General features: G+C 39.5%; 1 protein-coding gene and 2 long non-coding RNA genes across 3 annotated transcripts; 1 reads left to right on the plus strand and 2 right to left on the minus strand.

The window, feature by feature from the left end:
* Positions 1-43,151: 43,151 nt before the first annotated feature.
* LOC107825986 (uncharacterized) lies at positions 43,152-44,738 on the minus strand. Its single transcript, XR_012694336.1, has 2 exons — positions 44,315-44,738; positions 43,152-43,420 (listed from the first exon to the last, which is right to left on the minus strand). It is a non-coding gene; the product is annotated as an uncharacterized LOC107825986 (long non-coding RNA).
* Positions 44,739-56,214: 11,476 nt separating this feature from the next.
* LOC142162859 (uncharacterized) lies at positions 56,215-62,297 on the minus strand. The gene is made up of 2 exons (XM_075219863.1): positions 61,410-62,297; positions 56,215-58,501 (listed from the first exon to the last, which is right to left on the minus strand). Exon 2 carries the CDS (start codon positions 57,811-57,813, stop codon positions 56,440-56,442), a length of 1,374 nt encoding a protein of 457 aa, XP_075075964.1. The 5' UTR covers positions 57,814-58,501; positions 61,410-62,297; the 3' UTR covers positions 56,215-56,439.
* Positions 62,298-65,199: 2,902 nt separating this feature from the next.
* LOC142162589 (uncharacterized) lies at positions 65,200-67,361 on the plus strand. The gene is made up of 2 exons (XR_012693820.1): positions 65,200-65,526; positions 66,641-67,361. It is a non-coding gene; the product is annotated as an uncharacterized LOC142162589 (long non-coding RNA).
* Positions 67,362-72,089: the final 4,728 nt, after the last annotated feature.

Consider the following 72,089-nt stretch of genomic DNA (forward strand, 5'->3'; position numbering starts at 1 on the left):
TGCATGCTGCTTCTCTTTGCCATAGTTTGGCCTCGCATGGCTAATGTTTATGCACTCTATTTATATGCTGAATTCCCCTCTCAAATGACCTATAATTTTGGACTGATTTCAAACCATCCCTTGTGAAATTCTAATTGCACTTGTATGTTAAGTAATTGATTCTTTCCATGTTTCGCCTTACTGATTTCCTTGTTTCTTGGTCTAATTTGAACACTTTCCTTTGAACCTTCGATCCCTACTATTCTACTCAATTTGATTAATTCACTTACCTTGGTTACATTGGTATTTGATTCTTACCGACATATCCTTGATTAGAATCTAATGAACCTAGTCTCTATCACATATTGTGTACTTGTAATATGCTAAAAATATATCCTTATTTGTTATATTCAACCTTATGCGATTTTTTTCCTTACTTAATATTTGCATGTTACCGTTTAAATTTAACTCCTTAATTAAAGGAAGTAATTATACTGGTTTGATTTTAATTAGCACATAGTTTCATAATTACTGCTAAACTATGATTCTTGCCTTATTTTCTACATATTTCCAAACTATAAGTACCTTGCTCTCTCATTAACACAGACACACGAACACTTAGTTCCGAACTCACATTTACACTCAAACACTTTCTTGCTTTACTACTTGCACTGTGGCCTGGTTAGCCGGCTGAAAGCCAAGGCTATATTTCGAAGTCCTGCTACTTTTCTTTACTGCATTTTGCTTCTTTGACTGGTATGTTCTAATTAAGTTTTCAGTATCATCAACAACATGGTTACTTGATGTTCCTGCATTCTTATCTGCCTACTGCTTGTATTTAATTCAGTACCTTTACTTAGCATGTTGTAGTTTCTTTTCTCCTATTCTGAATCAATATATTATGAATCCTAAATCCCTACCCCAATGTGTTTAGCACTTATGGGTTGTTTGGGGGCATGACAACATCGAATATTGCTGAGTATGACCCAAACCTGGTCCTTCTAGGATCACAACCTCCATGTTACCCTTATATGTGTGTGTTCTGAGCATGGCAGCACTCCCTATTGTTGTGCATGCCCAGAATTAACTCATGCCTAAGTATATAGGCTCCTTGCAATGGATCCCTAATCCTCTGCCCCCTTGGTGTGAAATTATCAATTCTTTGAAGTGTTTAAAGCTGTTTCCCGTCCCCTCTCCCTTTCTTTGTTCTCTCAGCCCCCTTAAAATTCTGTTCCTGCACTTTCAACCTCTTCTTAGAACTTAAGTTTTGCCCCCCTCATGGGAGCCTTGCCTTGGGACCCATGAGCTCCCTCTGAACTTGGACATATCAGGGCTGGCATTTCCATACTGTACTTGTCCCTATTCTGGTGATGTAATTTGGGTGTGAACACTGCCCAGGGTCCTATTGAGGACCTTAGGGAACTCTGAAACACTCAAGTTTGTGAAAGGCTTTGAATCAATGGCATCTTAAGGCAGTTTATTCCATAGCTCAGGGAGGAACCAAGAATCAGGCTTCCTCTAGTTGTATTTTTTATGTATTTTAATGTAATTTATTATTCCTGGTTTGTAATAAATTTGTAAAGAACATTTGAGGCTGACTAGTGAAAAGGGTCGGGTATTTATGCATGTCAAGGGTAGAAACCATACCTATAGAACTATTCTAAATTTCTGCATGTTCAAACTACATTTAGAAATCATGCCTATAGGACTATTTTAAATTTCTACATGTTCAAACTGCATTTAGAAACCATGTCTATTGGACTTCTTGGTCAACTTCATGTCTAGATGACTTGCCTATAGGGATCATCTAAATTCTGCACATTTGTCGCCGTTTAGATATCATGTTTTGGGGCCCGGTTGATTATAACCCAGTAGCATGTTGAAATCAGTAACATATAGAAATCATGCCTTTAGGGGTCTATCAGTATAATCCTGTTCGTTTCTACTCACATGCAATGTTAGGATCTAAAATCAGTAACGGATAGAAATCATGCCTACAGGGATCCTTAAATAAATCTGATTCGCTTCGTTCATAGTCAATGTTAGATATCATGCTCTTAGCGATTAAAATCAGTAATAGTAGATACTATGCCTATAAGACCTCGTTGAACACTTAGGCAAGCCTTAGGCAATAATAATAATAAAAAAACATAAAACTCGACTCGCCCTATTATTCGATTTAGTGTTACAATCAGTAGGTAGGCCTGATTCTGTTTTCTAACTGAGTCATGTAATGAGCCAGTCTTGCTAAAATACAACAACCTCCTCTTCCCTCAAGTATATTTTTTTAGAATCAAACCTGACTCATTTGTTTAAGTCGTGCTATTAGATTGTTTTTGTTTTGAGGAGGTATACTTGAGCCTTATGTGTTTATGTGTTTCCCCCTTAATGTGCAGTTTTTATATGTTTTGTATGTCGCCTTAGATTTTTACCTTTGAAACTTCAAATAAGCCTGATATCCCTCCCTTTAGGATTAGTAGTCCTAACTGCATCCGGGACTGATAGGAATGGGATGGGTAATAGCATGCAATAAGTAATCGAGACCAATCCGTGCTTTAAACCTTAACGGGGTGGGAAGGGTAGATATGGATATGATGATCGGTGCGCTAATACCACGTGTAGCCCCTCTTGTGAGGAGTGATTACTGGGTATTGCATTGATGTGATCCATATTGTAATTAAACATAGGACCCTCTTTCCTTTTCTTTCTTTGTCTTAGAAAATATTTGACTTCCTTTTTTCTAAAATCAGCCTTACAATAATTGATCTTTCAAACTTTATTTACTTTCAAATCATTGTATTGAAATCCCCTCTTATTTGAGCCTTATCTGCTTATATGTTAATTGCACCTCAAACTCACAATAACTGTTTGGCCGGGAATAACACTAGTGGATCCTGAAGGGTGCCTAACACCTTCCACTTGGGATAATTTCTAAGCCCTTACTCTATCTCTGGCTATCCAAGCTTAGTTATATTTGAACCATGTAAGGTGTCCTAATGCACCATAAATCATTAGGTGGCGACTCTTCAAAAATGCAAAACTCAGTTCCCAAAAGGAACTAGTTGTCCCTCCAAATGTCATAAACCCGATTTCGCGAGAAAAAGGGGGCGCGACATCATGGCAACTCTGCTGGGGATTTTAGGCTTTTTACCATTTCAAACTGTTATTGTGAATTTATATCTCTTTATGTGCAATTACTTGTTTAATTCCTTTAAGCATTCAATTCCCTTTTCCCATTGCAAAACTGACTTGTCTTTTTGTTTCTTTCTTTTACTACTGCTTTAAATTATGAAACTGTTGTATTTACTGCTTTCTTAACGTGCAAATACATGTCAACATGCTTTTAGTTATTTCATAATCATGATCAACATCATACTCCACTCGTGCCAAAACAAATACCATAGCGACGCTTATAATGAGTTGTTGCGCTCTTCCTATATCATTACCCCCTAAATTCGGAAAGGCATATTTGCGGTAAAACTCGTCGATCAGCGGTGCCGTCGATAGTTTTGAGCCTTCCCCCTTGAGTTGTCCGCTCAAGGGTACCAATCTAAAACCCCAGAGAAACCTTACTCCACTTAAATTGTACATGCATCATGGTCAAACCTATCCGGATCAGTTATGTTGTCCACATAATGATCCTTTAAGATAGCCTTGTCCAAATTCCACTGGGTTTCCCTAAACCCAAATGGACATTATCACGTTCTGTGCATTTATTTGGAGAACTAAATGCTTAATGCTAATTGTTGATGTTAAATAGTCGAGTCTGGTGGGGGTAGGGTCTAACCCTTTTGTTTTGCAGAAAATGAGGCACGAGGTCCCTAGTTTCGGTATGATTAGCACGCCCCCACTTTTGCTAGACTGGTGGAAGAGTCTTCCATCAAATGACCAAATCAATGAGTGGAAAGAGAGGGTCGTCAAAGCTAGCAAAAAGTTGGAATATCTGGAATACAATTTGCTGGAATGGGAAGGAAAAGTGAGGAAGAAAGTCGTCGACTGCCATAACGCTGGGGGAAACGAAGGAGAACACCCGGCGAAGGCATTTTTACTGTTGAGCCTATGCGAACTGGAGGATCTGATCAATGAAAACATTCAACCTGAGGAAGGTCCTTCTGGGACCAAGTATATAGGAGTTTATTTTTCACTTTATGAATGTAATAAGGCCAATGGCCATTAGTGATTTTTATTTTGTGTCGTTTTGGGATTTTTCTATTTTTTTATCAATAAAATGGAGCATTTAGCATTCTAAGTTCTCCAAATCAACTTGTCGCTAGGCCTACCTCAGGCACAATGAGGTTCCCAAATTTGGATACGCTTTACATTCCTGCACTATGTGTTTAAACATTGCAACGCTTTTTATAACACCCAACTAACTTGGTTACTTTTTTTTATTTTTGTTTATTATTCCCCTCCCCAAAGGTTAGTTCGAGCACTCTGGCAACATCATCCTATTCCACAAGATCCAAGGGCCCTCCACCCACTCCTCCTCTAAGACCTGTTATGAACAAGAACAAAAGCAAGATGAAAGATTTGAACAGCGTCAGAAAGGAGAATTCAACTGAACGGGTAGAGGTCACTAATGGTCATGGTACTCAGGGTCCTAAGGAAAATGTATCCTAGCTTGAACAAAAGTTGCTAAAGTTCTAGGAAGAGCTCGACCAGGTTCGGAATCTGGCAAGTTTGTCATTCTCACTCAGCACCCCGGATATCACCTTTCCTACTACTCAAAACCCTACACCACCCCAAAACATCCCAAAGCAAAAAAAAAAACATCTCGTTGCCCATTTCATTCCACCAAAGACACAATGTAACACTTGCCACACCCCAAACAACACCCCATTGCTTCTCCCAAAACTCCAAAACTCCATAAATGACCACTTTCATGCCCACCATAACCCCTATCTACGTGGAGACCATGCCACTCTCCACCCAACCCATCTCAGGCACACCCGAGTCCGATGATAAAGATTTGCTTATCAAGAACCTGGCTGAAGAACTTAAGAAATTGACTAGCCGGATCCAGGGTGTTGAAGGAAACAATGGAATTAAAGGGTTGAATTATTAAGATCTCTGCATACAGCCTGACGAAGAACTGCCCGAGGGGTACAAACCTCCAAAGTTCGAGATGTTTGATAGTACAGGTGATCCCAGGGTCCATTTGAGGACGTATTGTGACAAGTTGGTTGGGGTAGGAAAAGACGAGAGAATCCGCATGAAACTGTTCATGAGGAGTCTGAAAGGAGATGCACTATTCTGGTACATCAGCCAGGATCCTAAGAAATGGTCAAGTTGGGTAGGTATGGCCTCTAATTTCATGGACAGGTTCAGATTTAACACAAAAAATGCGTCGGATGTGTTCTACATTCAGAATCTGAAGAAGAAACCTACAGAAACGTTTCGCGAGTATGTTACTCACTAGAGATCGGAAGCCGCTAAGGTCAGACCTGCCTTAGAGAAGGAACAAATGAACAAATTCTTTGTCCGAACCCAAGATCCGCAATACTATGAGCGACTAATGATGATCGAAAGCCCCAAAATTTTTGATATCATCAAGCTGGGGGAACGAATCGAAGAAGGCATTAAGAGCAGTATGGTCACGAACTTCGAGGTCTTGTAGGCTACAAATAAGGCCTTGCAGCCCGGCAGTGTGTCCAAAAAAGAGACGTAGGAGCTGTAATGGTTGCACAAAGAACCAAATCTCCTATGAAATACCAAACCTACCCGACACCTCCACTCACATATCAGAATACCCTGAACTACCAAGCACCCTCACCACCCGCCTATCAACCATCTCCACCTCCCATATATCAACCTACTTCACCTAGATATTCACAACCCGCACATGTCTACCAAGCTTACAATACTCAACCATCCCACTATCAGTCACATCCTCCTCATCAAAACTTCCCTAGACCACGACCAAATTTTGACCGTAGGGCTCCCAAACAATATACAGCCATTGCTGAACCCATTGACCAACTGTATGAAAGACTCAAAGTCATCGGTTATGTCACCCCCATTCCTACTTCAACCCTAGAGAATAGTTCTCAGTGGGTCAACCCAAACAAATCCTATGCATGCCATTCCGGCATGAAGGGACACACCATCGATGAATGTCGTTCCCTAAAAGACAAGATCCAGTTGCTGATCAATAATAAGGTTATTGTGGCAAAGGAACCCAAATGTCTGCAACAACCCTCTGCCAGAAAGCAATGGGGTATTCACATGAATGAGGTGGAAGATGATTGGGATCCCGAGGGATCCATCGAGTTCATCACAGAAGGCGATGATCCAAAGAAGCCAGCAGTTACCCTTAACCCCATCATGGTCCAGATCCAACCATCTGAGGTCACAGATGTGTCTATCCCTCTTGAGTTTGAAGTAGATCCATCAGCAAAGGCATCAGCACCATTTGAAGTTGTCATTTAGCCATCCCAAAAACATGTCCCATTCGAAGTAAAGGTGGCAGCACCAATCCCAGTGGCGATGTACGTTGTGCCCTCATTCCACACAAAAGCTATACCCTGGGATTACATAGTTGAGGCCAGGAGAAAAGGCAAGGTCAGCTTTGAAGAAATTATTGCAGCATAGGGAATGACAAGAACAGGGAGAGTCTATACCTCTGGATACCTAGCTGAGTCCAGCAAGCAGGCTTCAAACCGGCCGCCCATCATCAAAATAGGCCCAGACGACCTTTGGAGAAAGATACAGGCCAAGGAATATTCAGTTATTGACTAGCTGAACAAAACACCAGCACAAATATCTATCCTCTCTTTGTTGTAGAACTCCAAGACACACAAAATGCTCTGTTGAAGGTGCTGAGTGAGGCATACGTGCCGAGTAACATCACTGGCGGATAAATGTCCAACATGGTGGGACAAGTGCTAGAAAGCCACAAAATCACTTTCTATGAGGACGAGCTGCCACTTGAAGGGTTGGGTCACAACAGAGCCCTGCATATCACCATACAATATGAGGACTATTTCATCACCAGGATCTTGGTAGACGAGGGTTCCAGCCTTAACATCTGTCCTTTGGTAATGCTAAAGACGTTGGGCAAAGGTTTGCATGAGATAAAAGAAGGAGCAATCAACATAAAAGCTTTTAATGGATCCCAGAGAGCCACCATCGGTGAAATCAACCTATGTTTCCAGATGGGACCAACCTTGTTCGATGTTGAGTTCCAAGTAATACATGTGCCCGCATCTTACAACCTACTGTTGGGATGCCCTTGGATTCATTCTGCGGGAGCTATGGCTTCAACACTACATCAGGCCATGAAATTTGAATGGAATCACCAAGAAGTAATCATTCACGGTGATGGAAGCAACCCCATATACAGTCGTCAAACCATTCAGGCAATAGGGGAAGAAGAAAGTTAGGTGGGGAAACCTACCACCACATCGAGCGAGTCAATGCTGTCGATAAAGATAAATGGTAGGACAACAAGATCGAGAGTGTATTGAACAAGAATGGATATGAACCTGGCAAGGGGCTGGGCAAGAATCTCCAAGGGATTGCTAAACCCATAAAGCTCAAGAAGCACGACACTACTTTCGGTCTGGGATACGAATACATTTGGGAAGAGTTCAACAACTGGTCGCCGCTATGGCATGGTCCTTACTACCCACTGGAGCAATCGATACCACACTTGAAATAGACTTTCAAACAAGTTGACATCGTTTATAGGATAGATGAAGAAGAGGCGCTCGTAGGAATGAAAAGCTTGTTTTTAGAAGACGATGACATGGATTGTTGTGTTATCCTTGAGGAGGAGGGGGAGGAAGGCTCTTCCATATAGGCCGTAAGAAGAGGAGCACATCTCAATAACTGGTCTATCAGAACAACCAGAGCTCGGCGAGCCTCGGGGTAGCAAGGCTAAACAAGCATCATGCACTTTTTTTACTAGACAATTTTCTTTTCGTATTTTTGTTCTCGCAATAAGATCTTCAATGTTTAAAACAATTATGAAATTTATCAAAAGCATTTCGACTTTTCTTATGAATCGACATTCATTACTATTTTTCTCTTATTTACTTCATTTATACAGCATTACTATTACCTATCTTGATGAACCAAGGACTATGACATGCAATGAGACAACGCGACAAATGGAGTTTGATTCAGAGGAAGATGATATACCAGAGGAAATTGTCAAAGAAGTAGAGAACTTTGAGAACAGACCTAAGTCCAATCTCGACAAAACAGAAATTGTTAACTTGGGAGATGCAGTAAATGTCAAGGAAACCCGAATCAACGTTCATTTGTCGCCGTCAGAAAAAAAGGAATACACAAAATTTCTCAGGGAATATGAGGACATATTCGCTTGGTCATATGACGATATGACGGTTCTAAGTATGTCTATTGTGGCCCATAAACTACCAACTGATCCGACATGTCCGCCGGTAAAATAAAAGCTCAGGAAGTTTAAGTCTGATATGAGTTTGAAAATAAAGGAAGAAGTCACTAAGCTAGTCAAAGCTAAGGTTCTCAGGGTAGTTGAATACTCGACATGGTTAGCCAACATTGTGCCACTACCAAAGAAGGACGGGAAGGTCAGAGTTTGTGTCGACTATCGGGATCTCAACCGGGCCAGTCCGAAAGACGACTTCCCCTTGCCAAATATACACATCCTAATTGATAATTGCTCCAAGCATGAGCTGCAGTCATTCGTGGATTATTTCGCCGGTTACCACCAGATCTGGATGGATGAGGAAGATGCTGAGAAAATGGATTTCATTATGCCGCGGGGAATGTATTGTTACAAAATGATGTCGTTCGGTCTAAAGAATGCAGGGGCCACCTATATGAAGGCCATGACTACCATTTTTCATGATATGATACACAAGGAGATCGAGGTGTATGTAGATGATGTTATCATCAAGTCCAAGAAGGCCACTGATCACATGGAAGATTTGAGGAAGTTTTTCAACAGGTTGCGGAGATACAACCTAAAACTAAATCCCGCAAAGTGTGCATTTGGGGTTCCTGCTGGGAAGCTGCTTGGGTTCATAGTGAGCCGCCGAGGAATAGAACTAGATCCATCAAAAGTCAAAGCCATTCAAGAACTGCCACCGCCAAAGAACAAAAAAGACGTAATGAGTTTCTTGGGAAGACTCAACTACATCAGCCGGGTCATAGCACAATCCACAGTCATCTGCGAGCCAATCTTTAAGATGTTGAAGAAAGACGCCGCTACAAATGGACTGACAATTGTTAAAGGGCCTTCGACAGAATCAAGGAGTACTTGTCAACACCACTAGTCTTGGTCCCGCCTGAGCCAGGTAAACCCTTATTACTCTACCTTGTGGTGTTGGACAGAGCTTTTAGTTGCGTCCTGGGGCAACATGATGAAACAGAAATGAAGGAACATGCCATTTACTACCTCAGCAAAACGTTCACTCCGTACGAGGCCCGGTATTCTCTGTTGGAGTGCACCTGTTGTGCTTTTACTTGGTTAGCCCAGAAGCTGAGACATTACTTCTGTGCCTACATTACATATCTCATATCAAGGATAGATCCTTTGAAGTACATCTTTCAGAAGCCCATGCCCACTGGCAAGCTGGCCAAGTGGCAAATCCTGTTGAGTGAATTCGACATTGTCTATGTAACTCAGAAGACAATCAAGGGACAGACACTAGCAGATCACCTTGCGAAAAATCCCGTAGATGGAGAATACGAACCCCTGAAAACGTATTTTCCTGATGAAGAGGTATCATTCATAGTTGAAGACAACTATCACTTAAATGAGCAGAATAAGATGTCGATGGTCATATGAATATATTAGTGCATTAGTTGCTCTATTCATGGTTGTTTTTTTAGTAAGTATGAGTTACTTGCTTTAATAATTCTTCCTACATGATCTGAATAGTGCTTGTTTCAGTAGAGTATCTCTTTTTGTAAAATCAATATTTATATTTCCATTTGGGAGTTATACGGTATTATATATGGATATTAGATTAATCCAACTGTTTAAATTGGTTAATAAGAAGCCATGCCTATAGGATTTAGAATTTCTCATAGTGATATTGTCACGACCCCAAAACCAATCCGATCGTGATGGCACCTATCATGGAACTACGCTAGCCTACACAATCCCAAAACCAAACAATATTTTCTTTCTTAGGATAAAAATCAAGCTATTTAACAGAAAACCTTATAGAGTGTTTTAAACAAAACAACAGTGCGAAAAGAAAGCCCGACATCGAGGTGTCACTAGTCATGAGCATCTACTACAACCGTCTGACAATATTAAGACTAACATGGCCAGGAAAATCACTGAATACAACTAAGGGAGGATAGAGAAAGAGTAAAACAGGGCTACAATCGCTAGGAAGCTACCTTACTAACTCCGAAGAACCTGCCACTGAGTCATCAACACCCTCTACTGGGTTCAGAAATATCTGAATCTACATACAAGCAAGGAGTAATGTGAGTACACTAACTCAGTAAGTAATAAAGGTTAAAAAAGACGGAGCAGTAGTGACAAGCATTTAAAATCATATACATCTCATAACATAAAAACCTTAGTGGGAATAACAAGATCAAATCAGTAATCAAATTTCGAACATCTCGTAAAAACTCTAGTTTCAATGAAAGTTGTTTAAAGCATTTGTTCAACATTTTCAATAGAGCCTCAATATAAAAGAAGAGTGAAAACAGTAATTTAATAAAGCAAGCCCCTCAGGCAAAGTATCACTCATATATATAGCCCCTCGAGCAAGTCTCTCAGTCACTCGTGACTCAACTCTCACCAACCAACACTTACACTCAGCAGTCACGCTCAATAGGTACCTTATAGTAATCGCTGCGGCATGCAGCCCGATCCATAAATATAGAGTCGACTATGCTCACTAGGGGTGTGCAGACTCCGAAGGGACTCCTACAGCCCAAACGTTATATCGTTGTGGCGTGCAGCCCGATCCCCTCACTCCTCATATATATATATATATATATATATATATATATATATATATATATATATATATATATATATATATATATATATAACGCTGCAGCATGCATCCCAATCCCTAACTATCCTCACAATCTGGCCCTCGGCCTCACTCACTCATCAACCTCACAAGCCACTCAGGCATTTCAGTACAAACTCAGGGAAATCAGCCCAAAATACTTTCATATATTAAAATAGAGTGATGAACAATATTAAACAATAACAAGTATAAAACATGACTGAGGATAATGCTTTCTATCAAAACAATGTGAGGATAATAGTAAAATACCCCTGAGGGTCAAAATAGTACGACACAAAGCCCCAAACGTCGCATTCAACCCAAGTTAACAAAATTATTTTAAACACATAGATATCATATAGTTTTCAATCAAATACGCAGCTTAATAGTTGCTACGGGATGGATCAAGCCACAATCCCCAACGGTGCACACCCACACACCCGTCACATAGCATGTGCGTCACCTCAAAATAGTAAAACGATGTGGAATCCGGGGTTTCGTACTCCCAAGACTAGATTTACAATCATTATTTACCTCAAACCAGACAAAAATCTACTCCGCGATGCCTTTGCCGCTCGACTCGGCCTCAATTCGCCCTGAATCTATCCAAAATCAGAATCATATCATCATTACGTGCCAAAGGAACAAAGCCCACGCAAAGATTATCAAATTAAATCAAAATTCCCGAAATATGCCAAAACAACCCTCGGGCTCACATCTCAGAATCCGATAAAAATCACAACACTAGAATCCTTATCCTCTCACGAGTCCATACATACCAAATTTACCGAAATCTAACTTTGTTTGACCTCTCAATCACCCAATTTTAACTCTCAAGTTCCAAGCCCTATTTCTCCAATATTCACCCTTAAATCCCACAAATTCCAAGCTTAATCTACTAAAAATCACCATAGAATCGAGTATTAAGTTAAAAAATCTTACCTCAACGAGTTTCCCTTTGAACCCACTTCAAAACCCTCCAAAAGCTCCAAAAACAGAGTTGAAATTGTGAAAATGACCAATATTCGTGAAGAGTCCTTTATATACTTTCTGCACCAGGGATTTTGCACCTGCGACCCCATAAGCGCACCTGCGCTTCCGCTTCTGCCGAAAAATATCCGCTTATATGGATTTCACTTAACTTGTCAACCCTCGCATCTGCGGTCACTTTACCGGGCCTGCGGCATCGCAGATGCGGTATACCAAGCCGCACGTGCGGTCCTCCACGCATCTGCGAAGCTCACACCTGCAGTCCCTAATCCGCAGGTACGGATATGATAGAAGCAGTAGCACCAGCTGGCAGCTGCAATTTCTCAAGTTCAAACTTTCCGATAGCAATCCGAAATCATCCCGAGTCTCTCGGGAGCTCAATCAAACATACCAACAAGTTACATTTCTCCATTCAAACTTATTCCGACCTTCGGAACACTCAAAACAACATCAAAACACCAAATCTCCCTCGGATTCAAGCCTAAGGATTTCCAAACTTCCGAATTCCGCAAACGATGCCAAAACCTTTCAAACCTCATCCGAATGACCTGAAATTTTGCACACACATCAAAAATGACACAATGGACCTACTCTAATTTTCGGAATTCCATTCCGACCCCGATATCAAGATTTTCACTGTCGCCGCGAAACACCAAATTTTCAATTTCGCCAATTCAAGCCTAATTCGACCACGGACCTCCAAATCACATTCCGGACGTGCTCCCAACTCCAAAATCACCTAATGGAGCTAATCAAATAATAAAAAACCGAATCCAAGATTGAATACTAAAAAGTAAAAACTTAGTCTAACCTTTCAAATTTAAAGTTTCAAGCTGAGAATCATTCTTGCGTATCTATTCCGATTAACCTGAAAACCAAAACCGGCGATTCACATAAGTCATAACACATCATACGGGGCTAGTCATGCCCTAGAACTGGCGAGCGAAGTGCAAATGCTCAAAATGGCCGGTCGGGTTATTACATCCTCCCCCATTTAAATATACGTTCGTCCTCGAACGTGCCCAGAGTTGTTTCGAAAACTATCAAATCACTGTATAACCTTATCATGCACATACCCCAGGGTGATCCCACATCACCCTATCCCATATAGGTCCGATCATACAACATAACTACAATTTCACAATTCACCCTAGCCCATAACCTTAGAACGAAATCTCCATTTCCGAAATTATCTAGAAGATTAGAATCTCACATCTATACATTTTATAAATCTGAACAAGTTGTAACAAACCATAACTGTAACCCAAGATGTAATCACAGGATATACCACATAACTCAACCACTCGTAGTGACAACTTCTAACCATAGCAACTGCTCAAACAACCCAATACCAGTAATAAACCCTCTTATCAACCAAGGCCTCATTCCAACACTTTCGTATACTGCCAATGATGAAAGAAGCATGCAGAAGGTCAAAACCATTTCTCAGATCAACCACTCATCGAGCTCCCTTTCCTTCGGCAGGGACCATAGTAAATTTCTAAGCTGAATCTCGATATTATCCTTCCAACATGCTGAAATCGAATCTGATAGCATTAATTCAAGATCCTAATAACCTCATCTCATCCAACACGGCTACTCTAGTGACATGTGTCATCGATACAATCTAAAACCACAACCCGTGTGACCCGGACACTAATAAGCAACAGTCCAAATGTACTCAAATCATGGAAAAAAGGCTCAAATGAGAGAGTTTTACCGCAAGCTCACCAATACTACCACAACACGATGCTAAGAACCAATCACACACTATGGAACCAAAACACACAAATCAAACCCAAAAGATCATACCTCCACATAGTTTCACTGCAATGCGCGACCCTTTTCAAACACTAGTCCACATAAATCACCTCAAGTCACCATGCTCAAAATCATCAACCACGCGCAATTTGATGTGTAGTACCAAAAGTGAATCACCATACTCACGGAGAAGCAAATGATGCAATACCATACAAGCCCGAAAGAACGTATCCAATGCGCAATAAATCATAAAATACCCAGATACCCGTCTCACTCCAACTCTGCCATAAAGACCAAATAGAACCATATCATTTATGCATAACATCAGTGAATCGTAACTCCTCGCAACACGGAAAGGTAACTCATAGATCACTCCAGAACGCGAATAAGCTCAATGACAATCGAATGACACATTCCTCAACAATAGCAATTCGGAGTCAAAAAGCCTACTCGATGCAGAAACACATCCATACTAGCCTATTCATGAACCTCTTATCAAGGAGTTCTTGAAGCTGCTCCTACAACACCTTTAACTCAGTCGGTGCCATACGATACGGTGGAATAGAAATGTGTTGAGTACCCGACACCAAATTAATACCAAAATCAATAACTCTGTATAGCGGCATACCCTACAGGTCTGCATGAAACTCATCCGAAAAATCCCTCACCACCGAAGCTGAATCAATTGCGGAAGTCTCTGCACTAACATCCCTCACCTATAGAAACTCATCACCTCATAAGCACCCAAAAAACTAATCATACCCCTTATCATGTCGATCTGACCTACCACCAAGTTGTCCTATTTATCCAAGTTCCTTTTGAATTAATACTTCTCCTTACCATAATTCTACAATCCTCAACCCAGAATCACCACACGAGACCCAAGCATAAATCCACACCGTCTAAGGCTCACAAGCCGCTGAATGTTCTCTTAAGCATCCCAAAAGTCGTACAACTCAATATCTTACTCTGAAGAGACTTTCTATGAATTTATGCTATTTTTTCCGTTCCCTTATACTAAAATGTAGGATCTGCTACGATATAGAAATGCCATAAATCTTGACGCCTTCCAATGTAAGTTCCAATTTCTAGCCAAATACACATCTTGAAGAATTCCCAATTGTTACATATAAATCTTGAATCCGTCTGAACATTCTCGAGAATCATCCACTTTACTCAGGTCTCAATTAGACTGATCAAACGGTCCAAACAACATGTGCTCCATTAGCACTCCAACACCCTAGGAAGTAACCCATTCTTCTAAGCAGCCGAGTGATATCTTACTCCATACCCGTTACATCCCTTACAACAATAACTAATTCATCCAACGTCTTTCATATACACATGAAGCATAACACAACCGTTATCCAGAATTTCCTTTACTTGAGTCATCCTCAATCTCAACCTCTACAAGCCATAATCGATCCACAAGTATACCTCAAACTGAAACCCATACAACACATAACCGTGCAATCAACTGATCACTAATAGACTCCCATACTTGGCTCAAAGCCAAAGATCAAAAGACACAATAACTCACGATACCCATGCTCTATTACTGCCATACTGTCATAGTGAATTAAACTAAATCTTTCATAATCTCATGTAACACAAACCATCTAATACTTCAAATCATCTGCAACTCTCGCATTCACCCTCGTAATAGTTAAGTCTACTCTCATACACGATCCAACCTCAAATTGCAACAGACATATTTCACTAATAAAATAGGACTTACCATAAGCAACACAAGGATGACACGCCCTCAGGAGATAACCCACCTGCTTCGTCTCAAACTAACATCTCTTTATACCCTTCCACCATCACAAACATCACGCAATCATTTAATTTTCCTGAGTCTGAACTCATGTCACGATAGGAAATCTACTTCATTCCCCAACTGAACAACATGAAAAGATCCTTCAACACACCCATAACTCGGGGCTACACATCAAATCAAGATGGAAATCAAGCACCAAATAGTTCTTACTACCCTCAAGCAGACCCTTCTCGTCATATCCAAATCACATGAACACATCTCACAGTCACCTCACACTCCTCACGTAGACATTCAGCCATCACTTCCACTAATAGGGATACTACCTAACATATAAATCCAAAAGCATGCGCTCACACATTCAACACCTCAGTGCTCAAGCTACAGGCAAAGCACGGCCCCAAGTCCTCCAAACTAGCCCAACATCAACACACAGAAATCACATCTCGCCCTTCGATCAGGGAATCATAAGTTGTCGCAGCACAGTTGATACCGAGCGCTCATGCGCTCATACGAACGCGTGGAAGGAATTTTCAAGAGTTACATTTCAAGCTGAATTAATGTCGCATGATAAGAATACAAGAATGTGGAATTTTAGTTTAGTTCTGTAGCCTCTCGAAGATAAGTACAGACGTCTCTGTACCGATCCCCGAGACTCTACTAAACCTGTTCATGACTCGTGAGACCTATGTAAACTAGGCTCTGATGGCGCCTATCATGGAACTAGGCCAGGCAACACAATCCTAAAACCAATCAATATTTTCTTTCTTAGGATAAAAATCAAGCTATTTAATAGTACACCCTTATAAAGTGTTTAAACGAAACAACAGTGCGGAAAGAAAGCCCAACATCAAGGTTTCACTAGTCATGAGCATCTACTACAACCGTCTGACAACATCAAGACTAACATGGCCGAGAAAATCACTGAATACAACTAAGGGAGGATAAGGAGGGAGTAAAACAGGGTTGCAATCACCAACCAGCTACCTTGCTAACTCCGATGAACCTGCTACTAAGTAATCAATACCCGTTACCGGGTTTAGAAATACCAGAATCTGCACACAAGGTGCAGGGAGTAATGTGAGTATGCTAACTCAAAAAGTAATAAAGGTAAATAAATACTGAGCAGTAGTGAAGAGCATTCAAAATCATATACATCTCATAACATAAAAACCTTAGTGGGAATAACAAGATCAAATCAGTAATTAAATTCCGAACATCTCAAAAAACTCCAATTTCAATGAAAGTTGTTTAAAACATTTGTTCAACATTTTCAATAGATGCTCAGTATAAAAGAAGAGTGAAAATAATAATTTCATAAAACAAGCCCATAGGGCAAAGTATCACTCATATATATAGCCCCTCGGGCAAAGTATCACTCATATATATAGCCCCTCGAGCAAACCTCTCAGTCACTCGTGACTCAACTCTCACCAATCAGCACTCACACTCAATAGGTACCCTATAATAACTGTTGAAGCGTGCAGCTCAATCCATAAATATATAACCGACTACGCTCACTGGGGGTGTGCAGACTCCGGAGGGGCTCCTATAGCCTAAGTGCTATATCGTTACGGCGTGCAGCCTAATCCACACACACATATATATAAATATATATAACATTGCGACATGCAGCCCGATCCCTAATTATACTCACAATCCGGCCCTCGGCCTCACTCACTCATCAACCTCACTAGCCACTCGGGCATTTCAGTACAAACTCAATGAACTTAGCCCAAAACACTTTCATATATTAAAATAGAGTGATGGACAAGATTAAACATTAAACATGTATAAACCATGACTGAGGATAATGCTTTTTATCAAAACAATGTAAGGATAGAAAAAATACCCCTGAGGGTACAAACAGTACGGCACAAGGCCCAAAAGTGGCATTCAACCCAAGTTAACAGAATTATTTCTAAAACACATAGATATCATATAGTTTTCAGTCAAATATGCAACTTAATAGTTGCTATGGGATGGACCAAGTCACAATCCCCAATGGTGCACGCCCACACGCCCGTCAATTAGCATGTGCGTCACCTCAAAATAGTAAAATGATATGGAATCTGGGGTTTCATACCCTTAGGACTAGATTTACAATCATTATTTACCTCAAACAGGACAAAAGTCTACTCCGCAATGCCCTTGCCGCTCGACTCGGCTTCAATTTGCTATGAATCTATCCAAAATCAGAATCATATCATCAATACGTGCCAAAGGAACTAGCCCACGCGAAAATTATCAAATTAAATCAAAATTCCCAAAACTGGCCTAACCCGACCCCCGACCCACATCTCAAAATCTGATAAAAATCAAAACACTTGAATCCTTATCCGCTCATGAGTCCATACATACCAAATTTACCAAAATCTAACTTTGTTTGACCTCTCAATCACCTAATTTTTAACTCTCAAGTTCCAAGCCGTAATTTCCCAATTTTCACCCCTAAATCCCACAAATTCCAAGATTAATATACTGAAAATCAACATATGATCGAGTATTAAGTTTAAAAATCTTACCTCAACGTCCCCTTGAATCCCTATTCAAAACCCTCCAAAAGCTCCAAAAATCAAGTAAGAAATTGTGAAGAATAACCAAAATTCGTGAAGGGTCCTTTATATACTTTCTGCCCCCGGGATTCCGCACTTGCGATCCCATAAACGCGCTTGCTCATCCACTTCTGCAGATTTCACTTAACTTGACAGCCCTCCCATCTGCGGTCACCTTACTGCACCTGTGGCATCACAGATGCAGTATACCAAGCAGCACCTACGGTCCTCCACGTACCTGCGCCTCCTTTCTACTCCTGCGGAGCTCGCACCTACGGTCTCCAATCTGCAGGTGCGGATATGACAGTAGCAGCACCACCACCTGCAATTTCTCAAGTTCAAACTTTTTGATGGCCATCTGAAATCATCCCGAGGCCCTTGGGACCTCAATCAAACATACCAACAAGTCACATATCACCATTCAAACTTATTCCGACCTTCGGTACACTCAAAACAACATCAAAATACCAAATCACCCTCGGATTCAAGCCTAAGGATTTCCAAACTTTCGAATTCCGCAAATGATGCCAAAACCTGTTGCTAGTTTATATGAGTCCACCAAACAATAGAGTAATTGGTCCTCTATGAGTTTCCACTAAGAATACTAATGAAATAGTAAGTAAATAGGACACAGGATATTTACGTGGAAAAATCCCACTCAAGGGGACAAAAACCACGATCTATACTTGTAGGCTTTCAACTTCACTAACTTGTAAAACACTCTATTACAAGCCACTTTGTAATGAGTCTATTACAAAGATTTCAACTCAACTAACTTGTGATACACTTACCACAAGCCACTTTGCCACTCACTAGTTACAAAGACTTTAACTTATGACTAACTCTAGTCACAACAAAACTCAGAAAGTTTATGGTATTACAAAGGGGTTCCTAAGAAACGCTTCTAGCTAAGAAATTTAGGAATTACAATAAGAACAATCCTAAAGTTACAACTCAACTAAGGACAACAGAATACTCGATTTAGGAACTGGTCCGTAGTAGCGTTTTACTTTTTTTCTTCAAGCTCTTTAGAATTGAGTTCACTGTTTTTAGAAGGCTTTAATGCTTGAAGTGAATTCTCATGTGTTCAAGTGATGTTTTGTTATAATGCTCTTGCTAATACACCATTTAAGACATCACTTGAATGATAAGCACTTGGTAGGTCAAAGGGTAAGTGACTCCAGAACTACTGCACTGTGTGCACTATTTTTGTGGCAGTCACTTTCCAGTTGTGCATAGTTGACTTTCGTACTGCTATCAGGGAAGCACAAGGGATCAGGTCCTTGACTTGTTTCTCTATTTTCTACACTTCCAATAGTTCACATTAATTGGAGTCCTGGCTGGAATATGTTCATTTGTAATGTGTACCAAGTGTGTCAGGTTCCCTATCTGGTTCTTGATAGTAAGTTTGTTAGATCATCAAATATAAGAAAAAGATATTGAAAACCCATCAATTTCCCCCTTTTTGATGATGACAAAGTTAGACACTGATAACATGTATTTAGAGCAAAAATAACCAGATGAAGTAACACGAATTTCACAAGTTCCCCTGACTTGATGCTTCTCCCTTAATTAGATCCCTGTTTCAATTATACTTCTCCATTTTGGCATTATTAAAGACACACAATCAAGCAAATACTATAAAGAAGTCTAGCCTAGCTAACTCATGCCACATATGGGCACACAACATGATAGATAAGAGAATTAGAGAACACAAGCATTTAGATAACAAAAGAGGATAGATTATATATATATATATATATATATATATATATATATGCCTTTTCTTAAAAAGCAAAGGCAGAATTGGAATGTTGAAAATGGGAGCAGTATTAATACATCCCAACCACACCAAAAAAAGAAATAAAACATCTACCAAGTCATAAAAACTAAAAGAGACAATCCAGAAACTGGTCATTGAAAGGGTTACTTAGGGGGCACTAGGAGTAGAGTGCTTGGAAGCTGCAATAAGAGTTTGGAGAACTAGGTCTATTCGATCATTGGCCGACTTTTTCTCATTGAGCAGTTCTGCTTTTTAGGTTCTCCACTTGTGCCCTGAGATCAACATTTTCTTTTGTCAAACGAACCACTTATTTGTTTGACTGCGGAGCCCCTTGGGCTTGCTGGCCTTCCAGGATAGCATTCCTAGCCTTCAACCTTCGAATCTCCTCAGTTGCACTATTTTAAGCATTAATGAGCTGTGAGACTGTTTATGTACTACCTAAACCCTCATTCTTCTCGATGCACTCACATTCTTCCAGCGTTGTTTGTGAAAAGGTTTGCTTCTTGGTTCCTACCTTGCCTTGCCCCAGTGGCACCTTGAAAAACTGAATCACTTGCTAAGCAGAAACCCATATGGAAGACCATGATTGCCATCCGTGAAGGTTGCTACTTTTTGCACATGGTCGATCATAATAGCAGGCAGGTTGACAAGATTAAAGCCATCCAGTTGCTCCATTAGAAACAGGTCAGACTTAGTAGTCACAAACCTCCTCTCAGCACGAGGCAACAGAACCTTGTTTACCCACTCGAAGAGCAATTGATAAACATAGAGTAATGCCTTCTTGTGAATCTGGTCCCCCTTTTGGTTCGCATTATCCTTTACCAAAGCATTCCGGAAGTTAGACCCACACACATCTTGTGCACTAGACACACCAGCTGTAGGGACTTTAAGAATATCCCCAAGCAGACATACATCAAACACAATGTCCACCTCATTCACTAATGCACATATATGGTCGGTATCAATAGGAAAGAGGCTTGCATAAAAGCTTTGAACCTCAACCTCATACACTTTGGGTGCATTTATTTGGAACAAATGCCCCCACTATTGAAACTCAACCATCGCCGGGATTTGTCTCATACCAGCTATATCCAAAATTATTGGGTCAAAAGTAAGACCCAGTAGAACTTTTTGGTGCCTTAATCGTTCTGAAACAGAGCTAGATTCACTCTTCATCTATTTCACAGAACCAGCTTCCTTAATGGTTTCAGACTTTCTTTTGCCAGATTTCACACCATTTGATTTTTTTCCCTTATACTTGACTAACACATCCTCATAAAAAACTGAGGGCGCACCCACAACATTTCAACTTTGAACTGGGGGTTGTAACATTCTCTATGGAAGTAGATTCCTTCTTCTTCTGGGACATTCTCACTAGAGAACTAGGTTCCTTTATTGCTTCCTCCTAAATCTCCACCATAGTAATAACCTTATCACACACTATAACGTTGTCTTTCACCAATCTCCTCTTTTGCTTCTTACTGCTTTTTTTTTCTCTTTTGAAGGGCAGAGTTATAGGCTACCTTTGCTTGCAACCTAGTAGTAGGTCGCTTAGTAGAGGACTCAGGGGTGGACACCACTCTTCGCTTGACTATGAAAGCATCAAGACAAATGTTGTCGTGATCCTCATCATCACTAGTCCTCATCTCAGGAACTTAAATATCCAAGGGCTCAACAGCAAATGCAGGAGTAGAACTGGCTTGGGAGTGAGAATCCTGACCTGTTTCCTCCGAAGAGGGGTCAGGTTCCTCACTAAAGGGCCCAGTAGTTTCTGCTAGTGCAGAGCCCTCAACTGCCACCATGGCTCCTTCTTCCCCCATACCCTGTATCTTGTTCCTCTAAGAAATTATCTCATGTAAGATGCCATCAACAGGTACCACAAATATGGTCGCGATATTTTCTTCCTCAATAGGCTCCATAGCCACCACATAATCTGAAACAACAATGGCGGAAACCTCTGTGACTTCAAGACTTTTACTTAGTTCTCCACTTTTCCCTTGATCAACGAGGACCTCACAAGATAAAGAAGAAGGATTAACAATATTAGGGGTGTCGGAGATAGTCATCTTAGAATTGGAGGGAAACGAGAAATTTGGGTTAGGATTAATTTCAGAGATGAGAACAGGAATGGTTATAGAAGACCCATTGAGGACGGAGGGCTCAATAGGTTCTTCAATGTTAGAGACGATTGAGGTAGGAATTTCGGAGTTGGTGTCAGCCATTGAAGAGATAGGAAGAAAGGTCTTTGGAGAAGTTCTAATGGAGGACTATGGTTTGTGAAGAAGGTATAAGGGTTTTTAATGAGAAAGGATAATTATGAAGAGAGAGATAGGTACTGATTCTGAAATGGTGGTTGTGCTTTGGAGAGATGCAACGTTTCAGAGGGAGATGGAATGATTTGAAGTGAAGGGACATGACAGCAGGGTCTGAAAAGGTAGATGACATGGCAGTTGATATTTGTGCCTTTTCAAGACGTGTATTAAAGAATGTACAGAACTACTAACCTTTGGCACAAGAACCAGGTTCTTGACCTGTTATTGAAAATTAATCCTATTTTATTATCCATGCAATGCTTCTACAGCTTCTATACTCATCATGCGTGTTTACCTACAAATGTTTCATCATAATCAATCCCTTCCTCCTGATTATAACCTTGAACCACTAGTCTGGCCTTGTTCCTTGTAGTGTTTCCATGTTCATCAAGCTTGTTCCTGAATACTCACCTAGTTCCTATAATGGTTCTGAGGGTCTAGCTACCATGTGCCAAACATTGTTCCTTTCAAACTTATGCAACTTATCTTGCATGGTTGTAATCCAATCTGCAACTTTCAAGGCTTTCTTGATATTTTTGGGTTCTATTTGGAAGAGAAAGGCTGAGAAGACAAGTGAATTTATGGCTTTTGACCTGGTTTGTACTCCATAATCTAAAGGAGTAAGTATGTTATCAAGAGGATGAGAGCATTTGTGTTTCTAGTTAGGCATTTGAGGATCATTTGTAGAGGAGCTGGGTATATTTAACTGGTTCTCTTGTGTTCTTCTCTCAGGTACTAGTGGAGTGCTCTCTACTGCATCAATCACTCTTTCTTTAGCTTCAGTGGTGGTAATTGAGGTACCTGGTTGTGTTGAAGAAGAGGCAGCATTGTCTCCACTCGGCTCCTTCACTTGGCTCATCATATCTATCTTTCCATTTGTCATGCCAGTATCTTCACCAGGAACTAGTAAGGGCTCTCCATCTTGATCATCTTTGGCATTTTTCTCACAGGAACGATAGGACACATCAAAGATAACATGAACACTTTCCTCAACACATTGAGTCAGCTTGTTGTATATCCTGTAAGCTTTGCTTTGAGAAGAATACCCAAGAAAGATTTCTTCATCACTCTTGGCATCAAATTTGCCAAGCTGATCCTTTCCATTGTTGAGAACATAGCATTTGCACCCAAATGTTCTTAGGTGAGACAGCTTGGGTTTCCTTCCATTCGGCAACTCATAGGGGATTTTGTTCAGGAGAGATCTGATCATGCACATGTTCACCAAGTAGCAGGCAGTGTTGACAGCTTCAGCCCAAAAGTTCTTTGCAATCCCACTGTCGATCAACATTGTTCTTGCCATTTCTTCAAGAGTTCTATTCTTCCTTTCCACTACTCCATTTTATCGGGGGGTTCTTGGAGCTGAGAAGTTGTGAGTAATGCCATTTTCATTGCAAAACTCATCAAATTTGGTATTGTCAAATTCTGTACCATGATCTGATCTAATACATGCGACTCTAGACTCCTTCTTCACTTGGATTTTCTTCAAAAAAGCCACAAACACTTCAAAGGTTTAATCTTTAGTTCTAAGAAATAGAGTCTATATGAATCTGGAGTAGCCATCCACTATTACAAAAATGTATCTTTTTCCTCCCCTACTTTGCACTCTCATAGGGTCACATAAATCCATATGCAGAAGATCGAGTGGCTTTGAGGTGCTTATATCATTTTAGACATAAAAGAGGACTTTACATGCTTTCCTCTAGCATAGGCATCACATACTTTTTGTACTTTGAAATTTGACATGGGCAGACCATAGACCAGGTCCTTCTGAATTAGTTTGTTCAGAAGAGAGAACCTTGCGTGCCCTAATCTTCTGTGCTAGAGTTCAGCATCATCATAAACAGCTTTTAGACAACTCAGATCACCACTTTGTATGGACTCGAAATCAGCGACATAGATGTTCTTGTATCTCTTGGCCATAAGTACCACTTCACCAGTTACCAGATTAGTAACTGTACATTTCTTTGACAAGAACTCCACCTTATTTCCTTTATAACAGATCTGAGAGACACTCAAGAGACTGTATTTAAGACCATTGACATAGTACATATTCTCAATATAGTGAGTGAGTGATTTCCCGACTTTTCCAACTCCAAGAATGTACCCTTTTTTCCCATTGCCAAAGGATACACTCCCTCTTTACAAGGCTTTTAGTGAAAGAAAGTCCATGGTGTTCCCAGTCATGTGCTTTGAACATCCACTATCCATGAACCATTGTTGACTGCTTCCTTTCACTGTTCCCTTCACAAGGAGATCAAGAGTTAGTTTTAGGAACCTAAGCAAGTTTGGGTCCCTTGTAGTATACAAGAGGACGGATAAGGGCTCTCTTAGTCCATGTAGGTAATATGCCTTTTTTTGTGGGTAGAACCTGGTCCCTTTTTAATAGTTACATTTTCAGCAAACACTTTATTTTTCTGAATGGACTGGACCCTGGCTTGACAATTTTTCTTGAAATACCCTTTGTTCCCACAGTGGGAACGCAACCAGTTATCTGGTATAGTAACATACTAGCTATGGGGTTGTAAGGGGTTTTCTCCCTTTGGAACCCTATTCCCTGCCTCTTTCCACCAATATTAACGTACATGGCATTGATAGCTTATGAGGACCAGGTCCACTTTAAGGACTTTTCAAGATCATTTTTCACTCTTTCCAGTTCAGTCTGGAGATGCTTGTTTTTCTCAGCTTCAACACAAAGACTAGTTCTCATAACCTTCAACTCGTTTTCAAGCCTAATGTGTTCCTCACTAGCTACCTCTTTTCCTTTTCCAAAATTTCCAGGTTTTGACTGAGTCCCTGGTCTCTCTATTGTTTCCCTTAGGTCTGTAATTACTACCAAGAAATCAACTCTTTCTTCCACAATCTCCGTCACTCTCTTTATTAAGTCTTCTCTTTCTTTTTTGAAGTTTTCAATGGTTTCCTTATGGTCAACAACTACAACCGTTAAGTCATCTCTTTCATGTTCTATGTTAGCAATTTTTTTGGTTAAAACAAATTTTTCTTTATCCAACTCACAAATGGTTTCCTTCAGATCAACTACACACACTACCAGATCATCTCTAGTTTGTCCAGCTTCTCCTAGCTCTAAGGTCAAGGCATCCTTATCCTCCACAAGACTATGATAGGCATCAATCAATACACTAGCTAAAGACACAAGTTTCTTAGGAGAGTAGAATTTCAGATTTCTCTGAACAACCCTGAAATTTACCTCACTTTTGTCATCGTCTTCATCATTATCTGATTTGGCCATCAAAGCAAATATTGAATCATATTCATTTTCCTCACTTTCAACTGCCATCATGGAGCTATCACCTGCATCAGCTTTATCTTCAGACTCACTAGAGGAGTGTCCCCATGCTGCAACAACCTGTTTTACCACATTGTCAGTAGATCTCTTCCTCTTGAAGTCCATGTTAGGAACCGGGTTCCTCTTGACTGCTTTCTCAGGGTTGTACTTGGAGTACTCTTGCTTCAGTAGAGGACAGTCTTTGATGAAGTGTCCAGGCTTTCCACACTTATGGTAGAGATCATAGTTCTTTGGTTTGCTGGAGTTGCTCCTTTTCAGTATTCCTCCATTCCTTCTGACCATCTTCTGAAATCTTTTGGTTAAGTAAGCTATGTCACTGTCCTCCTCACTCGAGTCATTGTTGTCATCTTTGAGTACCAGGTTCTTTTCTTTATTTGGTTCTCTTCTTTCACAGTCTATCTTCCTCTTCACCTCGTAGGTCTTCAGATTTCCAACCAGCTCGTCTATGGTCAGCTCCTGCAGGTCCTTTGCTTCAGTAATAGCATTTACCTTCCTTTCCCAAGAACTGGGCAGGATACTGTTTCAAATTTAAAGCTTCAAGTTGAGAATCATTCTTCCATATCTATTCTGATTAACATGAAAACCAAAACCGACGATTTACATAAGTCATAACACATCATACAGGGCTAGTCATGCCCAAGAATTGGCGAGCGAAGTGCAAATGCTCAAAACAGACGATCGGGTCATTACAGATATAGACTTTAGCTAACAAAACACATGTTATTGTGAAATATTGGTACATGATTATAGATCCTTCTATAAGTATTGGGATCGGTACTTAACTTAAGAATCAAAGAGGTAAAATACGTCTTTGACTATTCATGTATTAAGGATGAGTTTGGTTAAATCACAGAGGACATGTTAGGATGTCATTGAACAAGTAATGCAAATATTTTAATCTTGACTACTGATACAATCTGTTTCTGTGGGTAAAAGCTAGGTTCATTATGTGTTTGGTCAGCCCGATATGTAAAAAATTGCTTGTTTAAGTATAAAATGTGATTTTCTGTTTATTGCATCTCTTGTGTTAGAAGTCAGAACTTATTCCTTATGAACCATCAATTAGAATTGAACTAAAATAAGTCATGTTACATTTTTGACTCGTTAACTCATAGCATAAATGAACTTTGTGTTTGGGCTCTTCAATGACATGCTAATATCACGGCTTTAGAACTTCATATGAGCCTTAATGAAGCTGATTTTGCAAATCCATACTTGGCTGGACACCATTTGGTATATAGACATGTCCGTTATAAAATATTAGAGAATGATTAATCTCAATTTGTTTCTCTTCTATCAGTTTTGGACAATCTTGCTTAGAGTGTATTTAGAAAGAGTAAAGATAATCATGTTTCTCAGTTAAGCATGTATTCAAGTTCTGCAATAAGATAACTTGTAACCTTCTTGAGTTTTGTCCTCTAGTATTACATAAAATAAATCTAGTAGTAGACTCAAATGAATGATAACTTAGATCCTGTTTATTGATTTACAGTGTCTTTCACATGTGATAAAGATAAATCTGCTCCTTTCTAATTTTAATTTATTTCTCTTTCTTTGCATGTGCACTTGGAGCAAACCTTGGAGTCTTAATGCAAGACTCTTCCCTATACCCGAGCACGAAGTCATCATATGGCATCCTCCTTAAAGTGCACCCGATAGCAAGAAAACAAGCAAAACGCTTGGCGACGCCTATGGTGTCCTTCTTCTTTTAATTCCTTTGTCACTCTATTCTTGTCTAATAATTTTATGATTGTTAAGTTATTTGTGCGTTTTGGGTTTACCTCAAGATTGGAATTTTTTTTTACATTTGAGAGTTGCCGCTTAAGTAGAACTGATCTTGTTTTGGAATTTTCGATGTTGAGGTAAAATATGAAATTATCCAAGTATTCTACAGCTTTCAAAATTAGCTTCCTTGAAGGTTTATTATACTCAAAATATTTTATACTACAGCTTTACAAGTGTTCCGTTTTTATGTTCCTCATAAGTTCAAAATAGGAAGTTCTCCTTAAAGGAAAGAACGCGACTTTAGTACTCTCTTAATAGCAAAAACCTTTCAGAAGATTAAGGGTGTGTTTGGTAGAAAGGAAAATATTTTCTGTGGAAAATATTTTCTGTAGAAAATATTTTGCAAGAAAATATTTTCTTGGAAAATAAGTAGTAATCTAATTCATTTTCCGGTGTTTGATACGCAAATTAACGAAAATGACTTCTCAAGAGTATTCATAAATAATTTAGATATAATAAACATGAATCTATAAACTTTCAAACCAACAACCTTCCGAACCCACAAATTTCATAATCTTTCGAACCGCTTAACTTTCGAAACCGCGGAATTTCTAACTCGTAAACTTCCAAACACATAAACCTCCGAACTCATAATTTTGGAAATTATAAAATTTTGAACCTTTAAACCGATAAATAGAAAAATAAAAACTGAAAAATATATTTAAAAAATATATTTTTTCGGGGGAGGGGGGTGGGTTGGGGGGGGGAGGGGGCGCAGTAAAACAAAAAAAATAGAAATTTAAATTACAAAAAAAAAGTAATTTTTTTTTTGCGGGGAGGGGGGGGGGGGCGTGGGAGGTTTGGGGTGGGTGGTGCAGAAAAACGAAAAAATAAAATTTAAAATTGCAAAAAAACAATTAAGGTAAAAAAAAAATTGCGGTGGGGGAGGGGGAGGGTGGAGTTGGGGTGGGGTGAGTGGAGGGGTAGTAGGGTGGGTGGTAACGGAAAAACTGATTTTTTTTTTTTTTTAAAAAAAGCCTTTTTTGGAGAGAGGGTGGGGTGGAAAAGTTGAGAAAAATTTTTGAAAAATGTTTTCCCTTCTCTTGATAAGGAAAACATTTTCCTCAAATTGGAGGAAAATGAGTTCATGAGAAAAATATTTTCCAAAACATTTAAGTCAACCAAACATGAAAAAATTGGAAAATTTTTTTTGAAAAATGTTTTCATTTATACCAAACACACCCTAAGTTCTGTTATTCCACTTACTTCTTTAAATCAAGTTACTTTCATGACATACTTTTTAGTTTCTTAAGGAAAAGCTTTTTCTAAAGTATAAAAGTTAATATCCAAACTGTTTATATCAAGTAATTATCTTTTTTAATCGTGGACTTATAGTTTTGTAATAACTCTTCTTCAACATAATGCTATTATACACGTATTTTCTAATTGACGTGTCATTTTTCTTTACAAATGTTTACCACTTAGTTTTAAAATTAATTAATCTAAATTTGGCCGGTTAACCGCAATTAACGAATCATATAAGGTGCTTTAACAACCTTCCCTATAGGATTAATTAGAACCCTTACCTAAAATTCTTAAGGTTAAGCAAACCATAAAATAGAGTTAACTTTAGGCATTATTTTGTAATTAGGTGTCCTATTTCACCTTTAAAATAATTAGGTGGTGAATCTCTTAAATTAGTTAGACCTTTGAAATCGCCAATATGTTATACTCTAGTTTGACCCGTATTAAAATAGGGTATACAGCATGGCGACTCTGTTGGGGATTCTAGGTTCTAAACCACAACAAACTTAGGTTAATAATAAAAATTAATTTGTGTGCTTTTGATTGTTATGATGCTTATTTGAATTGCCTTTATATGATAAATTGTATTTTATGAATTTTTTTATCTGTTCTTATTGCTTTATATAAATTGTCATTCCGTTTCACTTCCTCCACTTTTAGAAAATTCACACAAAGCACACACCTAGCGGCTACGTGGTTTGCAGCCGTGCACTTTTCAAAAAAATACCTTTTAAGGGGAAAGTTCGTGGGTAAGTCGATCAGTGGTGCAGTCGACAGTCACGGGCTTTCCACTCTCAAGTTGTCCGCTTGGGAGATGATCAATCTAGAAAAACTCACTCTTAGTCGGCCTAAGATAGAGCCAAACCAAAACCCTTTTAAGAGCATGCATTATTTTAACCTTAGGTGATTTAATACCCGAGGTATATTAAATCCATTAGTTAACCTTACCTAAATGTCCCAGTAGGTTTTCAATCCCAAATGACACCTTATCACGTATATGTGCAGTATTTGAATGGGTGGACATGCCAATTATAAGGACCATTTGCAATTAATTAATTCCTAGGTAAACATGACTATCTTTTTTATGATATGTATAAAGTTTTCTAAATGACATGACGGAAATATCTTCTATTGTACTTTCTTTTGATCTTTTCCGTATTTAAAAAAAAAAAAGGCTTAGACAATTCATTTGCTTTATTTTTTGAAAAATTAAATTATTTAATTAACTTACAACAATGGGATGATACATAATGGCATATTTATCTTTCAAATACACGTTAGGTCTACCTCTGTCATAAAGAGGTTCCCCACATATTAGGACACATTATTATACTTTGGAATGTGTCACATGCTTTGCATGCTTACTTGCTACTTGCTATGTTGCTTACGATATTTACTAACATTATCTGTTATTTTTCAGAAAATAGAAGTATTAACCATTCAACTTGCTTACATCTTTATTTAAATATATATTATTTGTTCATATTTTCTTTCTTTTGTTTATTTTTTTATCGTCTTCCCAAATTAATAATAATCATCACCAGTTATTCCGCGCTTAGCTTTCTTTAATAATTTTAGAGAACCATTTAGGTATATACTTAGGCCCATATTTCTCTTAGGTCCATTCCAATTCTCGGTGTCCAATTAAGATATCATTTTATTCTTTGGGTATGATTTTTATCTATAAATAGGATATTTTGTCCTTCAATTCTTATCAAACAAGCTCGATTTATCGTCGTCCTTGGATAATGAAATTCCTCGATATTCGTGCTTTAACTAGCCTAAAAGATTTTTTTAAACAACAATAACATCTTCTTTAACATATCAAGCTGTCATTCCTAATTCTTTAAAAAAAATTGGCATAATCTTTCATAATTAGATAAAATATTTTGCCCATTTAATTTCGCGAATTAATTTTATATGTGTTCTTTTATTACAAATAAAGTTACACACTTTTTTTCAATATTGCCATTCGTGCCTGACATAATTTTCAATCCTTTCTAAAAAAAAATCCGATTCCGACGTAATCTTGTATCTCCAACAACATAAAATACTTGTCTCATAGCTTCGTGTTTCATATAATCCATTTAGCATTTGACCTATGTCTTAGAACTTCAACCTCCGTGCCAATTCTCATTTATAAGTTGCTAGATGTCCAAACTTGCGCAATCTACCAAGCAATGAAAGGCCACTATTTGGTCAGTTTGCATCACCAAATTATTTTAAAATTTTTACCTATTCAATTTCAAGTGTCTGTATCGTCTTATTTCGGGTCGCCAAGATTAATCTTTACGCGCCCGTTAATTCTAAGTTTTGGAAAGTGAGTCGAGGTACTATCCCATAAGTCTAACAATGGTTGACACTATATTATCTGGCCTCGATAATTTTATGATTCGCCAATGCTAAAAAAAATAGATTTTAGATTGTTTTCATGTCAATTCACTATCATATCCTTATTAATTATTTTGATCCCATGTCTATATCCAAATACCAACAAATAATCTTTTAATATCAAAATCACTCATCTTTGGTCTCTCTTAAATATTCCAATATTATAAGACTCGATCTCGTCGATTTCTTAGGCATGCATTGCCAAATATCTATCCTTAGCCTTCAATATTTATTTACTCTGTAGCGACTAGATATATTATTTTTTCAAAAGGTTGACTTAAATTGAACATCAAAGCAACACAAGTTCAAGGACGATATAGCCGACCAAATCATAGTGATTGACTTGGTTGAAGATAAAGCTACAGAGTCATATCAAGATAAGATTGCTAAGCTTAAAGCAAAGTGACACAAATGGAGCAAGAAATTGATTGGCGTCAAGGAAATGATAGCCAATCATAAGAACTCATCCAACGAAGAAGGATACTCTCCATTTTGCACAACTGCATCTCCCACTTATGAGTGCAATGTCCAATTTATTTTTAATCTGCACTCTTTCTTGGTAGAAAGGGCATTTTAAGTTACCAACAATGTGTATGAAGAAGAAGCATGATTAACAAGGACTCAAGGACTCTATCACAGAATTTGAAAGATTATCATTCCCTACCCACCTTCCCTTATTTAGGATACACATGCAACCTACGTAAGGCTTGGTCTCATTATAGCAAAATTTTCATTTTCCTTCATAGAAGAAACTGGGGCATATTTTTAGCACGCAGATTGAGTATGCTTGCATAAGACATCATGCCATGGAATAATAATCAAAAACTTCCTAAAGATTGGGGTAATATTTGAAAAAAATTCTAGAGTCATGCAAGGAAAAGAACTTGTGCTAGAGCTAAAGCTTTGATGTTCGACATAATTCAGCCCTTTACAAAACTTCAAATTATTCTGTTTCCATGTCAACAAGTCTCGTGCGTTAGATCCCTCCAGATAACACGTCATTCTTGTTCATCCGTTTTGCAACTTAGGCCATCATTTCTAGTTTAGGGCTCCTACTTAACCATATCATAAATTAATCAATCTAATCATATACTTTATTATTTTGTGCATTTATTATGATGAATACGTTAACGCTTTTTTTTGTATAGTTTTACTTTTTGTTTAAAGGTTGTCTAGCATTGAACAATGTTTTGGTTGCGAATCTGCATAAACGACGGGGCTATAATGGCAGACATATTTGATGCATTCAATACCAGTATGAGATTGTTGCAAGCAGAAGGTAATGATAACGAGGAAAATGTGGTAAAAAAGAAACTTGTTGGTTAATTTGGGAAGCACTTTCAACCTTCTTCCAAATGCAACCTTTGCTTCCAGCTCAAATCAGAACATTTGCTTAACCATATCTTCTTGCCTAAATCCAACTTATACAATCTCTCCACAAATATCATTAACCTACACTTCCAACCAAGTTATGATGATGCCTAATATCCAGCCTTCTGCGATCGCAATTTCTTTTAGGGAAGACAAGCAAGACCAATTAGCATTGTGCCAATATGCAAGACATGGAAAAGAAATTCAATCAAGTGGACACAAGAATTTGGACAATGAGCTACACAATCTAAGGAAAACCATTGAAAAGGAGTTGCAATCAAAAGTTATCAAAGTTTGAGGTATGAAGATTTGTGTTTGCATCCACATGTTGAGCTTCCGCAGGGTACAAGCTGCCAAAGTTCAACACTTTTAATGGGATTGGAGATCCAGTTGCTCATTTAAAGGATTATTGCAGCAGATTGATTGGTATTGGACATAATGAGGCCATTCGAATGAGATTATTCATTCAAAGTTTGTCCGGATTAGCACTTACTTGGTACACCAGACAGGATTTTAGCAAATGGCATACATGGGAAGATATGGCTCGCAATTTTGTGAAGCAATATGAGTTCAACATTGGACGTGATCTACACGTGGCTAATTTGCTCAAAGTAAAGAAAATGCCGCATGAATCTTTTCAAGAGTATGCCACACGATGGAGATTAGAAGCTTCAAAAATACATCTGTCACTGCCTGAATTGATCTCAACCTTCATTCAAATTCAAGAAGTCATATATTTTGATAAGCTGCAATGCACACAATTTCTCTAAATTGATTCGAATTGGAAAAGAGCTAGAATGTAGTATTCAGGAAGGGAGAGTTGTGAATGGTTTGACAGCTTAAGCTATTAACCAAACCTTCTATCAAGAGATACCTGAAAACCTGCAATGCAAAAAGAAAGAAGGGAATCTAGTTGCCACGACTATGCACCAGCCACAATGCTATGACAATAATCAATTTTTGCAATTTTATGCCAATTATAACTGTAGGATCATGCACCTCCAACTTAATCGCTAGCAAAATTTTCAACAGAACTTTCAGAAGCAGTCTCCCCAAGCACAATTCAACCTTTGACGGCAAAAGAAAATAAAGTCGTGTCCTTTCGCCTCTTTGGGGGAGCCATTGGTTGACATACTTGAAAGATTGAAAGCCAAAAGTCTTCTACAACCGAGGAAAGGATTTATCTCTGAGATCCACCTCAAAACTTTTATCCATCCAAGAATTGTGCATTCCATTCAAACATTCAAGGACATGACATCGAAGAATGTTCAGCACTCAAATTCAAGATACAAAGCATGATTGAGCAAGGCGAGATAAAGATACAACCTGAATTACCAAGCAATATTTGCAAAATTTCAACTGCAGACACAATCATTGTCAAAGGCGATCCATCAAAATTGGCACCAAGATGTTTGAAAAGAAAACGCATAGCAGATCAAGAAGACTGAGAATGATGTCATATCGTAACCATTATCCACCCGCCCATCCTTAGTACTATTCTTTGAAATTTTTCTGAGACTTTTGTAATGAACTACGTTTCGACCTAATTCCCGTTTAAGAGGAGATACGTAGGCAGCCCTATGGGTTTGGTCTTATCATAATAAAAATCCTATTTACCCCAAAAGCCAAAACTAGGGCAGATTTTGCAGAAGGATACTCATCATTCAGCAAAGCAGAAAATTAAATCTCGAGCTACATATTTGTTACAAGCACAACAACAAATTCCAGAATTCCATAGCAACAAGTTGCAGATTCAAAGCAAAACTTTGATATATCAATGCAAGGCGACCACTTTCTTTTATACTAACGAATTTTCTTTGAGTAATGCAAGGGCATATTTTCTATTCTTGAACAATATTACACGTTATCCCAAAGCTCAGTCGCAAGATTCATGCAAAACAAAGGATGAATCCAAGATAGCACAAATCAAGCTTTGAAACTTATAATTTTTCTTTGAGTGCAGGAATTTATTAATAGCAAAATTTCAGTATGATGATCCAACAACTGTTAGCATTGCACCAAGAATATTCACTACTACAAAGGAATTGCAGTTAGCACTCTGCACTGCACCATTTGCTATTGCAAAATCATGGCGCCAAGCTCTCTGCATTGCACCATCAATATATGTTACTTCGAAAGAACCATGCCAAGCTCTTCGCACCGAATTATACAGCTACAAATTAAGCATTGTACCAAGCTTCTGCACCGCACCAATATTTGAAATTTCAAATCAAGCGCCATGCATTTAGGTTCGTCCACCTAATAATAGGACAAAAAGGTCGTCCGCCTGATCAATAGGACATGGGGTCTTCCACTTGATAATAAGACATGAGGTTGTCCGCCTGATTACAGGACATGGATAGTCCGCCTAATTAATAGGACACGAGGTAGTCTGCCTGATTAATATGACACGAGGTCGTCCGCCTGATTAATAGGACATGAGGTCATCTGCCTGATAATAGGACATGAGGTAGTCCACCTGATTAATAGGACATTAGGTTGTTCGCCTGATTAATTGGACACAAGGTTGTCCACCTGGTAATAGGATATTGAGGTTGTCCGCCTGAACAACAGGACACTTTAGCACATATTCACATGGTTTCCATTAATTTATTTTAACCTAGATGGTCATGTTTTTAATGTCATTACTGAAAGGCATAATTATTATAAATCATTGCAAAGCACATTTATAAACTGCATGTTATTGTCGAAAATCATTATTGACATAAAGCTACATTTTTATCAAATCATTTTGGCCGACTAGGCCGCATTGTAAAAGTAAACGCCCAAAAGGTGTCATTTTCATAGTATTACTTTATAGCACATTGCATTTTAATATCTACTCTAATAACGAATTCGCCTGGCATGTAAGCTTTGCAGGAAATATAGTGCAACATGGCGATCAAGCCTAGTTATCACAAATTATATTTTGAAACTCATAGTTTTATTTGAGTATAGGAAATTACTAATAATAAACTTTAGCATGCAAATTCCCAAATTATTGGAGTTTCTCCTTGAATATTTTCTTCTATAAAGGTACTACATCAATCTCTCCGCACCATGGATATTAACTATTGCACCAAGCTCTTTGCATCGCACTCTGAATATCGTTATTATAACTCCAGCATCGGACCAAGCTTTATGTACCATATCAAGCTCTTTGCACAGCATCACATCAATCTTTGTAATTACAAATCAAGCACTACATGGAAGGCTGTTGCGACCAAAAACACTCACGCAAGTGCACGTGATCGTCAAGTAATAGAGTAGTGAGTAGAGTATCGTTCCCACGAAGACTTATGATTAACTGTTGACTGATTCAAACCCAATTTCTATATCTACCCAAGAGATTGTTCACAAAAGAGATATATAATTGTTTTACTACTTAAACTATAAAGAATTAATCTAACTAAAGCAAGTAACCAAACGAATAGCAATTTCGAGTAACAAACAGTAGGAGAGGATATTCCAGGGTCACGGGCATAGTTAACAATCGTGTTGTGTTCTTGGCTTAGAATGACTAATCAATTTATCTGGGTTATTGATTGACAGGGTTAATGTTACTCATAAGAATCTGCCGAGTTCTTACTCGCCTATTCAAGTCAACTCAATGCAAATATGTCTATGGAATTAAGATTAACAAGAACTCATTTACAATTCCTGTATTTCAACCAAGCAAGGCAATTGGGTATATGTCTATTCCAATTGCGAATCCGTTCCCCGAGATCTGGGTTCAAGAACTTGCTCTATTTAATTCTATATGCAATCTAAAGTTCCCACTTTCGAGTTCAACTAAAGATTCGTAGATAGTATTTTACTGTTAGCTACTCAGCAAAATAATTGAATGCGGAATTAAATAAACAACCCAATATGATAAACCCACTTTGTCAAATTAAACTCCAAACAACAACATTCATGTTTTATCCATGACCCCAGAATAATGGGTCTTAGCCACTCATACTAGTGTTCATCCCGAATAAGTTCAATTTCATCACAAAATAGCAAAAACAAGAGAAGAAAAGAAGAACTTGATGGTCAAAACTCCTCCTTGCCTCTTGCCTCTCTATTTCTAACACTAAACTGTGAAACCCTTGATTATTTAACTTTGGGCGAGCTTGACTTTATATAGGTTAAGTGGGCTTCTCTCCAGATTTCCAATTTTACCCCTAAATAACATTTTTCCAGACCGAACACGCGCGAGCTCGCGCATAACTTCGCACGTTTCTTCGCGCATGATTCTGCCTCAGCCTTTCTTACACGCGAACTCTTGCGCGCCTTCGCGTATTTCTTCGGGCACCTGGATCTTGATTTCGTCCATTTTTTTCATCTCATCCTTGCGCGCACTCAACTCCGAGGGATTGTTCTTGCTCATAAATCATTCCAATATACTCTTGAAAGCATCATACAGGCTCCTCGTCCTGCAATGTATACATATCACAATTAAAGCCTATTTTTCATCAATTACCCATAATATGTCATTGGAATATAATCAAGCAGAAGCATAAACAATAGCTAAATCACCTAGATTTCGCCTATTATCACAGGATTGTCCACCTTCAAATAGGATATATCGGGTCCATCCATCCTCAAATAGGATATATCGGGTCTATCCGCCCTCAAATAGGATATTGAAGTTAATCCTTTCTCAAAATGACATTTAATTTATTTCGATTCAAGTGGTCATAATTGCATAAGCAATGCCAAAACATATATTTCATAAATCATTGCCAAATGCATTTATTTTCATAAGCTAAATTTTCATATGTCATTGCGATCATGAAATATATCACCATAAAATTATATTTTTATATGTTTGAACAATAAATTCGCTTTTCTTATGAATTGATGCCTAAATATTATTTTCATAAGATGTCACGACCCTAAAACCGAACCAGTCGTGATGACGCCTATCGTGAAATTAGGCCAGCCGACACAATTCCCGAATTAACCATTATTCAATAAAAGTCATTTTTAAGCCTTTAATTAATCGAATATCTCATAATGTAAGTCTAGATGAATAGTGCGGAATAAATATACAAGCCCAGCATCGGGGTGTCACAAGTCACGAGCATCTACTAAGGTCTGAATAAAACGAAGAGTCTGAAAATATACTAAAAGCAATCTAAGGAAGACAAGAGGGAGAAGAGCAGGGCTGCAAACGTCGGGCAGCTACCTTTCTAACTCCGATGACTCTGCCACTGAGCAATCAACACCCGCTACCGGGTTCAGAAATATCTGAATCTGCACACAAGGTGAAGGGAGTAATGTGAGTATGCCAACCTAGTAAGTAATAAAAGTAAATGAAAGCTGAGTAGTAAGAAAACACATAAATCACGTCATAGCGGTACAGAAAATGCAGTACATTTCCAAAATAGTACAGAAATCATTTACTTCGTAAACCAAGCTCGGTTTCAGTAAACCTTTTAAAACAACTTTCAATAGTTTCAAACGAGTGATAAAACAGTGAGTAAAAATGATAGAAACGTAAACAGCCCCTCGAGCAAAACATGTACCATACACCACCCCTCGGGTAAAATATCAACAGAACCATCACCACGAGCTACCTCACAATCACTCGTAGTCAGCCCCTCGGGAATAACATGAATCAAGAACTGCCCCTCGGGAAAAACATGGATCAAGGACAGCCCTTCGGGCAACAATATGAAACAACAACAGCCCCTTGAAAAATATCTCATCTCACATTGGGTACCCACACTCACTAGGGGTGTGCAGACTCCGGAGGGGTTCCTACAGCCCAAGCGCTATAACAAGCCATCTCATGCAATAATCAAACTAGCCCTCAACCTCATAAAAGCCACCTCGTGGCGTAACAAATCAGTCCCTCGGCCTCATAATCATGAATCAGTACAACATTGTTGCGGCGCGCAGCCCGATCCCATAATATCCTCACGTCACAAGCCCTCGGTCTCACTCAGTCAGAAATCTCTCAAGCCACTCGGACAACAGTAAAACATGATGCTCAGCCCAAAATGTCATTTAAAATATCAAAACGGAGTAATTACGGCTGAGTTATGAAAATAGTAGAATACAGCATGACTAAGTACAAATATGAAGTAAAAAAAATGAGGAATAGTAGTAAAAATCCTCTAAGGGCCCAAAATAGTTGGTACGATGCCCAAATATGGCATTCTACCCAAAACATGGTAATACTTTCCAAAACACAATGATATCAAACAGTTTTCAATCAAATACGTGACTTAATAGTTGTATGGGACCAACCAAGTCACAACCCCCAACGGTGCACGAGCCCACGCTCGTCATCTAGCATGTGCGTTACCTCAAAGTAGCACAACGATGTAAAATCTGGGTTTTCATACCCTCAGGACAACATTTACAATCATTACTTAGCTCAAATAGGTCCAAACTCTAGCCCACGATGCATTTGCCTCTCGAATCGGCCTCCAAATGCTCCAAATCTAACCAAGATCAGTATATTATCATCAATATACGCTAAAGGAACAAAGCCCAAGCGAAACTAATCAAATTAACTCAAAATCCCAAAATTGGCTCAAACCTGGCCTCCGGGCCCACGTTTCAGAATTCGATAAAAATTACAAAACTGAAAAACCCATTCTCTCACGAGTCTATCCATATCAAATTCACCAAAATCCGACATCAAATGGCCATTGAAATCACAAAATCAACTCTCCAAACCTTCCTCCATTTTTCCTAATTTTCACCCCAAATTCCCAAATTACATGATAAGAATCAATACATAATCATGAGATTTAACCAAATTTGAGTGAAGAACACCTACCCCAATCAATCCTCTGAAAATCCCTTCAAAAATCGCATCAATCCGAGCTCCATAGCTCCAAAAATGTAAAAATGGCTGAAATCCTCTAAATATAGTACTTTATAATCTGCCCAGGCATTTACCCTATGCTATCGCGGACAAACTAGTGCGATAGCGAAGCATAAAATTTTCCACCCCTTCTTTTACCCTATGCGATCGCGGCCATACCGCGCGATCACGTAGAACAAATTTTTCCAACAACCTTCTCCAACTCTTCCAGACATCCTATAGTATAATGGTCATAACCTTTTGTACAAAACACCAAATTACAATTGATTTAACGTTTCTTAAAACTAGACATCAAGGGCTACAACTTTCATTTTTGGATCATCTTCAAATTCCATAAAGATTGTGAGATATAAGCTTCCAAAATCGGGTCAGTGTAGTAGAGATTTTACTCTATGAGATCGCGGGTAGACTTGCGCGATCGCATAGCACAACTCTATTTTTCCAAATTTTCTCTATGCTAGCGCGGTCAGTTCTATGCTAACGCACTGTACACCCCTGAAGCCAAAAACTAGCAACTAGAAATGGTCCAAAACCACCCCAAAACTCACCCGAGACGCTCGAGACCTCAACCAAACATGCCAATACATCCCATAACATCATTCAAACTTGTTCCAACCTTCGGAACGCTCAAATAAATATCAAAACATCGAATCACCCTCGGATTCAAGCCTAAGAATTTCAAATACTTCCGAATTCCGAATTCGATCAAAAAGTCTATCAAACCTCGTCCGAATGACCTAAAATTTTGCACACACGTCACAAATGACACAACGGACCTACTCCAATTTCCGAAATTCCATTTCAACCCCAATATCAAAATTTCCGCTACCAACCGAAAAATGCCAAATTTCCAATTTCATCAATTCAAGCCTAAATCTACCACGGACCTCCAAAATATATTCCGAACGCGCTCCCAAGTCCAAAATCACCTAATGGAGCTAATTAAATCATAAAAATCCAAATCCGAGATCGAATACTAAAAAGTCAAAACTTAGTCAAACCTTTCAAAGTTTAAGCTTCAAACTGGGAACTGTTCTTCCAAATCCATTTCGATTACCCTGAAAACTAAAATCAACGATTTACATAAGTCATAATACATCACACCGGGCTAGTCATTCCCGAGAACTGGCGAGTGAAGTGCAAAAGTTCAAAATAACCGATCAGGTCGTTACATAAGATTACTTTCATAGCATATTTCATCTTATTTCCTAAATAATCTTTTTAGCATTGTTATGCTTTGCAGAAAATATAGCGCAACGTGAAACTATATCTTAGCAGTGAACTAGGGTAGTTTGTTGGGGAGGAATACCAAACTCTCCAACACAGGTCATGTATTTACTTCGAACTCCGGCTCGGCTCGACTCTCAGAATGTATAATCCAATTCTTATTTCAAACATCTTTCTTTCAATCATGGTACCCAGTGTCGCTATTATTCGACACTTGGGCAGCAATTTAGGATCCGCATCGATAAGTGAGTCCTACTCCAGGATACCATAAGTATTAAACTACATATGGTCCGATTCTGGTAATATCCGAGATATGTAGGCAACTCGAAACCAAAGTTCGGCCACAATTATTATTTTATGTCCCCTTTGTCCCATTTCAACCTTGATGGTTGGGACAAAATTGGCTATCAAGTCAATATTCTTTTCCCAAAAACTCTTTCATCGTCTCTGGTCAAAGAGGGACATATGTTGACATCCAATTTTGTCCCTCCTTTCTTCCAAATTATTTCTTTAAGCTTCTAATATCACTAATAATATAAGGTAGTTATTCTACTATATTTTTAATACAAACTACACCTATTTGTTATTATTATTAAAACTATTATAATTATAATTATTATAGTTATATATGTTATTATAGAAGCAGAAGTCGAGTAGTTGCTTAAAGGAGAGTGTTGGACCAAAGTGGGAGAGTAGCAGAGTAGCATTTGGGTTCTGTGGTAGGATGACTACACGCTTTGACAAAAAAGTTTAGAGTGATTTGGGATTCATGGTGGGCAGTAACTAGGTCTACGGAATTTATTTGGAATATTGGCTATTATACAGGGGAGATTGGATACGACATGAAGGAGTTGCTTGATAGGAAGAAGAATACCACATGATCTTGGATTGGAATGTATTGTCGCACCTTTCGTTAGTGTCCATGAGTAGTGAACGGACTTGTACTACTGGTGAATGAGAACGGGTGAGTTGATTCGAGAAAGGTCAATTGTTGACTCTTAATTAATTCGAACGAGGTCGAATGTGAGCCGATTCGAGCGAGGTCGAATGTTGACTCTGAATTAATTCGAACGAGGTAATGTGAGTCGATTTGAGCGAGGTCGAATGCTGACTCTTAATTAATTCGAACAAGGTTGAATGTGAGTCGATCCGAGTGAGGTCGTATGTTGACTCTTAATTAATTCGAACGAGGTCGAATGTGAGTATATTGATTGGTGAAGAGTTAAAATTTGGTGGAGACATAGGCGAACATCATGCGTTTGTATGCTTTGCTTGCATATATACATTAAAGTTTACACGATTTTTGTGCTGGTATTCCAATCCCAGTATATCTAGTCCCTTTATTGTTTGGCCTGGAGAAGTATTCGAGGGGTCGATGTCGCACCTCCTTTTCCCTACCACCCCCGGAAAGGTATAGTAAAGGGGAGTTTTTTCAATTAAAGGACAATCGAAACAGGATTATTTATTAAAGATTCAGAGTCGCCACTTGGGATAATTTATGGTGTCCCAAGTCACCGGTTCAAATCCCGAATCGAGGAAAAGATTGACTCTGTATTACAGTTCGCGAACCAGAAATCCGGGTAAGGAATTTTGTTAACCCGGGAGAAGGTGTTAAGCATTCCTGAGTTCCGTGGTTTTAGCACGGTCGCTCAACTATTATTATTGGCTTAGTTATCTGATTTTAAAACATTTTGAACTTATGTGCATTTTTACTTAAAAACCGCTTTTATTTATTTTAAAGAAGATTTAACGTCGTCTAAAACATATCTTTGGACCGCGCCACATTTAATGCACCCACAATCCAAAACACATTTTATTCAACGTTATTAAGATTTGGATTTGGGTCACATGAAATGCACACCCGAGTTTAGGAAGGTAACATTATTAAAGTAGCGCGCCTAAAGCAACTACGCATTTGCAACTTTGCGAGGGCCATGGTAGTTTTGCTAAATGGTGTGCCTCGATTTCTAAGGATAAAACAAAACTAATTAAAACGAGGGCCATGCAATTGTTACTTTTGTTTGGCACATCGCACCTCGATTTATTTTAATCAAACAGTTTAAGAATTAATCCATGAGGGCCACAAATTATGACTCGTCTAACGCTCGCCTCAATTTCATTTCAAGACAAGTTAACCGATTTAAAGAATCTAAGGAGGTTCCTATTTATTTTGTGCACAACTTATAATAATGGTCTAGTAAACAAAGCACTATTAAAACTCACCCATGCCTGATCACGGAACGACCCAGTTGACAAAATCACGTCCAGCTGACCATTGCATCTGGGCTCATGAGACAGCCCAATGCATGATTCATCAAAAACTCGACATCAATTATGTTGCTTAAGAAAATCTGGGATTTAATAACAACTAATAATATCTAAATCAAATGCATAGCACATTCTGCCCTAACATGGATCCTAGAGTAATAATTCCCCTCCTAATTGCCATGACAACCATATACACAAGTCATTTATATTCACAACACATTGAAATATATCATATGACACTAATTGCATAATCACCCGTTTAACCCAAACCATACGAGCCAGTTTTACAGAGCATGACAGGCATATATTGATGCAAATAAAATTCATACATCTGAGATAGCAGACACTGTGTCACCATACTTAAACGAAAAAAAAGGTTTAATGACTATAGACCCAATAAAAAAAACTACAGAATCATGGATTCAAAAGGAGCACTGTTCAATTCAATTATCCTACGCTGATGATGATCTCTCTAGCATTTAAAGTAAAATAATCCAAAATCTAACTAAGCAGGTTGCTACTCAGAGTTATATGCAAACCTTAATCACTAACTCAAATAAACAAACATGCTAATTGAGCTTTCAGGCAGATTCGAAACCAAAGATCATGACAAAAGTTCATTTATCTAGTACTGATTTTCAAATTACAGAGCATTTGACAGAAAATTGAACCTCATGTCCATTTCAAACCAAAACCCAACCCCTAAAGAGCACTGTCACTAACTAGCATATAAGCGTAAACATCTTACAACTAAAGTTTCAAAATGGAGACAAAGTTAAACTCCTACAAAGAGAGCAAATGGCCAATATGCTTCAAATCTTCCAGATTTCCATATCACAATGTTTTTACATTGGATAGAGTTAAAAAATGTACCTGGAAAAGCAAACAAAATAGAACAAGGAGAGTCAGCAGTAGCAAAACAACACAACAGCAACAATGCTTAACCAGGTGGAACCACCAAGACCTCAAACCAAACTTCACACGAATCAAACTCAGCCTTCTAGACTTAGATTCAATCCATTTTTTTACCCAAATCAACCAGCAATCATTGCAGAATTAGAAAGCTTCAAAAAAAAAAACAATGGAACAGTGTTTTCTAAAGTTCTCAGTCGTCTGTATTGTTTCTGATTTTTTTTATCTCTCCCTCACTCTGCCTTGAATGGCAAGAAAATGTGTCTTTATAGGCAAGGAAGTAGGGCAGCACATTAGGAATTAGTTTTTTCCTTTAGGCCCTTTTCAAATTCTGTTTTTCGCTTAGGAGTCCCTAGTTAATTATCAGATATGCTCTTAAATCACTCCCCCAGCTTCCTAGAAGCTTCCCCAATTAGTTACTGATAGATTCCTCACCTGATTTCCCTACATTACCCCTCACACCCCTGATATTTACCCTTAGGAAATTCTAAGCCTATGATGGGTCAAATTGACCCGATGGCCTAAACCATTTGGATGGGCTGCCCTCTTTTCAAACAGGTCAGAAGCCCAAACCCAGGCAAATCAGTCCAAAAATCGTGCAAACCAAGGAGCAAAAGAAACAATACTTAAATGATTTCAAGGAAAATTAAAATCTAAACTAAACGAAATGTTAACTAATTAACGATTCCGACCTAATTAATCACATAGACTAAATGCATACAAAACGTCCCTGAAAAACTAAGAAAATGAACAAGTATGAATTATGAAGAAAGGACAGTAACAGAAGAAAAAAAAACATACTAAGATTTAAAAGAACTCTAGGGAAAAGATAACCACAGAAAGAAAGGAAAATACCTACGAAGGTTTCAGACCATAAAAGCATTTGATGAATTTTCCAATCCTCATATTTCCGGCTCAATCTGAGACTACTCACATGTTTTTTTTCATCAAAACATACAAATAACATCAGAATGACCCCAAAACTTCAAAGCAAACTCGAATTTGGACAACTTGGATTTTAGGGTTCCCATTTGATCTGATATTCGAGAAGATTCAAGGGAATTTGAAGCACATAGAGTGAGGATTTGAGATGAGGGGAGTGAGGTGTTCCTAGGGTGTTAATTTGGGTGGGATTGGGATAGGCGCCGCCGGTGGAGACGGTGGGAATTTCAGGCGGCTCTAGGATTCTTTGGAGTGGTCTCTGAAGAAGTGGGTTGAAAGAGACGAGAGATGAGAGAGGGGGGTTTGAGGGTTCGAACATATATATATTAAAACACCCCCACTTCCCAACCGTTGGATGAGAGGGAATCAACGGCCCAGATCCAATTTAAACAAAATGGGGTCGTTTTGAGTGGGGCTGTTGGACCGGGTTACAAAGGATGGGTTGGGGTGGATTTGGCCGGGTTTGATGGGTAACGTTTGGGCTTCGAATTAATGGCCCAAATCTGACTGTCTTCTTATTTTATTTCCTTTTCCTTTTCCTTTTTAATTCAATTTTCCAAAATTCTTTTTCTTCTTCCTTTTTTCCAAAATTAAATCCTATAACCTCATTAACCTATCAAAAACACTAATTAAACCTAAATAATAACTAACACAATTAATAAAAAAAATAAATTAAAAGAAAGCTACTCAAAAATCAAAATTAAAATTAAAAGGTGCAAATTAAACTATTTTTTGTGATTCTCCTTTTTAATAAAATAACTTAATTACTAATTAATCCTTAGAAATGCAAAGTCAAATCCTAAATGCAAAATGCAACATATTTTTGTATTTTTCATTAATTAAATAAAATGAACACGCACAGACAAAATGCAAACAATTAATCAAAAATGCTAATAAAAATCTACGAATTTGTAAATAATGGGAAAATTATTTTGTTTTGAATTTTTGGGAGTAATTCATATAGGGCAAAGATCACGTGCTCACAGCTACCCCTCTTTGCTTGGAAACACAAAAGGTTTTCGTGCAAAGATAAAGTGAGCGGATACGAGTGACTTTTTGCCCGTTTGAATACTCCGTGGGAAGCATTTTTGAAAGATTTGACCGCACCCTGCTTCCGAGTTTGCCTACATATACTTGGCTAAAAAGGAATCAGGTCAGTGTAGTTCGGAAAGTTTTGGTAGTTGGGACTACCAAGAAGCTGTGATTTCACTATTGTTGCTGCTGCTGCTGCTTACTGAACCCCTTATTACACCAAAAATAAAAAGAAGCTAGACTAAACTATGATTTATGAATTACAAAAGCCCTATCTATATCTTCAAACTTGATCTTGCAGCTCTTGTTGCCATGTTGATTTGTTGCCGGCTTGAATTGTAGTCTGAGATGTTTTCCCTTTCTTCAGGTGGACGCCTGATTGCTAAACTTGCATTGTATTCCCATGCTCTCCAGGTGGGCACCGGACTGCTGAACTTGAATTGTATTCCCATTCTCTCCAGGTGGGCTCCTGACTGCTGAACTTGAATTGTATTCCCATGCTCTCCAGGTGGGCGCCTGACTGCTGAACTTGAATTGTATTCACGTGCTCTCCAGATGGGCTCCTGATTGCTGAACTTGAATTGCATTCCCGTGCTCTCCAAGTGGGCGCCTGATAGCTGAACTTGAAATGTATTTCCATGCTCTCTGGGTGGGTGTCTGATTGCTGAATTTGAGTTGCTTCTCCCTATTCTCCAAGTGGGTACCTGATTTCAACAAAAATAAACAAAACAAGGAAACTTTTCTGCCCCAGTTTGGTAGCGGGGCACATATATGAGTGTTACACTGAATCATATTACCAAATATTACTAAGAATTTGAAAGCTAGATCCCATTATCTAGGAGGGTCCTGACAGCTCCTAGTTATATGACAGTTTTAAATCTAAATTATATCTCCTAAAGGTATTACTTTTGCTACATCTTGTTATCTAAGCCGATCTTAAAACTTCACTCCATTTTCCAGGAGGGTTCTGACAACTCTTAATTAAACGACAATGTTAAATCTAAGTTATATCTTTTAAAGATGGGACTTTTGCTAAATCTTGTTATCTAAGAGGGTCTTAAACTACACCTCATTATCCAGGAGGGTCCTGAAAATCAAAAGTCAAGTTTTATTTTAAGAGTGACAATTTTATGGCTTAATTATATTACCCTACACCAGAACTTACGCTAAATTTTGTTATCCAATGGAAATTTTAAAGCTAGGTCTCATTATTCATGAGGGTCCTGATAACTCCTAATTGAATCCTATCTCCAACATGCAAACTTTAAAACCATCTTATATTCCTTGGGGTACATTCATGCTAGATTTTGCTACTCATGATTGTTTTAAATTTTAAACTAGGTCCCATTTTCCAGGAGGGTCCTGAAAACTTCAAATTAAATCCCATTATCTAGGAGGGTCCTGAAAATCAACATCAAACCTATCTGGTTCTTGCTTTTCCTTACGGAGCGTTTCCCCGAACAATCGAAAACTTCCTGCCCCTGTTCCAATCAAAGAAAAATCTTGTCAGTTTAAAATGTGGTGGTTAGTTTGTGGAATTCTTGCTGAAAATGACCTCCCCGCTGTCGTGCTTTGTTTTGACTGACTTCTCCTGAACTGGTCAAGAACCACTTGACTTCCCGACTGACTTTCAAACCCCATGACATTGGATGACCCGAGTGTTCTATACCCAAACTGTTGTGTTACATCTCTTCCCCATCTGTTTGAACCTCTGCATTTCCCACGAAATTACCAAACCATTTCAACGATGGAACTTCCTCTAACCTTTTATACCCCATCTCACATTATACTATATCTAGCAATGTCTTGGCCGCCCTGTGCCTTGTGCAGCTTTGGAAGTTGGGAGTAAGCTTTGAAATTCCTTCTTATTTGCTTAAACAGAACTGACATTGGGAACATCTTAGAGAAATAAACCCAAAAGAAATGAAATGCGATGACTTTCAGAGTTAAGGATAAGAAAAATCCAAAACTAGAAGACTAACTAAAGGGGAAAAAGAAAAGAGACTTATCTGAGTGGAGCAGCTGGCACCAATGATCATGACATGCATTTCGGATTAATCGGCCCAATCTGTCCAACCAATCAACTTTCAGTTGCCATACTTTGTTGCCCCAGAGTTTTCATAACCTGACTTCTTCGCCAAAACCTTGACCTTGTGCAGCTCGCGGTGCCCTGAAGGGTTTTCACCAACAAACCTCTCTCATTTGTTCATCTTTCAACTCACTTTTGCCTTATGGTGCCCATGAGGGTTTTCACTAATAAGACTCTCTCATTTTTTATTTCTCTTAGCTCCCATCGCCTTACGGTGCCCGTGAGGGTTTTCACCGATAAGACACTCTCATTTTTCATTTTCTTGCTTGGACCAGAGTGTTGCCCCTGATATGAATCACCTCTACTTGCTCGACTTAGCATCTCTCGAAGACTGATCAGAATGTCTTTCTTTGGACCATAACGTGGGCTTTTGGATAGGGTTAGAAAGAAAGGGTGTCAAAAGGCTCAAAACAATTCGAATGGGTTCAAAATTACAACTTTCGGAATCAAATTTCTTGCAACAACCACAACTTCTGCCCCAGTTTCTTTGCTTGGGGAATTTTGGATTTTTGTTTTGATGGGACCGAACCGTAAGGCTACCTACGTATCCACAAAATGAATCAGGTCGAACGTAGTTCATGTTATAGAAATTGCTTTGCTGTTGTGATTTTCTCTTTCTTTTCTTTCTCTTTTTGCTTTCTTTTTCTCTTCTTGTTGTTTTGTTATCTTCTTTTCTTCTTGTTTTTCTTTTCTTTCTTTTTTTTCTCTCTCTTTTTTTTCTTTTCTTCTTTTTCTTTCTCTTTTCATTCTTCTCTTTTCTCTCTTTTCCTTTATTTATCTTTCACGCTTGCGTTTCTGATCTTTGCTATTGATTCCAAAAGAGGGGTATGAAAGGAAATAAATAAGGCTCAAGGGGATAACAAAGGACAAAGTGTTTAGATAGCAGAACAAAATGCCTTCCTCATTCCAATCTTCAAAACATGCCAAGTACAAACAAATACAATTTAAACAAAGAAATCATACATAATATCTCTTGACCGCATCGGAATTAATGGCCATTTCTACATATTTGCCTTCTATGTCTGTTAAATACAAAGCACCATTGGACAACACTCTCGTGACGATGAATGACCCCTGCCAATTTGGGGCGAACTTGCCTTTTGCTTCAGCCTGATGAGGAAGGATATGCTTCAATACTAACTGACCCACTTCAGACTTCTGTGGACGTATCTTCTTGTTATATGCTCTTGACATTCTCTGTTGATACAACTGACCATGACAAACTGCTGCCAATCTCTTCTCATCAATTAAACTCAACAGTTCCAAGCGAGTTTTGACCCACTCATCGTCATCAATTTTGGCCTCAGCGACAATCCGAAGGGACGGGATTTCAACTTCCGCAAGTATCACCGCCTCAGTACCATATACCAACAAATAAGGAGTTGCCCCTACTGAAGTACGAATAGTAGTGCGATAACCCAGCAATGCAAAAGGCAACTTTTCATGCCACTGTCTAGAACCCTCCACCATTTTCCGAAGTATCTTCTTTATGTTCTTGTTGGCTGCCTCAACTACTCCATTTGCCTTGGGGCGATATGGGGTGGAATTGCGATGTGTAATCTTAAACTATTGACACACCTCTTTCATCAAATGACTGTTGAGATTAGCGTCGTTATCTGTGATGATCACCTTTGGGATCCCGAACCGACAAATGATATTTGAGTGCACAAAATCGACGACTACTTTCTTGGTCACAGACTTGAAAGTATTAGCTTCAACCCACTTGGTGAAATAATCAATGTCCACCAGAATAAACATGTGCATATTGGACGCTGCTGGCTCGATTGGTCCAATGACATACATGCCCCATGCAACAAAAGGCCATGGTGCAGACATTGTGTGCAATTCAAATGGTGGAGAATGAATCAAATCTCCGTGCACTTGGCACTAATGACACTTGTGCACGAAACTGATACAATCTCGCTCTATAGTGAGCCAATAATAACCTGCTCAGAGAATCTTCTTTTCCATCACGTACCCACTCATATGCGGTCCACAGACTCCAGAATGTACTTCGGTCATGATAGTTGTGGCCTGTCTAGCATCTATGCATCTCAAAAATCCAAGATTCGGAGTCCTTTTGTACAAAACCCCTCCGTTGAAGAAAAATTCGCTTGCCAAATGATGAATTGTTCTCTTTTGATCGCCTGTGGCTTGTACCAGATATACCCTCATCCTGATATATTCCTTGATATCGTGAAACCAAGGCTCACCATCAAACTCTTCTGCTACCACATTACAGTAAGCATGTTGATCATGGACCTGAATATGCAAAGGGTCCACATAAGCCTTATCTGGATGATGTAACATTGATGCCAAGGTAGCCAAAGCATCAGCAACCTCGTTATGGATCCTTGGAATATGCCTGAACTCTACTGATCGAAACTATTGACAAAGATCATGCAAACATTACCGGTACGGTATGAGTTTTAAATCTTGTGTTTCCCACTCCCCTTGGATCTAGTGTACCAGGAGGTCAGAGTCTCCCAAGACCAAAAGTTCTTGGACACCCATGTCTACAGCTAACCTCAAACCCAAAATACACGCCTCGTACTCAGCCATATTGTTAGTACAGTAGAAACGAAGTTGAGCCGTAACAGGGTAGTGATGCCCTATTTCAGAAATAAGTACAGCCCCTATCCCGACGCCTTTCATGTTAGCAGCTCCATCAAAGAAACGTTTCCAACCTGGATCTCTAACTTGTTCCAACTCATCAAGGTGCATTACCTCTTCATCAGGGAAGTAAGTCTTCAAGGGCTCATATTTCTCATCCACTGGGTTCTCATCCAAATGGTCGGCCAATGCCTGGGCTTTCATCGCAGTCCCGGTCACATAGACGATGTCAAATTCTGTGAGCAAAATCTTCCACTTTGCGAGCCTCCATGTGGGCATAGTTTTCTAAAAGATATAATTTAATGGATCCAAACGAGAGATGTAAGTAGTGTAAGATGACAAATAATGCTTCAGCTTCTGTGCCAGCCAAGTTAGGGAGCAACATGTCCTTTCCAGGTGAGTGTACTTAACCTAGTAAGATGTGAAATTCTTACTGAGATAATATATGGCCTGCTCTTTTCTGCCGGTGATATCATGCTGACCCAACACGCAACCAAGCGAATTATCCAAAACCGTCAAATACAGAATCAAAGGTCTCCCCGTTTCTGGTGGCACCAACACAGATGGGTTTGACAAATACCCCTTTATATTATTAAATACTTCTTGACACTCATCTGTCCACTTGACCGCAACATCTTTCTTCAACAGTTTGAAGATAGGCTCACAAGTTGTCGTAAGCTGAGCAATAAACCTGCTGATGTAATTCAACCTACCTAATAGACTCATCACTTCAGTCTTGTTCCTTGGAGGTGGCAATTCTTGGATAGTTTTAATCTTTGACGGATCTAATTCAATACCTCAGCGGCTGATTATGAATCCCAAGAATTTTCCAGATGGCACACCGAATGCGCATTTTGCAGGATTAAGCTTAAGATTGTACATGTGAAGCCTTTGGAAGAACCTTCTCAAATCCCTGACATGGTCAGACTGCTTTCTAAACTTTATGATTACATCATCTACATAAACCTCGATCTCCTTGTGTATCATGTCGTGGAATATGGTTATCATTGCCCTCATGTAAGTTGCCCCAGCATTTTTCAAACCGAAAGGCATGACCCTATAGCAATATGTTCCCCATGGCATGATGAATGTTGTCTTCTCTACATCTTCCTCATCCATTAGGATCTGATGATAGCCCGCATAGCAATCCACAAAAGACCCAATCTCATGCTTAGCGCAATTGTCAATCAGAATATGGATATTTGGCAGTGGAAAGTTGTCCTTGGGAATCACCTTGTTGATATCACAGTAATCAACACACACCCGGTCTTGCCATCCTTCTTTCGCATAGGTACTACATTGGCTAACCAAGTGGGATACCGAGTGACCCGAATGACTTTTGCATCAAACTGCTTGGTGACCTCTTCTTTGATCTTCACACTCATATCAGTCTTAAATTTCCTCAGCTTCTGCTTGATAGGAGGGAATACCGAGTCAGTGGGCAATTTGTAAACCACCAAATCAGTGCTTAGACCCGGCATGTCGTCATATAACCATGCAAAAATATCTTTGTACTCAAACAATGCTTTAATTATCTCCTCTCTGAGTTGAGGTTCAAGATGGACACTTATCTTTGTTTCTCTGATATTATCTGGGTCCCCTAAATTGATTGCTTCTGTATCACTTAGGTTAGGTTTGGGGTTTTCTTCAAAATGGCTTAATTCTTTACTAATCTCTTCAAAGGCCTCATCATCATCATATTCCAATTCATCATCACATTCTATTTCTTGTATTGTTATTTCAGGATTAGATTGGCTCTTAAGACTGGGCCGAAGATTCCTCATACATGTCATGTCATTGAAACCAGCGTAAAACGAATTGTACAAGGAAGGAAATGAAAAACAAAAATAAACTATCAGGAATGAAGAAAAAGGGAAATTAAATTTCAGTGAAATTAAAGATAACAAGGTTTATACATCCAAACGGACGGAACATAAAATCTGAATTATAACCCTGGAATAATTCAGATAAACTGAAAGAAAATCAAAGAAAACTACTAAAACTCCCTCCGAGTAGGAATAGGAGTAGCTTCCCAATTTTTAATCTTTGCACTAGGCCCAACAAACCGCACAACCGCTTTACTCGAACCCTCTCCAGCTTCCAACATGTTCACATCGACGAATAACCTCTCGAACTTTTCAATAAAATCTCCGTCCACATCAACCACTGAACTGAAAATCGTCATCACTGGGCACTCTCTGGTACCAGGCCTGACAAACGATCTGGAAAAATGCGGGACGGGCTTTGGAAGGGCCCATGCCCTCTGTTTCATTTTTCTAGATCTTCTCACATCCGCGGTCGTAGGCTTAAATCCCATACCAAATATATCCAAGTTTTTAGGAAGAGACACCGACTGCACGATGCCTTGCAGAGATGCACCCAAACCCTTACCAGGTACAAAACCATTCTTTAACATTTCGAAAGTAACCATGACTGACGCGGCAGTTACCTTTGGAATTGGAACGCATTTCCCCTCTGGAATTTTCTCAACTGACACTGTGTCAAAGACCTGATAGACCCATGGTCCCTTGTCGTCCTCAACCTCGATGAACGACACAATAGCATCACTATGAGCACACTGATTATCCTCACCGTGCACAACTATTTCCTGTCTATCCCATTCAAATTTGACCATCTAATGCAAGGTGGATGGGACCACCTTAGCAGCGTGGATCCAAGGTCGACCCAACAGCAGATTGTAGGAAACAACCACATCGAGCACTTGGAATTCCATGGTAAATTCAACTAGCCCTATCGTCAGCTCCAGTACTATATCACTGACTGAATCTTTGCCTCCACCATCAAATCCCCGAACGCAGACATTATTCTTGTGAATTCTCTCATCCTTCACTTTCAACTTTTTTAAGGTGGAGAGAGGGCAAATGTTGGCGCTGGAACCATTGTCGATCAATACTCGAGTAACCACAGAATCTTTGCACTTCACCGTAATATAGAGGGCTCTATTATGCTCAGTGTCCTCCACGGGCAACTCATCCTCAGAAAAAGTGACTCTGTTTACCTCAAATATCTTGTTAGCTATCTTTTCCAAGTGGTTTACTGAGATTTTGTCAGGAAAGTGGGCCTCATTTAGGATTTTCATCAAAGCCCAACGGTGCTCGTCTGAATAAATCAATAATAACAATAGTGAAATCTGAGCAGGCGTCTTCCTCAACTGCTCCACAATGGAATAGTCCTGCACTTTCATCTTTCTCAAAAATTCCTCTGCTTCTTCCTCGGTCACAGCTTTCTTCACTAGCACTGGGTTATCTTTGGAGATCTTAGCTTTTCTCAACTATTCGGGGGCAAAGCATCTCCCCAATCAAGTCAAACCATGGGTCTCACAAACATCTTCTTTAACCTCTTTCTCTTTGTAAGTCACTGTCACTCGTTCATAATTCCATGAGACACCCTTGTTGTTGACTATTGGTAATTGAGTTACCGGCTTGATAATGACAGGGTACGTGCGGGCACCCTCCACAATTACAACAGGCTTGTTCGCCACTCCTGGCAAAACCACTTTTTCTCTTTCTTGTTTTATTGCCACATCACTTGGGGTCACCTTCTTGGCTACTGCAGATGGTTCATTATTTGCCCCGCTCAACCGGATCACTGATTTCTCACTTGTTGGCTTTTCAACCGGCCTGACTTCACTGGATCGAATCATCATAAAGGTCTGTGAAGGCTTCTTGGGCTCCCCTCCCCTATGCACTATCTCGATCATATTTGTCCTAGGATGGGCCGGCAACGGATTCTATTTGATATTGGGTGCCTCCGGAGCTTGGACCTCAATCCGATTAGTATCAATGAGCTCTTGAACAGCTGTTTTCAATTGCCAACACTTCTCTGTATTGCGCCCCGGAGCACCAGAACAATATTCGCAACTCACAAAGTGATCAAGATTCCTCGGGGGAGGGTTTGGCAGTTTTGGCTCGATCGGACTCAGCATACCCAATTGTCTCAACCTGTGGAACAAACTGGTAAAGGATTCTCCGAATGGAGTGAAGGTTTTCTTCTTTTGCAACCTCTCATTCTTAAATGATTGGTTGGACCGGAAACCTGATGCATGAGGGTTTCGATAGGCTCTTGGGGGTGGATAGGCATGTTGTGGAGCTAGGTATGTAATTTGTGGGACTGGCACACGTCATTGTGCGTGGACCGGAGGTTGGATGTATGTTTGGTCATGGTGGACAGAACAATGGGGGTCTGGTAATGGGTAGTAGTGCTGTGGTGGGCTATATGGGGTATGAGGGTAGGTTTGTTGGTGGGGGCGAAGTTGATGATAGTGGTGAGGTGAATCCCTAGGCCCGAACCAAGCTCCTGACTCGACTGTTGCGACGTCCTCTTTCTTCTTCTTTCCAATCGCTCCTCCAGTACCATTTTGAATGGCCTGGGTGGTTGCCTTAATAGCTGAGTAACTCATGATTTTGTTGGACTTGAGCCCTTCTTCTACCATGGCCCCCATTTTCACCACTTCGTTGAAGGACTTGCCTACAACCAATACCAGATGACTGAAATAAGTAGGTTCTAAGGCTTGCAGGAAATAATCTACCATTTCACTTTCTTTCATCGGAGGGTCAACCCTCGCTGCTTGCTCTCTCCAACAGAAACCATACTCTATGAAATTTTCACTGTGCTTTTTCTCAAGTTTTGTCAAGGACAGTCGATCCGGAATGATCTCGAGATTGTACTGGAAGTGACAAGCAAATGCCTGTGCTAGATCATCCCATGTGTACCATCTTCCGTGATCTTGCCGGGTATACCATTCCAACGCTGAACCACTCAGACTTTGACTGAAATATGCCATTAGCAATTCATCATTCCTTCCAACTCCCCTCATTTTGTTACAAAACCCGCTCAAGTGCGCTACTGGATCACCGTGCCTATCGTACAAATCAAACTTGGGAATCTTAAACCTGCCGGCAATTGCACATCTGGAAATAGACATAGATCTTTGTAAGCCACACTTACTTGACCTCCCAACCCCCGCATGTCTCTGAATGACTGTTCTAAGCTTTTAACTTTCCTAAACATCTCCTCTTGTTCGGGATTTTTAGATGGTTTTTCGGTTTTCGCAGGGAGGTCAAAATGAGGAGTGTAGGAATAGGGTTCTGGAACCTTGAAAGTGGGCTCCGAAGGGTAATACTGGTTGTCGTGAGTCTGGAATAGAGGCTCACTGAAGGATCGGTGTAATGCAGCAGGTGGGGTGTCACAAAAACAGGAGTGACTGGTGGAGGAGGGTACGGGATTTGTTTGGGTGGTGGAGCTTGTGATGTATGGGAAGTGGTGCTATGGCATTGTTGGTAGAGGGGAAAGGCTGGAGATGAGTTCACAGTGGGAGGTTCCTGGGGTTGAGCCAATGGCGGAATAAAAGCAGGGTTGGAGGGGTAAACTGGCGGCGGGTGCCTTTTTGCCCATGCTTGGTACATTTCAGCTATCTACTGCTTCGGCTTATACAACTCATCTTTCATATTAACCTCCGATTCTTCCACCTCTTTTGACGGATCGACAATACTTGCCTCAAGTTCCTGGTTGGCCATGTTCAACTTGTTTTTGGACCGAGTGTTGTAGGAGTGAGTTGCTAGAATGCCAATCAAACTAACCACCTACCTGGACTGGAATTTCATCAATAACAAACTTGTTAGCGATTAGGGATTTAACAGATAGGCAACCGCACATTTGAGGAGTGAATGCACCTAAGCAGTTAATCGTTTCTATTATGCATTTGATCGGCTGCTTGCGTCATCCCGGCTTTTCCTTATTTCAATTTGCAACATCTTCTCCTTTCTTTTCACTCATGCATTTCTATGCTTGATTTCTCTTTGTTTTTATCCTATCATTTCTCTCTCTAGTTTTTTGTCATTGTTTCCTCCCCATGGTTTCTTATTTTCTCTTTTTCCTTTTCTTTTCGCTCTTATTTTCCTCTCTTTTCTTTTACTCTCTTTTTTATCACTCTTTTTTTTCCTTTTCTTTCTTTTGGTTATGGTCAAATCCTATGGAGATTGCCTACGTATCATAACCCCACATGAATCAGACCGAGCGTAGTTCTGGGAGATAAGTGCAAAAAATAAATAACAAAACATTTTTGGTATTTCAAATTTTCCATAAAATAAAACAGTTTTGATTACAACCACTCGTTCTACCAAATTATAAAACTAACAGACTCGAAAAGGGAAATTAAAAGACTCCGACTCAAAACAAGACCAACAGACTCTGACAGAAAGGTGAAAACAATAGATTCGAAAACCAACTAACAGACTCCAAGAAAATACAGACTCGCAAACAGACTAACAGACATCAATGAAAATCATGAATACATTAATGCCTCAAATGCTTCTGGGGCCCGCGGGGCATCATTCGGTCTCACCACGGGCCTATATGCAAGATCCCTTTGAAGCCTCTCCAAGTCACGCATTACCTGCCGGACAAACATCATCACTGCCGCGAAGAAAGTGGTGCGAGTCATATCCTCACATGCTTGGCATTTCACAACAATGTAGTCGGCAATGGCTCTGACCTGCTCTCGGATTCTACCTTTTTCCTGAAGCAGATGCCCGACCTGCTGATTGCGGGCTTCTAACACCTGAGTATCATGGAGATGTTGATTTTGCAACTGTTGCATTTCTTCCTCCATCTGAGCCATCAAATCATAACAGTGTTCCCTATCAGCTTTGAAATCTTTAGCCTGCTTGGCTGCCTCATTCTCAAGAGTAGTTACTTTTCTTTTCAGGCTGGTGATTGTCCCTTCATACTTTCTCTTCATTTGTTGCACAAACTGTGTCCGACCTTTTGAATTTTCTGCCAATTGAGCCCGGACTTTCGCCAAACTGGTCTCAGACTTTTCTAGGTCATTTTGACACTCAAGGGCTTTCTTTTTCAGACTGCTTATGAGCCTTTCATCCGCTCGGCTTCTTTTCGGGCTTCTAGCAGCTATTTTCATCTTCGGGATTTGAGCTTTGAGGGCTTCATTTTCCTGAGTTAGTTTTTTCTTCTCTCCCTCATCTGCGGCAGCTTGCAAACCATTTTCAAACTGAAGGTCCATGACTTTCCTTTCAAACTTGCTTATGGTATCCCTATACTCGTTTTCTTTGGTCAACCAGTCCCATTGCACCTGTACTCCGTCGGTGAACTGTTGGACATGGGGTCTCTTTGCGGGCCTTTCATACTCATGATGAACTCGGGATCTTTTACCATACCAAGTAGTGTAAATAGGCTCCACCTCGCCTCTGGATAGATCTCGTACTTGAGTTCTAGGCTCTAGGAATCTGCACTGATGCCAAATCCGACGCATTTTTTCTTCCGAAAAAGCGGCTTTTGGTTCCAACTCAATAACCTGCCGACTCAAATCCTCATCATGTGGGATGGTCTGGAATCGGCCTAACTGACGTAGAACTCGGTGCGTAGCATAAGGCTGGATACTCCGAAGACCCATCAACAGCAAAAAACATACCTCAGCCGACATGTAAATTACTTCACTGACCGAGAGCCACCCAAATGTCCATTCGATCTTATTTATAGTTAAAGATCTCAAATGAGCATGCCATGCTTTCGTACCATCCGGGAACTCATAACCCTCTACCCGCTTTTCATGTTTTTCAATGCACTCGAGGCCAGTCATACCACAATTCAAGTATCCAGGACGGTGGCAAAGGTGTTCCTCCATCCATAATTGTAACAGCATATTGCACCCTTCAAAGAACTTTCCCCTTTCTCAACAAAAGGTCAGAGCTCGGTAAATTTATGCCAAAATTATTGGCACTATGATCCCATTTGCCTTTTTCATCATAAAGTCGGCTATCCCCACGAGTCCTAACACTATGTTCCCGTTTTTTCTAGGGCAAATCAGAATACCCAGGAACGCCATTATAAAAGTTAATCCTCTCCGAGCTTCCCACTTGTCTTGGTTTCCCGCGTGAGTAAGACCAGTATCTGGCGTTTCGAAGCCACGGGGATTCCCGTAACGTCGGTACAAAAAGTAGAAGGTAGAGAATCCTTTGGCCAAATTTTCGTCTCGGATGTCCCGACTAATGCTTAACAAGTCCAAAAATTTGTGAGGGGTTACTGTTCTCGGTGCTACCGGGTATTGATTTCTAAGATTCCCCTCGAAACCGGCGCAGCCTCCTATCTCTTCCAGTGTAGGAGTTAACTCGAAATCTGAAAAGTGGAATACATTATGTCCTGGGTCCCAAAATGGTATCAAGGCCTCAATTATGTCCTTTCTCGGCTTAATCTTCAAAAACCCGACAAGACCACCCAACGCTTTTTTCACAACTTTTTTTCTATTGTCCCCCAAATCATGCCACCACATATGTAGCTCCAACGGGATCTCTTCACCGACTGAGAAAGGTTTATTTTGAATTGTGCTCATCCTGCACATTTATTAAGGTGATTTTAATTAAAAGAAAACTATGACTCATTTTGACTAAAGAAAAATAACCATTTTTTCTTCAAAATTTTCACAAAAATATCCGGGTTTTACCAATACGGCCTTTCAGCACTCCGAAAACGAAGATTTTAAGGTTTTGTTCGCTAACCGACAAAAACCTTGAAAAATGACCAAAGGTGGCTATTCTTGCAAAAACGGCCTTCTGGCGCCCTTTTGGGGACATTCGGCTATTTTAGCCAAGAATGGCATCACCTTACTTATTTGCAATAAAAATAAAATTTTTTGTTCTTTTTGGGGTATTTTTACAAAAAGGAAGTTGGACCCGATGGGGGTTGCCTACGTATCTCACACCCTGTGAGAATCAAACTGGCATAGTTCGGGCAAATAAAATAAAACCAACTATTTTTTCAAAACAAAACCTTTTCTTATTTTTTTCATTTTTCTCAAAAAATTCGACAGAGTTTCAGTACCATTTGGACATTGGATTTTCCAAAACAGGTGATTTAACTCACTTAACCCTCACATTGCTATTTTCTTTTTTCCAACTTTCTCCCATTATTCAAAATCCAGTCAGCATGCAAATCCAAATCAAATAAATGCACAAGTAGCAAGTAAGATGCATCAAGATGGTCTTTTCATTTTTGGTACACATGTCCTAGACAGACCCAACCCCTGTGTTGAGTCTCCAAAGTCAAATACACGTGATGCAAGCAAACATTCCTACTAGGGATCCGGCATGAGGTCTTGTTATACTAAATTAAAACCTGAATTTATTGTTCTAGACCTGGCTTACCTAAGCGGACAACTCGAGCCGAGGGGGGCAGCGTACCAGGAATACAGAAGCTTCACCGGCTTTGTAACTTGTCCGAACCTCGTTCTAAAATTTGGGATATGATTCTAACAGAAAAGAAGTCACACGAAGTGCACACTCCTCTATGATTTAGAAGACTCAGAGAGAAGAAGGGTTTCGTAGCAGTTTATATACAGTTCACAGAATATCAAAGCGGTAAAAGCAATACTTAGCACATTAGGCCCAAACATGTAACAAAATCAGATAATTAATAAAGTCAACTATAACAATTCATCTAAGCTCGAATTCTGAACCCTGAACCAGAGATACTCTGTTGTCACACCTTTTTTTTCCTACCACCCTCGGAAAGGTATAGTAAAGGGGAGTTTTTCCAATTAAAGGACAATTGAAACGGGATTATTTATTAAAGATTCAGAGTCGCCACCTGAGATAATTTATGGTGTTCCAAGTCACCAGTTCAAATCCCGAATCGAGGAAAATATTGACTCTGTATTACAGTCCGCGAACCAGAAATCCGGGTAAGGAATTATGTTAACCCGGGATAAGGTGTTAGGCATTCCCGGATTCCGTGGTTTTAGCACGGTCTCTCAACTGCTATTATTGGCTTAATTATCTGATTTTAAAACATTTTGAACCTATGTGCATTTTTACTTAAAACCCCACTTTTATTTATTTTAAAGAAGATTTAACGTTATCTAAAACATGTCTTTGGACCGCGCAACATGAAATGCATCTGCAATCTGAAACACATTTTAATCAACGTTATTAAGATTTAGATTTGGGTCACATGAAATGCACACCCGAGTTTAGGGAGGTAACATTATTAAAGTAGCGCGCCTAAAGCAACTACGCGTTTGCAACTTTGCGAGGGCCATGGTAATTTTGCTAAATAGTGCGCCTCGATTTCTAAGGACAAAACAGCACTAATTAAAATGAGGACCATGCAATTGTCACTTTTGTTTGGCACAACGCACCTCGATTTATTTTAATCAAACAGTTTAAGAATTAATCCATGAGGGCCACAAATTATGACTCGTCTAACATGGGTCGCCTCAATTTCATTTCAAGACAAGTTAGCTGATTTAAAGAATATAAGGGGGTTCCTATTTATTTTGCACCCAACTTATACTAATGGTCTAGTAAACAAAGCACTATTAAAACTTGCCCATGTCTGATCACGGAACAGCCCAATTGACAAAATCACGTCCAGCTGACCGTTGCATCTGGGCTCATGAGATAGCCCAATGCATGATTCATCAAAAACTCGAAATCAATTATGTTGCTTAAGAAAATCTGGGATTTAATAACAACTAATAATATCTAAATCAAATGCACAGCACATTCTGCGCTAACATGGATCCTAGAGTAATAATTCCCCTCCTAGTTGCCATGACAGCCCTATACACAAGTCATTTATATTCACAACACATTGAAATATATCATATGACACTAATTGCATAATCAGCCGTTTAACCCAAACCATACGAGCCAGCTTTACAGAACATGACAGGCATATATTGATGCAAACAAAATTCATACATCTGAGATAGCAGACACTGTCTCACCATACTTAAAAGAAAAAAAAGGTTTAACGACTATAGACCCAATAAAAAACTACAGAATCATGGATTCAAAAGGAGCATTGTTCAATTCAATTGTCCTACGTTGATGATGACATCTCTAGCATTTAAAGTAAAATAATCCAAAATCTAACTAAGCAGGTTGCTACTCAGAGTTATATGCAGACCTTAATTACTGACTCAAATAAACAAACATGTTGATCGAGCTTTCAGGCAGATTCGAAACCAAATATCATGACAAAAGTTCAGTTTCCAGTATTGATTTTCAAATTACAGAGCATTTGACAGAAAATTGAACCTCATGTCCATTTCAAACAAAAACTCAACCCCTAAAGAGCACTGTCACTAACCAGCATATAAGCGTAAACATCTTACAACTAAAGTTTCAAAATGGAGACAAAGTTAAACTCCTACAAAGAGAGAAAATGGCCAATATGCTTCAAATCTTCCAGATTTCCATATCATAATGTTTTTACATTGGGTAGAGTTAAAAAATGTACCTGGAAAAGCAAAGAAAATAGGACAAGGAGAGTCAGCAGTAGCAAAACAACACAGCAGCAACAATGCTTAACCAGCTGGAACTACCAAGACCTCAAACCAAACTCCACACGAATCAAACTCAACCTTCTAGACTTAGATTCAATCCTTTTTTTTACACAGATCAACCAGCAATCGTTGCAGAATTAGAAAGCTTCAGGAAAAAAAACAATGGAACAGTGTTTTCTAAAGTTCTTAGTCGTCTGTATTGTTTCTGATTTTTTTTTATCTCTCCCTCACTCTGCCTTGAATGGTAAGAAAATGTGCCTTTATAGGCAAGAAAGTAGGGCAACACATTAGGAATTAGTTTTTCCTTTAGGCCCTTTCCAAATTCTGATTTTAGCTTAGGAGTCCCTAGTTAATTATCAGATATGCTCTTAAATCCCTCCCCCAGCTTCCTAGAAGTTTCCCCAATTAGTTACTGATAGATTCCTCACCTGATTTACCTACATTACCCCTCACACCCCTGATATTTACCCTCAGAAAATTCTAAACCTATGATAGGTCAAATTGACCGGATGGCCTAAACCATTTGGACGGGCTGCCCTCTTTTCAAACAGGTCAGAAGCCCAAACCCAGGCAAATCAGTCCAAAAATCGTGCAAACTCAAGGAAAGCAAAAGAAACAATACTTAAATAATTTCAAGCAAAATAAAAATCTAAACTAAACGAAATGTTAACTAATTAACGAGTCCGACCTAATTAATCACATAGACTAAATGCATACAAAACGTCCCTGAAAAACTAAAAAATGAACAAGTATGAATTATAAAGAAAGGACAGTAAAAGAAGAAAAAAACATACTAAGATGTAAAAGAGCTCTAGGGAAAAGATAACCACAGAAAGAAAGGAGAATACCTACGAAGGTTTCAGACCATAAAAGCATTTGACGAATTTTCCAATCCTCATATTTCTGGCTCAATCTGAGACTACTCGCATGTTTATTTTTCATCAAAACATATGAATAACATCAGAATGACCCCAAAACTTCAAAGCAAACTCGAATTTGGACAACTTGGATTTTAGGGTTCCCCTTTGATCTGATATTCGAGAAGATTCAAGGGGATTTGAAGCAAACAGAGTGTGGATTTGAGATGAGGGGAGTGAGGCGTTCCTAGGGTGTTAATTTGGGTGGGATTGGGATAGGCGCCGCCGGTGGAGACGGTGGAAATTTCAGGCGGCTCTAGGGTTCTTTGGAGTGGTCTCTGAAGAAGTGAGTTGAAAGAGACGAGAGATGAGAGAGGGGGTCTGAGGGTTCGGACATATATATATATTAAAACACCCCCACTTCCCAACCGTTGGATGAGAGGGAATCAACGGCCCAAATCCAATTTAAACAAAACGGGGTCATTTTGAGTGGGGCTGCTGGACCGGGTTACAAAGGATGGGTTGGGCTGGGTTTGGCCGGGTTTGATGGGTAACGTTTGGGCTTCGAATTAATGGCCCAAATCTGACTCTCTTCTTATTTTATTTCCTTTTCTTTTTCAATTCAATTTTCCAAAATTCTTTTTCTTCTTCTTTTTTTCCAAAATTAAATTAAAATATAAATTAGATCCTAAAACCCCATTAACCTATCAAAAATACTAATTAAACCTAAATAATAATTAACACAATTAATAAAAAATAAATTAACAGAAAGCTACTCAAAAATCAAAATTAAAATTAAAAGGTGCAAATTAAACTATTTTTTGTAATTCTCTTTTTTTATAAAATAACTTAATTACTAATTAATCCTTAGAAATGCAAAGTCAAATCCTAAATGCAAAATGCAACATATTTTTGTATTTTTTATTAATTAAATAAAATGAACACGCACAGACAAAATGCAAACAATTAATCAAAAATGCTACAAAAAATTTACGAATTTGTAAATAATGGGAAAATTATTTTGTTTTGAATTTATGGGAGTAATTCATATAGGGAAAAAATTACGTGCTCACAGTCGAGCAATAAACTTGCCCAACTTGCAATCTCCCCTGCTCATTCTTAACTTCGAAATGTCCTCCTCGTCGCCTCATTAAAAACCTCCCGAGAAAACCTAATTGGGACAAAACTCAGGTGAGGAAAAAGAGTACGGCTTGGAGAACATTTTTCCTTAGAAGTTAAAGTACTTAAGGTGTGCGATGTTCTAGTTGTTTGGCAATAGTTTTCCTTCCATCGTTTCTAGTTGGAATGACCTTTTGCTTGCCGCTGCCGTAATTTTGTATGGGCGTCCCAATTAGTCCCTAGATTTCCTTCCCGTGGGTCCTTGCTCGCCTGTGTTTTGGCTTTGAGTATATAGTCCCCGACTTTAAGTGATCTGATCTTGGATTTTTTGTTGTAGTATCGCTCTGCCTGTTGTTTATGAGCGACCATCCTTATGTAAGCTATGTCTCTTCGTTCTTCGACCCCATCGAGGTCTTGCCTCTTGCTCTCGTTGTTAGTCAGTCCTTTCTCGTGTGAGTACCTCAGACTTGGTTCTCCGACCTCGACCGGTATTATTGCATCAGTCCTATAGACTAGCGAGTATGGCGTTTCTCCTGTGCTCGTTTGTGGCGTTGTGTGGCATGTCCATAGCACTTCCGGTAGAAACTCTGGCTACAGTCCCTTGGCGTTCTCGAGCTTATTCTTCATGATGTTTAATATTGATTTGTTGGAGGACTCTGCTTGTCCATTGCCCGCGGGATGATATGGCATGGAGTGTATTTTTTTGATGTGCCATTTCTCGAAGAACTCAACGATCTTTTTTCCAGTGAATTGGGGCCCGTTGTCACAACTGATTTCTTTGGGGAGGCCGAAACGACATACGATATTACTTCATATGAAGGTGATCACTTCTTGCTCACATATTTGGGCGAATGCACCTGCTTCCACCCACTTTGAAAAATAGTCAGTTAAAACTAAAAGAAATCATACATTACCTCGTGGGAGGGGGCCGACGATGTCTATTCCCCATCTGATGAAAGCCAAGGAGAGGTGACAGAGTGGAGGTTCTCGCCTACTTGATGGATCATGGGGACATATTTTTGCCATTGTTCGCATTTTTTCACGAAGTCGGTGACCTCTTTCTTCATTATGGGCCAGTAGTAGCCTACTCGTATGAGGCATCTGACTAGGGATCTATTGCCGTGTGGTCTCCGCAGTGACCCTCGTGGACCTCTTCCAAAACATGTCGTGTCTGATTTGGGCCTAAGCATTTCGCTAGGGGCTGACATAGGTTCGTTTGTATAAGTCATTGTTGATGACGTTGTACATGGCCTCCTGCATTCGAAGCTTTTTTTGCTTCTCTTTTGTCATATGGGAGCACGCCGTCTTGCAAATATGTGATAATACTGTTGCGCAAGTCCCAAGTTAGGTTTGTAGTTCGTACCTCGATTTGACCGATCGACGAGTGGAGGAGAGTGGCCACGTTCCTTCCTCCGGTTATTCTTTTAGTAGCCGCTGCTAATTTGGCGAGGCCTTCTGCTTAGATATTATGTGCTCGAGGGATTTGGTCGAGATGGCATTCATCATACTTGGGTAACAGCTTGCGAATCTCGGCCTGGTATTTTTGCAGTCTTTTTTTCTTGATTTGGAAAGCCCCCGTGAATTGATTGACGACGAGCTAAAAGTCGCAGCATAGGATGACTCGCTTTGCTCCGTACTTGAGTGTTGCCTACACTTCTCAACTACACATGGCCACTATGTTCACATTTGCATTGAAGTTCAACTAGAAAAACCGTTAAAAATGCATGTTTACATTGGAAATCACAAGCAATTGGTCGTGTATGGGGGCTTGAATATCCTCTATATCCGCTGTGGACGCTTTGGGCATAATTCCAAAGCATGTCCCTTTCATACTCAAAATGCAAAAGCTCCTTCCCTCCCTTCTTCTCCACCACAGGACCAAACAAATTCCCATACTTATAACAAATCCATTAATGATTCTGAAAAGGTATGGCAAACAGTATAATTTCCCATGAAGCAGCGTCTCGGAACAGTAAACATAATACAGTATTTCAGCTACCTCTTCCATCAAATAATATGGACCAATAATTGCTTTCCTCATCAGCACATGTTACAGCAACTTCGCTTACTACGGAGGAGCCATCAACACACGCAGGTAAGTCTTCTTACCCTAACCCTCACAAAAACGACTCACCTAACCCCCGCTACTTTAATCCCGTTAATTTGTCTTTAATCAACTCCATGGAAGAATTATCTGAAACTACTCGTTTAAACCAAATTTCTATCACCCCCCGAGAAACTAACGCTACTTTATTAATTAACAAAACTTCTGCAAATAAACCTATCGATACTAATCCCACTACAGAACCCTATTCCTCTACTAAAACTATTTCCCCAATTAATCCAGTCCATAACTGTATTGGTAAAAATTAAGTTCATATATATTGAATTTAATAAAAGATGACGTGTCATGACACGTAGATTAATCAAATGATGACGATCAGCAAAGAATAGATAAAAAGGCACAAGATACAACATGCATGAGCAGAGATTCAAGAGACTAAGTACCCGCACCTCTTTATGTTCTAAAGTCAAGATAAGAGAATGAACCTGACAGCAAAAGTAGGAACGGATACAGTATTTAATAGGCATTAAATACTGAGAACGTTAAAGAATCTGTATTGAATTACAATGATTGTAACGTAGCATTAAATGTCTTTAATTGTCTATAATGACCTTATTATGATAAAGGCAAAACGTATCAACTAAAAATAGCTATAAAAGGGGCAACCTGATCATTTGTAAGGACACGAAAAAGACTACTGGAATATACTGATTTACTTTGCGTTTCATTTGACTTTTATTTGCATACATTATTTATATTATTTCTATTTGATTATCAGTAACCCGAGTTCTTCTAAAAATAACTTTGGCTAAAATCTCATTTTTTGGTTAAAAATAGGAATTTTTACTTCTTATAGCAAAGGTTAACACCTTATTTATTTTAAATAAATACCTTTTAAAAAAATTATATTCTATAGATACTTTTTAAGGTTTATAGCAAAAATATTTAATTTTGGTTACCTCCTAGCCCTAAACCACTAAATACGCTATTCAGTTACACTATTTTCTTTCTCCCTCTATTTTGATACATCCCATTCTCTTCTCCCAATTTCTCTCACCCACACTATTTTCTTTTCATTCCAATCTACATAAAATCTCAATCAAGTTTTTCATTCCAACGCGGCGGTGCGTGTAATTTTCTGCAGACGCCATGTCGGAACGGGAAGCTCTACCGCCGCTATTCAAGCATAAATCATGGTCTCCCAATATGCTTCGAGAAGAAGCCTGGCTCAAGCGAAAAGGAAATTATCGCACGAAGCTCGCCGATCGTCGCCGGTCGAAGAGCGTCACTGACGACGACCTAGAACAGGTTCGTGCTTGCTTTGACTTACCGAAACTCACCGAAACTTGTTATGTTTCGGTGGTAATTGGAGTCGAACTTACACTTGTTGTGCAGAAAACTTCTGCTAATACCATTGGACTATGGTGGTCTCAATTGATATAGATTTCGAGAGATAATTGTCAATATGGTGGTAATGTGCTTGCTTTGGATCCGAAACTCACCGAAACTTTTCCTGCTTTGGAGACATCAAGCTGTGAACAAGCAGTACAGTAATATATTACCTAGAAAAAAGACGGCGGAGTTTGGGGCTGAGCAACTTATTTTCTGTTAATATATTTCAGTGTATTTTCATGTATTTCATTGTATTCATTGTCTTTTTTTCATTTGAATTCAATGTATCTCGTTGTATTCCATGTATTTCATTGTATTCACTATTTTTTTTCATTGTATTCACTGTTTTTTTCATTGTATTTCAATGTATTCCGCTCTATTCTATGTATTTCATTGTATTCACTGTCTCGCTATATGCCATGAATGTATTCATATGTTTTTTTTAATTAATATAATTTATGTATTCAGATGTATTATATAATTTCTCTGAAGATTGCTATGTTTTTGGGTATTTTTCGGTTGAGAATCTTTTTTATAACTAAAAATACAAAATTTGTGTGTTATAATTGAGTTTGTTGAGTTATATTATGAGTCTATTATGTTAATTGATTCACTTTCCGTTTTAAAAACAGTGTAATCACATGTTTCACGCCGTGAATACAGCCGAATACAGTCGAATACAATAATCTGTTCAGCTATAATCCCATGTTTCACTCCATGAATACAGTCGAATACAATAACTGATTAGCTAGACTTCTCTGATTCACGCCTATTTTTGCTATTGTATTCATGAATACAATAGCTTAAATATATTAAATACATCTTATAATCACATAAAAGATATTTATAATCCGTAATATAGCAAATGATATCTATAGATGACTAATTACTCTAAAAGATATTGTTTTATGAAAATTTCTCTTAAAAATAACACCAGCCATCATTTGGCCCAGATACCCCATGACCCTAACTCTTTACCTTGTCAAGATACTACTATACAAAGACCTGCCCAACTCCAAGCCCAAATACCAGTAGGCCCAAAATCTACTACACCGCCTATCCCAAATACATCCTCACCCAACCGTTTCTCCAACAACACAAATTACTCCACGTTGGAAACATCTCATTACAACCTCTTTTACCACTCAATTGCCTAACCTTTTTACTGACTCCACCTCACATAATTTATCCCACTCCCCAACACCTACCCATACTATTACAACAAACCCCCACGTCCCCATCTCCATTGATGAATCATCCGACCAGCCCATCACAAATTACTCCACTTCAAAAATTAAGGTCCAATCAAATACCACTTCTGACCAACTCACTCCCACCCACAATACTTCAACCTTACGTCCAATAACTCCCCATGCAAGTATTCAACTAATTTAAATACAATCTCACCTTCAACTCTATCAGACAACACTCAAACTACTACTGCTCAAATACTCTATCCAATATCTCTCGTCAATCATGGATCAATCCCAACCACCATAATCTCCACCACCGTACCCAACACTATATGTGACCCAGAACACCTCGGATCTCCCTCCACAGTCTTGGCTGGAATAGGGTCTCACAGGGCAAGCCCTTCTATTTTGCCTAAACATCAACAATCAGGATATCCTAGTAGCTCTTCAGGACTCCTCATACCTAGCACAAGTTGTCTCGGAAGGAATGAGACTCGACATGGATGCCTTTGGCCAGTCCCATTGGTCGATGAATGCACCACCTCCCCATACCTTACTTCCTATTCTGGAGATCCCTTTTTACCAACCACCACTACTCGGCCCGATATTCATACCATGGAACGCTCAGACACTAACATTCCCGACGGATCTCCTGATGACACCACCCAGTCCCCCGAGCACTCTCTAGTTTACCCTCCCAGCCCGATCATTCCACCCCAACCATTACCCATAAAACTCGATACAGCAGCCCAACAACAGGATCTATCCGCCACCTTACTAGAAATGAGGGAGACATGAACCACCCATGCAACCCTAGACAATCTCCGCAGCTTCGTCTTAAAGGAGCAATATGCAACAAAAAAATACGTCTCAAATGTCCACCTAATCTCATAACATGCTCTCTCGTCATTCGACCGACCCAAAACCCAGAAGTAGGCAAGTACGCCATAGTACTTATACCAACAATGCAGCAGGCGACCCCTCCACCGCTGGACACCCGGTTTGCTCTAATTCCCAGGGAAACTCACCCAGTTCGCCCTGACTCACCCAACACTCTTTCATCTACCTCTCCCAATATGAATTTTATACGTTGGAATTATCGTGGTGCGAATAATAATGACTTTCGTCTCCAGTTTCGGTCACTGCTTGATTATCGTGCACTGGCATTAATAGTTTTGTTTGAAACACATGCAAAATCATGTCATCCTACGTGATGACATTGGATTTTCCAACCTTTATGAAGTTCCTACAAATGGCCAGGCGGGTGGTATTGTCCTACTATGGCATGACCATCTGTTGAATGTTGAAAATATAGCTATGACAGAACAGGAGATACACGTCATGATACATGTAATCCCTTCAACTCAAAAATGGCTTTTTCTGCTATTTATGTTAGTACTTATTATACTAGTATAGGGCCAAAATTGGGGAGTTCGATTTTGGGGCTACAATGCCGCTCCACGCCTAACCTCGAAGAAGTCGGAAGTAGAGCGTGAGGAGCGACCCCGAGGTGTGTCCCTCGAGGGAACACATCAAAGGTTCACTGTGGTCGACCTCGGAATAGTACAATCAATGATCATCATGGAAAGGCGGGAAAATTCCCAAATACACGTGGTTAGAGCTGACCGGGTTTACAAGAATAGTATTAATCCGTATTAAGTCATTATACAGCTGTACCAATAGCATTTACTTATCATTATTAGACATGTACTATGTTGGGATTCCCCCCTCCTATATAAAGGGGACCTTTGTCATCTTGTAGAGGATTCGGATTATTACACAATACATTGAATACAATACAACATTCTCTGCTCTTTACTTAAACAATTGTTCTACAAATTTATTGATTATTCTTTCATTGTCCGTTCATTGTTCATTTACTGTTCTTCATTTATTACTCATTATTAGCAAAAGGCCATCTTTGAGACCATCATTATCATTGATTCTTTGTTTATGGCAATTAGCCTCATCTAGACCTCGAGGCTCTGCTCCAGCTAGCTCGAGGCCCAGCCTTGTGACCCTATTGGTTTGCATTTCTTATTTTTTTTTACTTATACTTAGCATCTACTGCTTAACAACTAGTATTGAAATAAGTCATGTATTTTTAGAACCACAAAATAAAATAATAATTGCAGTTACCATTTTCAAGGTAAACAGTTTGGCGTCCACCATGGGGCTAAGAATAATAGTGATTGTTTTGGTGCTAGTTTTCTGAAAACACAAGTTATTCTTCACACTTTTTCTTGTCCAAGAATTTCTGATTTCAGGTCAATAATTTCTAGCTCGGCAAATGCACGTAAAAACAATGGTATTGGGCTTTAGGGAGAAAATAGTGCAGACTTCGGTTTACCACCGCAAAATCTAGTGGTGGCACTAGCAGATGCCAGTATACCACTGCAAAACCCAGGAGAGGAACCAGCACAAGTCCCCATCGAAGTGAGCTCGCGGAATGCTGTGCATGTCGATGTAATATCTCCCACAGACGGAAGTGTGCGCGATGAGAAAAGGGATGTCAGTCTTCAAGTCATTTTTGAAATGTTGTAAGCACAACAAGTTGCTATTGCTCAGCTACAAAGTCACCAAAAAACCCCAAGCATAGTAGCACCGGAAAAGGCTCCTCGAGTCGAGCAGGTACCGGAGAGATCGAACAATAACAGGTCAGCAACAGACCCCGCTATTATGAAAATGCTCGAGAACCTCACCAAAAAGATTGAATCAGGAGAAAAGAAGATAGAAGATAACGATAAAAGAGTGGAGACTTTTAACTCGAGGGTCGATCAGATCCCGGGCGTGCCCCCGATTCTGAAGGGCGTAGATTCAAAGAAGTTCATACAGAAACCATTCCCACCGAGTGCGTCTACGAAGCCCATCCCGAAGAAATTCAGAATGCCCGACGTCCTGAAATATAATGGGACCACGGACCCCAATGAGCACATCACCGCTTATACTTGTGTTGTAACAGGAATGACCTACAGGATAACGAGATAAAGTTTGTCCTGTTGAAGAAATTTGGAGAAACACTGTCGAAAGGGTCTATGATGTGTTATCATTACCTGCCCCAAATTCAATAGACTCATTTGCCATGTTGGCGGATTCTTTTTTGAGGGCACACGCTGGTACCATCAAGGTCGCCACCAGGAAGTCCTATGTCTTCAAAATCAAACAGAGAGAGAACGAGATGCTAAGGGAATTTGTATCTCGTTTCCAGATGGAGCGAATGGAATTACCACCAGTCTCTGACGATTGGGCAGTAAAGGCCTTCACTCAAGGCTTGAACGAACTAAGCTAGGTAGCTTCAAGGTAGTTAAACCAAAATTTGATCGAATGTCCCGCCGTGACCCGAGCGGATGTGCACAACAGGTACCAATCAAAGATCAGGATCGAAGACGACCAACTAGGAGCCCTCTCAGGCTCAGTATATCCCAGCAGGCTTTTTAAAAAGGAGCAAAGGTTTACAGAAAGGGAGCCAAGATCAAATAAAGAAAGATACCAGTCGTATGTAGAAGATCGAAGAAATGCACCAAGGCATAACGTGCCTCGAGGCGATCGAAGGATAGATTGAGGTCAAAATTCCCGAGGACTCATGAGTAAAGCTGGGTTCGATAGGCACACTGGGCTGGTAGAGGCACCCCGTCTATCTGAGTACAACTTCAACGTCAATATCTCGGGCATAGTATCGGCCATAGGGAAAATCAAAGATGCCAGGTGGCCAAGACCCGTACTATCAGACCCTTCACAGAGGAACCCTTGCATGATGTGTAAATACCACGGCACTCACGGTCATAGGATCAAGGAGTGCAGGCAGCTTCGAGAAGAGGTGGCCCGACTGATCAGCGAAGGACACCTCCGAGAATTCCTCAGCGATTGAGCTAAAAACCAATTTCAGGAAAGAGAGGCGAACAGAAAAAAAGAACCAGAAGAAACATAGCACATCATCCACATAATCGTTGGGGGGTCGACCCCCCCATAGGAACCCGTTTTCAAACGAAAAAAAATATTCATCACCAG

The sequence above is a fragment of the Nicotiana tabacum genome, chromosome 8, assembly GCF_000715075.1.
Source record: "Nicotiana tabacum cultivar K326 chromosome 8, ASM71507v2, whole genome shotgun sequence".
In the NCBI taxonomy this organism is placed as follows: Eukaryota; Viridiplantae; Streptophyta; class Magnoliopsida; order Solanales; family Solanaceae; genus Nicotiana; species Nicotiana tabacum.

Excerpts from the sequence above, each read along its gene's own strand:
- LOC142162859 (XM_075219863.1), bottom strand. The coding sequence starts at position 57,813 with ATGCTGTTACAATTATGGATGGAGGAACACCTTTGCCACCGTCCTGGA.